The sequence below is a fragment of the Myotis yumanensis genome, unplaced genomic scaffold, assembly GCF_028538775.1.
Source record: "Myotis yumanensis isolate MYYU_CA2020_CCGP unplaced genomic scaffold, mMyoYum1.0.hap1 SCAF_2, whole genome shotgun sequence".
Lineage (NCBI taxonomy): Eukaryota > Metazoa > Chordata > Mammalia > Chiroptera > Vespertilionidae > Myotis > Myotis yumanensis.
The window spans coordinates 107,382,703-107,454,791 of NW_027223753.1; the positions used below are offsets into that span (position 1 = coordinate 107,382,703).

Below are 72,089 nucleotides of genomic sequence, written 5' to 3' on the forward strand. Positions count from 1 at the left end.
TCAGCAGTGTGGTGACTGCGGAGGTGAGGGTGGTGGGGGGGGGGGGTGGGAGAGGTTATAGGTGTAGTAAGTGGTGATGTGAATAAAAATAAACAAAGAGAAAGAAAATCAGCAACATATTCAGTCCAGCTAACGGATTTCTGACCATCCAGTCTGCAACATTCTTACTCTGGTGATCATGTTTCCACAGCTAATGTCAGCTCCTGTTGCTTTGTTCACTGCTAGAACTTAATGCTTGATATAGGTACCTAGCACATAATATGAACGTCACAAACATTTATCAAATGCATCTTTAGATTAGGAATAATTGCCACTAAGCATAATATCCCCACTGCTTGAAACACTGCCTGGTGCATAGAAGTAATTTCATAAAACATTAGTTAATGAATGAATGAGTGAATTAATTGTCCATGCATGTTTTAAAATAATTGTGAGGGATATCCTTGAAGTAAACTAGTGATTATTCAGATATTCAAATTTCTGTAGGTTCATATACATCTCATATACATTTCTTTTCAAAAATACAAAGATGCTCACCTGCCTATTTGGGAGAGTTAAAAGCATTACAAATTCAATATGTTTAAAACTGAACCCATGCTCTTTATCCTATTTACTCCTGAATCAGATCCTCTTCTAATGTTCCCTCTGTCAGTAAATGGGATAGGTCTGAAATCTCCTTTCTCCTTTGAATTTCCATTTTCTACTCAGCATCAAGTAATGGTAATTTTACCTCTTAAATATATTTTGAATATTCTCAGTTCTCTCCCTTTAAATGAGTGAGGAGACATTAATCCACGCTACCATTAGTTGTCACCTAAATTACTTTAGTAACCTATTAATTGGTCTATGAGCATCCTCTCCAGCCTTCTCGCCACACTTAACTTTTATCAGTAAAGTCTCTTCTAATAAACTTTTATCAGATGCTTTGCTAATAGGACAGAGTCTAAAATCTTTAACATGGCCCACAGGCCCCATTCATTCTCATCTGGTACCACATTCTTCCTCACTGTCTGAACTTTAATCACTGGCCTTCTTCAAGTAACTTGAGATTGTCATGTCTTCTCTTCCCCCATGAGAGAACTTTTGCAAATGTTAGTATCTCAGTCTGAAACATTCTTCCTTTTGCTCCTACTTATTCTTTATATACTAAATCCCCATCACTCCTTTATTCCCTGACCAAGTCAAATATCCTTATCTTAGCCCTTCGTCTATTTCCTTTAAACAATTCTCATGTTTGAAATATTTTGTTTGTGTCATTATTGAATTAACAGCTATTCTTTAACTAAACTATAAGCTATAAGAGGGGGAACTATACTTTTGGCATATAGAGGGGACTCAAAAATATTAAATTAATATAACAATGAATTAATGAATGAATTAATGGGAGGCATTTGAATCTGATTAGGTCTTCTCAGTACAATAAAAGTGAACAGTTAGATCCTGTCTTCTGAGAGGGTAGTGGGGCAAAGGGAAAGCAATGCTGTTCAGAGGAGCCACCTCATTTAGCTGCATTCTTTTCAATGAAAATTTCACTGAACAATGAAAGTCTCTCTAGCCTCTCATGGACTTGTGTTTGGTGGTAAAGCAAAAATTAGAACATAGAAGACATATAAAGGTCAATTTCACCTTTACTGAGGAAGGGGAAGATGGATTTGTCATAGTGGGCTAATTCAGGAGTAAAGTACTATGGCAGGTTTTACTTAATAAAATAGCCAATTTAAAAATGTATGCCATAGTGTAAGAAGGATTTTTACCTTTAAGGAGTCTCTTTGTCTTTAAGTGTTATGTAGGTATTTTCACTTCATTTTAGGGTTCATTTGGATAGTTTTTAAAAATCCAAAAGAGATTGTAATTTTATAATGTACCATGTATAAATGGTATTTTTTCCTTCTATTCTTGCCTCACTGTGAAAGTTTCAATTACTGCTGTTACGACATCAGCAACAAAAATGTTTCATCTTAGAACTCAAAAGTAAAAGACAAGAAGAAGATATGAAACAGGATCAGCCTTAGGAAAAACATTTGGGATCTGAGCAGGTCTTGCACATAATGCCAAATTTTCCTTTGTTTTCATATCATTCTGTTACCTCATCAGGAAATGTTAGCTATTTTCCTCCATTTTATTAGTTAATATGGATCAACTTTTAAAATGCCATTTCATTTAGCTACTTATAAATTATCATAAATCACACACATTATAGTTAAAATAGATAAGGGAAAATGGAGAAAATATTGGTTTCTTAATTATCAACACAGCTCTGCAAAGTAGCAAATGGAAGAACTGAGGAGGGTCAGAAAAATTACATGTTTATGTTTATTCCTAAGTATCTTAATTTTTTTTGTTGCAATGGTAAATGGGATTATTTTTTTTTTCCTTTCTCTTTCTGAGAGTTCATTATTGGTGTATAAAAATGCCAGAGATTTCTTGGTGTTAATTTTGTATCCTGCTACATTGCTGAATTCATTTATTAAATCTAGTAGTTTTTTATGGACTCTTTAGGGTTTTCTATGTACAATATGCCACCAGAATAAATTGATTTCATCTATCTTCCTTCTCATCTTTAAACATATTATTTAACCAACTTTTAGCTTTTCCAAAATAAAGTCCTACTACAATAAGATTAATTAATAAAGTAAAAAAAAAGACTATTTACAAAAAATCCAGTTCTTTTGATTAGTAACCAGGTTTGGTACCAGAAAAACTTCAAAACTTCAAAGTGCTCTCTAAACATTGAATTTTCATCAGTGATGCTGCAAGCCTTAGTTCTCATCTTTGATGCTTACTCATGCAATAACTTCAAAGGAATCAAATGAAAGGATGGTAATCTCTCAAAACAACATTGTGCTAGGGCCAGAAATCTTGTTTTTATCTCTCATGCATTTACAACCAAATAATTGCTTCATTACACTATACTTTATTAAATATAATAATTAAAATTTTGTTACAAATGAGTAAATACTCAAATCATTCAGAAATGAAATCCAAGCCCAAGGGTTTCTAAAAAAAATGAAAAAGAATTAGGGTCAAATGTCAACATCTTCAAGAGAAAGAGATAATTTAAACTTGTCTTTTACTTACAGAAATATGTTCTGCATATTTTATTGTTTTGTCATCTTGATTGTTATAATCCAGCGAGTGAATGTTCAAAGAACATAAAATCCTACAAATAAGTATACTGAGTATGAGTGAATTTATAAAAAAGCAACAATTTAAAACCAAGAGTCTCACATGCAATCTTTGATCACATAAAGCAATTTATCTTTCCTAGTGGTGCTTCAGTAACATGTAATATATCAGTAGAAGAAAAATAAAAAGAATTTGTAAGCTTCATGACACTTGTATGTCTAATTTTTCAGAGCAAAAGTAAGTTGAAAACCTTATCTGAATCAGCATGGTATCATCAGTAAAAATTTGGGTGATCAAGACTTTGTAAAATTAGATTGTAGAACATTCTGAGTCAGTGCAGAAAGCTGTACTAGACACTGACTTTTGAACAAGAATTAGACATATCATCATGGACTTTGTGGTCAGTAATTATCATCTGAGGAAGTACTGAAAACTATACCAGAAGGAACTTTGGAGGCAAAAGGTTAGAACTATGAGTTGTGGAGTGGTAGCCTTGAACCACAGGAGAACAAAAATTATGATGTACTTAAGAATTTTGCTGTTCAGATCAAATGTCCTCATACTAGCAGCTTTTTAAAGGTCTCTTACAACAAAGTCATAAAATGGAGACAGCATTTAAAAATTAAAAATATAATTCTTCCTATAAATTTATTTAGAAGTCAGTAATTTATGTTGGTACTACAGGTGAAAAATTGTTTTAAAAGCTATGTTGGCAAAAAGTGTAAATGTTTTATAATATTATGGTAAAAAGGAAAAAAGGAAGGGAGCCATTGGATGTTCTCTGTAGTATCTTTCTCACTCAAGACACTGGAGTTAAAAATTATCTTTTAGATAACTGGGATATTATCTAGGTCCGTGCTTCTCCAACTTATAGTATATAGAGAATTGCTGATAGTACATTTTTGTCATCCACCAGTTACATATAAGAGGCGGTGGGGACAGATTAAAGATGATCTCTTTTTTGATATAAACATTAAGTATAGGGATTATCAATAAGGCCAAATTGAAGTTTTGGAAAGGGGGTATGTGTATTTGTGTGTTTGTGTTGTGTGTACACACATGCATGTGTGTATTTGGAGAGATTGGTGTTGAAGTGCTGAATGATCAAAATGGAAAAAGTGAGCAGGAAATTGCAAAATAAAAAGCCCTGTCAAAGATTAGAGCCCTCAGGATCCAAGAAGGCGGCAGACAGGGCAGCAGTGAGAAAGAGTGTGAGAGAGTGAGGGACAGTTATATTCCGCAAGACTGTTGGGGACTGGCAGACCAGGCTCCCATGGCCAGGCAGCCTCTACTGCTGCTGAAATCTCTCTCAGGGTGGCCTACTCCGCTGCAGAGACTGTGCCATGTTGAAGGGGACAGTGGCTGTGGCTGGGAGCCCAGCCTCACCTCCACCCAGGGAGCCCTTGGACATCACCCGTGACCCTACAGCCACACCGGCCAGGGACCTTCTGCCTTAGCTGCGAACCCAAGAAACCGAGACGCCAGTGTCCTTAGCCACGGGCTCCTAAAAAGTTTGTCCAGGGGGAGTCAAAATGGCGACCGAATAGGCAGATGGGTCTGGCGCCTTTTCACGGAATAGATAGAAGAAACAGCTGAATTGAATAATATCCACCCGGAATTAGCAAATTCAACACAGATGGAGAGACAATCCATGGACAGAAAGGTCAGAGATAGTCGGGAGACCGACGGGATCAGGGATCTGGGCTGGAGGGAGAAATGCATGCAGCTGGGACTAGAGTGTCAGAGGGATACTGCGCTGCACCAAGTCTGCGTACATTGGGGACATGTGTAGTGCTAGACTATGGAAGGGTATACACAGGGCTGCTGGCAGTGGGGCACTCTAGATCTAAACCCACAGACGTGGGGGGCCGTGCCCAGAAAGGCAGCCTAAAGCTCTGCACTGACTGAACAGTGCCAGGGGGAGAGAGACGTGCAGCAACCCGGTTGCTCTGTCTTTATCCTTGCTTTTACCTGCTAAACACAGGGTCTTTCAATCACAAACACTCGCTTAGGCTGCAGTGCAGGGGAAGGTGGTTTTGTGGAAACTGGGGAACAAAATAGGGAGAGGCGACCAGGAAGCCAGCTCTGGGACAGTCAGATCCCTCCAACCCTGAACAGACATTTTTCTCCTGGAGACCAGGTCCCTCCTAGCACCACAGCTGCATCCAGCCTTGAGCTCGGCAAGAAAACAAAGAGTCAAAGTATCCCCAGGGAGCCCTTGGGGACTGGGTTTAGAGGGGCCATTTGGTCTCGGAAACTAATACAGAAATACCGCTACCTAGAGGCCATGTCAGAAATAGATGCTTGTGAAAATACAACTAAAAACAGGCAGAAAAACAAAGCAGGCAGATTTGTCCTGCCTGGCTGAAACCAAGGCAGTGGCATCTGACACAGAGGAGCAGTGGATTGCTGGGAGCTTCAACATGTTACTGACTGTCTCTAGCAATAAGCTGAGACATGGCAGACAGAACAGTGGAGAGGGGTCTTAGATCAGCCCCCATGGGACATTAAATACTCAGCTGAAGCAAAGGAACTTTACTACTTCACTTTTTTTATCCTATCTAATAAAAGAGTAATATGCAAATTAACCATAACTCCGTGACAAAGATGGCCACGCCCATAGCAGCGGGGCAGAACGCTGTCTGCTTCACCCTGGCAACGTGAGCCTAGGAGGCATTGCCTTGGCGACCCATGAGCGGGTCAGGCGGCCCTCGAGCAGGCAAGCATGGCCACAAGCAGCCCCCAGCAGGGCCTGCCCCCGGGTCCCCACAGTGATCTGTGAGCAGGAAAGCACTGCCTGCAGGCAGCCCCCAGCAGTCCTGCTCCCAGGTCACCATGGCGATCGTGAGCAGAAAAACGTGGCCCACAGGCAGCACCCAGCAGGGCCTGCTCGCGGGTCGCCGTGGTGATCCGTGAGCAAGCAAGCGCGGCCACAGGCAGCACCCCACCCTGGCCACAGCTCAAGGGAGAGAACAACACGCAGGTGAGGCCAGGAGCCTGAGACACACACACACACACACACACACACACACACACACACGGCAACTACTCCGAGCCTACGTGGTGTGGCTGGGGGCAGGCCCCAGCGGACACACACATGGGGAGCCTGCTCTGAGCCTCTGCTGCTAGGCTGTGGCGGTCAGTAGGACATCAACTGAAGGCTCCTGGACTGTGAGAGGGACAGGCTGAGCTGAGGGACCCCCACCACCAGTGCACAAATTTTGTGCACCAGGCCCCCAGTCTTTTACATAAGAAAGTAATTTTTTTCTTTTTTTATTTTACTTTTTAAATTATTTTTATTTACTATTATTATTATTATTGTTACTACTACTAGAATCCTAGTGCATGGATTTGTGCACTGTTGGAGTCCTTTGGCCTGCCCTGTGGGGATCAGGCCAAGGCTGGCAGTCCAACATCCCCTGAGGGTTCCCAGAATGCGAGAGGGCACGCTGCAAAGTTGCTGTCACTCAGCAGCTCCTGTGTTGAGCATCTGCCACCTGTTGGTCGGTGCGCATTGAAGCTACCAGACAGTTGGCTGGTCAGAAAGTCGGACAGTCACTTACGCTTTTATATATATAGATTTTTTTTTATTTTTTTATTCTATATTCTATTTTTATTTTATTATTATTGTTTTGTCATTATTTTAATCTATATTATTTTTTTCATTTATGTCAACCCTTTCTTACTCACTTCCCTCTTTTTCATCTTGTTTCTCTTCTCCTGTTTCTGCATTAGTTTTTCTCTCTCCTTTTTTTTTTTTACTCCTTTATAAAAATTGATCTTTTTTATCTGCTCTATTGACACATTACTATTATAGTAGTCTCTGTTGGCTTACTCATTTATCTAATTTCCTCCCCCCGCTCCAAGTCCACACACCCTTCCCTTTTCTCTTTTTTCGCTAGCCAATTTCTTTTCTGGTTGGTTGTTTGATTGTTTGTTAGTTTTTTTGTTTGCTTGTTTTTGTTTTTTATTTTATGCTTTTGTTTTTCCTCTCCTTGCTTGTTCTCTTCTTCTGCTAATAGCTTAACTAATTTCACTCACCAAACTCAGGCCTATCTTCTCCCTACTCTATTCTCCTTTTCCAAAAATAGAGGAATATATATATATATATCATTTTTTATTGAATATTTTGTTTTTTACTTTTCTTCTTATACACTCATTTGCTTTCTATCTCTTCTAAACTGAACTGTGGCCATTCCCCCATTCATTAAATTCCTTTACCTTACCTTCTGGAAATAAGCTCTGCCTCTTCAGATTCAGGTCCCCTCCATTTTTTCTGGGTGTTGGCTGTTTGCATTTTTTGTTTAGTTGTTGGTTGTGTGGAGCTTTTCCCCCATATATGTATATATTTTTCCCTTATTTTTTCTTCTTTTTCTTTTCTCTCTTACCTTTTTTTCCTTTTCTCAATATCATTTTTGTGTGCTTTCCTCTCCCCTAAGTATCTTTTCTCTGGTGTTCACCTTTATTTGGGGTTATTGGTGTTGTGTATACACTTGTGTTTTGTTCCCTCTGTGTCTTATCTTGTCAAGTTGTATTTTGTGCTTTTTGATTAATGTGGTAGAGAGTGAGCAACATAACCAGACACCCAGAGAGAAGCAAACATGGGAAGACAAAGAAAGAGCCCCCATATGAAAGATAAAGAGAAATCACCAGAAAAGGAAGTAAATGAAATGGAGGCAAGCAGTTTGTCAGAGAAAGAATTCACAGCAATGGTCATAAGGACACTGAAAGGATGGGAGAAAAATTAAAAAACATGTGTAAGAATCAACAGGACATGAAGAAGAATCAAGAAGAAATGAAGAATAACATTGCTGCAATAAAGAATACAATCTAAAGCATTGACAGTAGACTAGAAGAAGCTGAAGACCACATCAGTGAGCTAGAAGAAAAAGTAGGGAAAAAAACCCAATCAGAGCAGTAACTGGAAAAAACAAACTTAAAAACAAGGAGGAGAGCATAAGGGAGTTTTGGGACAACACAAAACGAAACAACATCCTCATAACAAGGGTACCCGAAGGAGAGGAAACTGAGCAAGGAATAGAAAACCTGTTTGAAGAAATAAAGACAGAAAACTTCCCTGATATTGGGAAGAAAAATCCACACAAGTCCAAGAAGCTCACGGAGTCACTAACAAGATGAACCCGAAAAGACCGACACAAAGACACATCATAATTACACTGGCAAACACCAATGACAAAGTAAGAATCTTAAAGGCTTCCAGAGAGAGACAGAAAGTGACCTCCAAGGGATCTTCCTTTAGACTATCAACTGATTTCTCAACAGAAACACATCAGGCCAGAAGGAATGGAATGAAATATACAAAGTGATGCAAAGCAAGGGATGGAATCCAAGAATACTATAGCCAACAAGGCTATCATTCAAAATTGAAGGGGAAATCAGGAGCTTCACCGGCAAAAAATGGCTAAGGGAGTTTACTACCACCAAACTAGCAATGCAGAAAAGTTAAAGGGACTGCTATGAAAAGAAGAAATAGGAAGGGAAGAAGGAACATAGGCATAAAGAATAAAACAACTACCTATCAATAAGAACCTTAAATGTAATTTAAATAAATGCTCCAATCAAAGGACTTAGGGTAGCTGAATGGAGAGGAAAACATGACCCATATATTTTCTGTATACAAGAGACCCACCTCAGAACAAAGGACTCAAACAGACTGATAATAAAGAGCTGAGAAAAAAATAATTTAAGTGAATGGAAATTAAAAAAAAAAAGCTGGGGTAGCAATAACTATATCTGACAAATTAGATCCCAAGTGAAGTCGGTAACAAGAGATAAGGAAAGCCACTTAATAATACTAAAGGGAGCAATTCAACAAGAAAATATAACTCTGGTAAACATATATGCACCCCATAAAGGAGCACCCAAATACATAAAAAAATTCTGGAAGACATCAAGGGAGAGATCCACAACAACACAGTCATAGTAGGGGACTTTAATACACCATTGACACAACTAAATAAATCCTCTAAATAAAAAATCAGCAAATAAACAGCAATCCTAAATGACTGACTACATCAGATGGACTTAATTGACATCTTCAGAACATTTCACCCCAAAGCTACAGGATATACATTCTTCTCAAGTGCACATGGGTCATTTTCAAAAGTAGACCGCTTTTTGGGACACAAGAAGTCTCTTCAAATTCAAGAAGATAGAAATCATATCAAGCATCTTCTCAGACTACAATAGCATAAAATTAGAAATCAACCACAATAAAAACAATGGAAAAAAATCAAAACCATGGAGGCTAAATAGCATGCAATTAAACAATGATTGGGTTACCAAAGACATCAAAGAAGAAATGAAAAGCATCCTGGCAAGAAACGACATTGAAAACACAATAATCCAAAATCTATGGGACACAGTGAAAGCAGTCTTGAGAGAGAAGTTCTTAGCTCTATAGGCCTACCTCAAAAAACAAGAAAAAAATGGTAACAAATTATCTAACCTTATATCTCAAAGAATTAGAAAGAGATCAACAAGAAAAGCCCAGAGTAAGCAGAAAAAAAGGAAATAATAAATATCAGAGTGGAAATAAATGACTAGAGAAAAAAAAAAAAAAAAAAAGAAAAAAAAGAAAGAAAACAATACAAAAGATAAATAAAACCAAGAGCTGATTCTTTGAAAGGATAAACAAGATTGATGAACCTCTAGCCAAACTCACCAAGAACCAAAGAAAGAGGACCCAAATAAACATTATCAGAAACGAAAGAGGTGAAATAACAATCGACCCCACAGAAATACAAAGGATTATGAAAAAATACTATGAACAACTCTATTCCAAAAAATTAGACAACCTAGACTAAATGGGCATATTCTTAGAAAAATACAAGCTCCCAAAACTCAATTAGGAAGAATAAAAAAAACCTGAATAGTCCAATAACTACTGAAGGAATTGAAGCAGTAATCAAGAATCTTTCAGGAAAAAAAAAAGCCCTGATCCAACAGCTTTCCAGGGGAGTTCTACAAATCATTCAAAGAAGGAATAAAACCTATCCTCCTCAGACTACTCCACAAAGTCCGAGAGGAAGGCAAACTTCCAAGCTCTTTCTATAAGGCCAGCATTACCCTAATCCTAAAACCAGATAAATACACTATAAAGAAAGAAGACTAAAGGCGAATATCCTTGATAAACATAGATGATAAAGTCCTCAACAAAATTCTAGCAAATTGGATCCAGCATTACATTAGAAGCATCATACTTCATGACCAAGTGGGATTTATTCCAGGGATGCAAGAATGGTACAATACTCATAAATCAATAAATGTGATACATCACATAAACAAAGTGAGAGATAAAAATCACATAATCATACCAATTGATGCAAAAAAAGCATTTGACAAAATCCAACACCATTTCTTGATAAAACTCTCACCAAAGTGGGAATTGAGGGATCATACATCAACATAATAAATGCCTTATATGACAAACCTACAGCCAACATCATACTCAAAGGGCAAAAACTAAATCTATTCCCCCTTAGAACAGGAACAAGATAGGGATGCCCACTTTCGCCACTCCTATTCAGTATAGTACTGGAAGTGCTAGCCATAGCAGTCAGACAAGAAGAAGAAATAAAAGGCATCCAAATTGGAAAAGAAGAAGTAAAACTGTCATTATTCACAGATGACATGATCTACACTAATAAAAGAGAAACATGGTAATTGGCGTACAACCGCTACCCTTCCCATTGGCTAATCAGCGTATCCTTATGCAAATTAACTGTCAGCCAAGATGGCGGCCGGCAGCCATGCACTGAAGCAAGCAGGGAGACTTGCTTCCTCCAGGAACTGCAGACTCCAACGTTCCCCGCCTCACTTGCCGGACTCTCAACTGCAACTCTAAGCAACTATTACTATGTTGCAAATAAGAAGCTCAACAAAACTGGCTTTCAGTCAGCCCTGGACCGCAACATTGTATCCATGTTTTCAGCAGCAAGGCCTCAGAGCTAAAGCTGGCCCAGAATAAAAAAAAAAGAAAACAAGGAGCAGTTGGGAGCTTTTAGTCAATTGCCAGCGGGAAAACAGCCCTCAGCCCCTCAGCCAGCCTGGCCAGGCACCCCAGTGGGGACCCCCACCCTGATCCAGGACACCCTTCAGGGCAAACCAGCCAGCCCCCACCCGTGCACCAGGCCTCTATCCTATATAGTAAAAGGGTGATATGCCTCCCGGCACCGGGATCAGCGGAGCAGCAAGGCTCCCGGCACCGGGATCAGCGTGACGGGGGCAGCGCCCAAACCTCCTGATCAGCCCTGCTCTGTGCCTGATGGGGGGGAGCTCCCCAATCCCCCGATTGCCCTGCGGCTCTGTGTGTGACAGGGTGCAGTGCACCAACCTCCTGATCGGCCCTGCTCTGTGTGTGACAGGGTTCGGCGCCCCAACCCCCCGCCCCCACGGGCCCTGCTCTGTGTGTGACAGGGTAGAACCATAATCTCTCCATCGGCCCTGCCCCGAGTGTGACAGTGGTGGCGCCCCAACCCCCTGATCGGCCCTGTTCTGTGGGTAATAGAGGGTGGCGCCCCAATCTCCCTCCACGGGCCTTGCTCTGTGTGTGACAGGGTAGAGCCATAACCTCCCCATTGGCCCTGCCCTGAGTGTGACAGGGTGCAGCGCCCCAACCCCTTGATCCACCCTGCTCTGTGTGTGACAGGGGGCGGTGTCCCAGCTCCCCTATCGGCCCTACTCTGTGAGTGACAGCAGGGAGCTCCTCAACCCCCTGATGGGCCCTGCTCTGTGCGTGACAGGGGGCAGCGCCCCAACCCCCCTGATGGACCCTGCTCTGTTAGTGACAGGGGGCAGCGCCCCAACCCCCTGATTGGCCCTGCTCTGTGAGTGACAGGGGGCAGCGCCCCAACCCCCTGATCGGCCCTGCTCTGTGTGTGACAGGGGGTGGCGCCGCAACCTCCCCATTGACCCTGCCTTGAGTGTAACAGGGGGCGGTGCCCCAACCCCCCAATCAGTCTATCCTGAGCGTGACTGAGGGTGGCATTGCAACCTCCCAATCCTCCCTGCTCTGTGCATGATGGGGCGGCGCCCCAACTCCCCAATCGGCCCTGCTCTGAGCCTGACCAGGGGCTGCACCTAGGGATTGGGCCTGCCCTCTGCCACCCGGAAGCAGGCCTAAGCCAGAAGGTCTTTATCTCCCGAGGGGTCCCAGACTGTGAGAGGGCACAGGCCGGGCTGGGCCCCCCTCACCCCACGAGTGCACAAATTTTTGTGCACCGGGCCTCTAGTACTGTACATAAAAAATCCCAAAGACTCCACCAAAACACTACACTACTAGATTTAATAAATGACAATATAGAAGGATACAAAATTTACACCCAGAAATCTATGGCTTTTTTATATAACAATAATGAAGTCACAGAAAGAGAAACTAAAAAACAATCCTGTTCACCATTGCACCAAAAAAATTAAGATACCTAGGAAAAAACTTAACTAAGGAGATAAAAGATCTATGCTCAAAAAAACTACAGGACATTAAAAAGAGATAGAGGAAGACATAAACAAATGGAAGAACAAACCGTGTTCTTGGATTGGTAGAATCAACATCATTAATATGTCCATACTACCAGAAACAATTTATAGATTCAATGCAATCCCATTACAATACCAATGGAATATTTCACAGACCCAGAACAAACTCTCGAAAAATTCACCTGGAATAAAAAAAAAAAAAAGACCCCGAATAGCCACAGCAATATTGAGAAAATAGACCAAAGTTGGAGGGATCACAATAGAAGATATCAAGCTAATTACAAAGCCATGGTTCTCAAAACTGCCTGGTACTGGCACAAGAACAGACATATAGACCAATGGAACCGAACAGATAACCCAGAAATGGACCCAAGCCAATAAGCTCAATTAATATTTGACAAAGTAGGCAAGAGCATAAAATGGACTCATGACAGTCTCTTCAATAAATGGTGCTGGGATATTTGGTCATATATATGTAAGAAAACAAAACTAGATCACCAACTTACACCATACACAAAAACAAACTCAAAATGGTTAAAGGACTTAAATGTAAGACAGGTAATTATAAAAATCTTATAAGACTCCATAGGCAGAAAAACATCAGACATATATAATAGCAATATCTTTACCGATACAGCTCCTAGGGCAATGGAAACTAAGGAGAAAATAAACAAATGGGACTACATCAAAATAAAAAGCTTCTGCACAGCAAAAGAAACCATCAACAAAACAACAAGAAAGCCCACTGCATGGGAGAACATTTTTGCCAATCTATTTCAGAGAAGGGTTTAATCTCCAACATTTACAGGGCACTCATACAATTTAACAAAAGAGAGATAAAAAATCCAATCAAAACATGGGCAAAGGACCTAAATAGACCATTTTCAAAAGAGGACATACAGAAGGCTGAGAGACATATGAAAATATGCTCAAAGTCACTAATCACCCAAGAGATGCAAATGAAAACAATAATGAGGTATGATCTCCCACCTGTCAGAATGGCTATCATTAACAGATCAACAAAAGACAAGTGCTGGTGAGGATGTGGAGAAAAAGGAACCCTCGTGCACTGCTTTACATTTATGGTGGGAATGCAGACTGGTGCACCCACCATGGAAAATAATATGGAGATTCCTCAAAAAGTTAAGAATGAAACTCCCATTTGGCCCAGTAATCCCACTTCTAGGAATATATCCCAAGACACTAGAAACAACAATCAGAAAGGATATATGCATCCCTATGTTCACAGCAGTATAATTTACCATAGTTAAGATCTGGAAACAACCTAAGTGCCCATCAGCAGATGAGTGGATTAAAAAACGATGGTACATCTACACAATGTAATACTATGCCACTATGAAAAAGAAGGAACTTTTACCATTTGCAACAGCATGGATGGAACTGGAGAGCATTATACTAAGTGAAATAAGCCAGTTGGAGAAAGATAAATATCACATGATCTCACTCATATGTGGGATATAATGATCAACATAAACTGATGAACAAAAATAGATCCAGAGACAAGGTAGGCAACCTCAGAGAGAATGCAGGGGAGGGGAGGGGAGGAAGGTTAGAGATCAACCAAAGGACTTGTATGCATGCATATTAGCATAACTAATGGATGCAGACACTGGGGAACTGGGTGCTTGCCCTTGGGGGTGATAGAGGCTGAGGGGTTCAATCAGGGAAAAAGGAGACATGTAATACTTTAAACAATAAATATATAAATTAAAACAATAATAATAAATAATAAAAAATTAAAAGCCCTGTCAAGTGGGAAGAGAAGAATAGGGAATGAAAGAAATATTGGGTGTCAGGTAAGATTGGCTGGAATTTGTTATATGTGTACATAAAAATGGGAATTGAGGGTGACTACTTAGTAAGTATAAAAACATAGTGGTCTACATATAAAAATTCTACCTTCTTCCAATTGTAGGGAACCAAAGAGTTAAGTTAAAGTAACTCCTCTTAAATTTCTGAAGAAAATACTCTCTCTTTATATATCTATATATCTATATATCTATATATCTATATATCTATATATCTATGTATATCTATTATTCTATATATATGATCTCTTAACCACCCTCCTCCCCTGCTTTCCCTCTGAGGTATGAAGGTCTGTTTGGTGTTTCTCTGTCTCTAGATCTTTTTTGTTAATCTGTTTATCTATATATCTATATATCTATTTATCTATATCTATATCTATATATCTATATATCTATTTATCTATATCTAAAGATATTATCTACCTATATATCTATATCTATATCTATATCATCTATATCTATATCTATATCTATATCTATATCTATATCTATATATCTATATCTATCTATCTGTATCTGTAGGTATATCTATATTTATTCTATATTCATATCATGTATAATCTATCTATATAAATTCCTTAAATAGGTATCATTGAAGTCACTAGGGAATTATTTTTAGTTCATATATTTCCTAAGTGTCTTTAGAAGAGACTGAGAAAATAGGGCCTGTTATTTTTCCCACAGCAGCACACATTAATATAACCATAAGATTTACATTCTTAAAACCCAGAACAACAACAAAATATGAGAGTTAGAATGTAGGATTATTTTATTTTTTAAATTTGTCTTTATTGTTGAAAGTATTATAGCTTTCCTGCCTTTTCCCTCATTGAACTCTTCAACCCCACATGTAGGTTTATTTTTATTTTATTTACTTTGTTGGTTAATTTATTTATTATTTTATTTTTTTTATTGTTTAAAGTATTACATATGTCTCCTTTTCCCCTATCAATCCCTCCCTGGCCACTCCCATCCCACACCACAAGCCTCCACCAACCCAGGGTCCATGTCCATTGGTTATGCTAATATGCATGCATACAGGTCCTTCAGATGATCTCTTAACCATCCTCCTCCCCTGCCTTCCCTCTGAGGTTTGAAGGCCTGTTTGGTGTTTCTCTGTCCCTAGATCTATTTTTGTTAATCTGCTTATGTTGTTCACTGGAGGGCCAGTGCATAAAATTTGTGCACTTGGGGGGTTTCCTCAGCCTGGCCTGCACCCTCTCACAGTCCGGGAGCCCTTGGGGGATGTGCGACCAACATCCTTAGCACTGCTGTGGAGGTGGGAGAGGCTCCCACCACTGCGGCTGCACTCCCCATCCATGAGCCGGGCTTCTGGCTGAGCGGCACTCCCCCTGTGGGAGCACACTGACCACCAAGGGTCAGTGCACATCATAGTGACTGGTTGTTCTGCCATTCGGTCGATTTGAATATTAGCTTTTTATTATATAGGACTAGAGGACCAGTGCACGAATTCGTGCACCAGTGGGGTCCCTCAGCCTGGCCTGCGGGATCGGGTCAAAACCAGTTCTCTGACATCCCCCGGGGGGTCCAAGATTGCAAGAGGGTGCGGGCCAGGCCAAGGGACCCCACCAGTGCATGATCGGGGCCGGGGAGGGACTGCGGGAGGGCTCCAGGGCATGTCCAGCCCGTCTTGCTCAGTCCCGATCAGCTGTACCCCAGCAGCAAGCTAACCTACCAGTTGGAGTGTCTGCCCCCTGGTGATCATAGTGACTAGTCTACCAGTCAACTGTCTGCCACCTGGTGGTCAGTGCACATCATAGTGAGTGGTTGAGCGGCTTTAGCATATCATTAGCATATTATGCTTTGATTGGTTGAACGAATAACAAGACACTTAGCATATTAGGCTTTTATTATATAGGATGTTATTTGGTTGATTACATCCCACCCGCCCACCCATGATTGGGGCCGGGGAGGGATGCGGTAGGTTGGGCAGGTGGGGAGGGACCGCAGGAGGTCTCCAGGGCAAGTCTGGCCCGTCTCACACAGTCCCGATTGGCCGGATGCCAGCAGCAAGCTAACCTACTGGCCGGAGTGTGTGTCCCCTGGTGGTCAGTGAACATCATAGCGAGTGGCTGAGAGCCCTTACCATATCATTAGCATATTATGCTTTGATTGCTTGAACAGATGACTGGACAACCAGACACTTAGCATATTAGGCTTTTATTATATCTACTAGGGGCCTGGTGCACAAAATTTGTGCATGGGGGGTGTCCCTCAGCCTGCCTGCACCCTCTCAAATTAGGAACCCCTCGGAGGATGTCCGACTGCTGGTTTAGGCCCACAGGGATCATGCCTACACCAGCAGTCGGACATCCCTCTCACAATCCAGGACTGCTGGCTCCTAACCACTCGCCTGCCTGCCTGCCTGATTGCCCTAACTGCTCCCCTGCCAGACTGATTGATGCCTCACTGCTCCCCTGCTGGCCTGATCACCCCCAACTGTCCTCCCCTGCAGGCCATCTTCTGACAGCCATCTTGTGATGACGTGAGAGCGTCACATGAGGGCACGAGGACCACGTAGGCTTTTATTATTATCCTATCTAATAAAAGAGAAACATGGTAATTAGCCGTAACTTCGCTACCCTTCCCAGTGGCTAATCAGGGCGATATGCAAATTAACTGCCAACCAAGATGGCGGCCAGCAGCCAGGCAGTGAAGCGAACAGGAGGCTTGCTTGCTCCATGATGGAGGAAGCCAAGGTTCCCCGCCTTCTGTTGCTGGGCTCTGAGCTGCAGTTTAAGAAACATTGTTGCAATTATAGAAGCAACCCTCCCCCCCCCCCCCCCCCCCCCGCCAGATACCTGCTTTCAGCTGTTAGAGCTGGAGCGCGAGCAGGATCGAAACAGTGTTACAATTATAGAACCCAAACAAACCAGATACCTCCTTTCAGCAGCTGAGGCCTCAAGCTGGAGCCGGCCTCAGAGCTAAAGTCGGCTTTCAGCTCCAGTGACAGCCATAGAAGGTAAATAAATCCCAGAATAAAAGAAAAAAAGAAAAAAAAAGACAGGTTGGAAGCTTCAGTTGCCCACCAGCCTGAAAATGGTCCTCAGCCCCTCACCCAGACTGGCCAGGCACCCCAGTGGGGACCCCCACCCTGAAGGGGGTGTGACCAGCTGCAAACAGCCATCATCCCCTCATCAAGGCTGGCCAGGCACCCAAGTGGGACCCCCACCCTGATCCAGGACACCCTTCAGGGAAAACCAGCCGGCCCCTACCCGTGCACCATTCCTCTATCCTATAAGAGTAAAAGGGTAATATGCCTCCCAGCACCGGGATCAGCAGAGCCGCAAGGCCTCCTGAATCCGGGATCAGGGGAGCCTCGAGGCCTCACGCCCCGGGATCAGCAGAGCCGCGAGGCCTCCTGGCACTGGGATCAGCAGAGTCGAGAGGCCTCCTGGCCCCTGGAGCAGCGTGACAGGGGGCAGCGCCCAAACCCCCTGATCGCCCTGCAGCTCTGTGTGTGACAGGGGGCGGGGCCACAACCTCCCTATGCGCCCTGCTCTGTTCATGACAGGGGAAGGCGCCCCAACCCCCTGAACAGCCCTGCTCTGTGTGTGACAGGGTGCGGCTCCCCAACGCCCCCATGGGCCCTGCTCTGTGCATGACAGGGGGTGGCGCCGCAACCTCCCCATCGACCCTGCCTTGAGTATGACAGGAGGTGGCGCCCCAACCCCCCAATCGGCCCTATCCTGAGCGTGACTGGGGTGGCATCGCAACCTCTTGATCTGCCCTTCTCTGTGTATGACAGGGGACGGCGCTCCAACTCCCCAATCTGCCTTGCTCTGAGCCTGACCAGGGACTGCACCTAGGTATTGGACCTGCCCTCTGCCACCCAGGAGCAGGCCTAAGCCAGCAGGTCGTTATCTCCCAAGGGGTCCCAGACTGTGAGAGGGCACAAGTGGGACTGAGGGACACCCCCCCCACCAGTGCACAAATTTTTGTGCACTGGGCCTCTAGTAAGTAATAATAAAAGCATAATATGCTAATTAGATGGAACAGCTGAACAATCTTCCGGACATCATTCCGATATCCTTACGGATGAAGCCATGGTGGAGGGGGCTGAGGCAGAGGTGGTTAGGGGTTATCAGGCAGGCAGGCAGGCAGGCAGAGCGGTTACGAGTGATCACGCAGGCAGGTGAGCTGTTAGGAGCCAGCAGACCTGGGCTGCGAGAGGGATGTCCAACTCCCAGTTTAGGTCCAATCCCTGTGGGCCTAAACCGGCAGTTGGACATCCCCCGAGAGGTCCCAGGTTGCGAGAGGGTGCAGGCTGGGCTGAGGGACCCTCCTCCCCATGTATGAATTTTGTGCACTGGGCCTCTAGTAGGATTATATTCTATAAATGAATGAGATCATGTAATATTTATCTTTCTTCAACTGGCTTATTTCACTTAGCATAATGGTCCATCCATGCTGTTACAAATAGTAAAAGTTCCTTCTTTTTTATAGCAGCGTAGTATTCCATTGTGTAGACGTACCACAGTTTTTTAATCCACTCTTCTGCTGATGGCCACTTAGGCTGTTTCCAAATCTTGGTTATTGTAAATTGTGCTGCTAAGAACATAGGGGTGCATATATCCTTTCTGATTGGTGTTTCTAGTTTCTTGTGATATTTTTCTAGAAGTGGGATTACTGGGTCAAATGGGAGTTCCATTTTTAACTTTTTGAGGCAACACCATACTGTTTTCCACAGTGGCTGCACCAGTCTGCATTCCCACCAGCAGTGCAAGAGGGTTCCCTTTTCTCCACATCCTCACCAGCACTTGTTTGTTGATTTGTTGATGATAGCCATTTTGACAGGTGTGAGATGGAACCTCATTGTTGTTTTGATTTGCATCTCTTGGATGATTAGTGACTTTGAGCATGTTTTATATGTCTCTTGGCCTTCTGTATGTCCTCTTTCAAAAAGTGTCTATTTAGGTCCTTTGCCCATTTTTTGATTGGATTGTTTATCTTTCTTCTGTTAAGTTGTATGAGTTCCCTATACATTTTGGAGATTAACCCTATTGGAAATAACATTGGCAAATATGTTTTCTATGCAGTGGACTTCCTTCCTTCCTTCCTTCCTTCCTTTCTTCCTTCCTTCCTTCCTTCCTTCCTTCCTTCCTTCCTTCCTTCCTTCCTTCTCTCTTTCTCTCTCTCTCTCTCTCTCTCTCTCTCTTTCATGGTTTCTTTTGCTGTGCAGAAGTTTTTATTTTGATGTAGTCCCATTTGTTTATTTTCTCTTTAGTTTCCATTGCCCTAGGAGCTGTATCAGTAAATATATTGCTATGACATATGTCTGATATTTTACTGCCTATGGAGTCTTATAAGATTTTTATGGTTTCTCGTCTTCCATTTAAGTCCTTTATCCATTTTGAGTTTATTTTTGTGTATGGTGAAAGTTGGTGATCTAGTTTCATTTTTTCGAATTTATCTGACCAATTTTCCCAACACCATTTATTGAAGAGACTGTCTTCACTCCATTGTATGCTCTTGCCACCTTTGTCAAATATTATTTGAGCATAATGGATTGGGTGCATTTATGGGGTCTCTGTTCTGTTCCATAGATCTATATGCCTTTTCTTGTGCTAGTACCAGGGTCTTTACATTATGGTGGGTTTGTAGTATAACTTGAAATCTTGTATTGTGATTCCTCCAACTTTGTTTTTTTGTTGTTATTCTCCACCCCCCCGCCCCACTAAAATTGCTTCAGCTATTTGGGGTCTTTTTTGATTGCATATAAATTTTTGGAGTTTTGTTCTAGGTCTGTGAAATATGCTCTTGGTATTTTAATAGGGATTGCATTGAATATGTAGATTGCCTTGGGTAGTATGGACAATTTTATGATGTTGACTAGATGCCCGGTGCACGAAATCCGTGCACACAGGGGGTGTCCCTCAGCCCGGCCTGCACCCTCTCCAATCTGGGACTCCTTTGGGGATATCTGACTGCTGGACATGGCCCATTGGATTGGGCCTAAACCGGCAGTCGGACATCCCTCTCACAATCCGGGACTCCTGGCTCCTAACCTGCCTGTCTGCCTGATTGCCCCTAACCCCTTCTGCCTGCCAGCCTGATCGCCCCCTAACCGCTCCCCTGCTGGCCTGATTGAAGCCTAACTGCTCCCATGACAGCCCATTTGCCCCCAACTGCCCTTCCCTGCAGCCTGGTTCCCCCCAACTGCCCTTCCCTGCAGGACTGGTCGCCCCCAACTGCCCTCCCTTGCTGGCCTGTTCACCCCCAACTGGCCTCCCCTGCCAGCCTGAGTGCCCACAACTGCCCTCCCCTGCTGGCCATTTTGTGGTGACCATCTTGTGGCAGCCATCTTGTGATGATGCGAAGGCGGCCATCTTATGACAACCTCATGCAAGGGAGTCACACGACACCACCTAGGCTTTTATTATATATGATTCTACCAATCCATGAATATGGTATTGTCTTCCACTTGCTTATATCTCCTTCTATCTCTTTTTTCAGCATCCTGTAGATTTCTGAGTACAGGTATTTGTTCTCCTTTGTTAAGTTAAATCCTAACTGTTAATTTTTTTGTTACAATGGTAAATGGTTTGTTTGTTTAGTATCTCTTTCTGAGAATTCCTAATTGGTGTGTATACAAGCCATCGATTTTTGGGTGGTGATTTTGTATCCTGACACTTTGATAAATTCATTTATTAAATGTAATAGTTTTTTGGTGGAGTCTTTAGGTTTTCTTTAGTCTTTAGGTTTACAATAATGAGAGTGTTACATCCACCTTTCCAATTTGGATGCCTTTTATTTCTTCCTCTTGTCTGATCACTGTGGCTAGGACTTCCAGTACTATGTTGAATAAGAGTGGTGAGAGCAGACATTCCTGTCTTGTTCTGGTTCTTATGGGAAATGGCTTTAGTTCTTCCTTATTGAGTATGATGTTGGCTGTAGGTTTGTCATATAACGCTTTTATTATGTTCAGGTATAATTCCTCTATTCCCACTTTGCTGAGAGTTTTCTTTTTTTTTTTTTTTTATCAAAAATATGTGTTGGATATTATGCAATGCTTTTTCTGCTTTTATTGATATGATCATGTGATTTTTGTCTTTCAATTTGTTTATGTGATGTATCACGTTTATTGATTTGAAAATATTGTTCCAGCCTTTCATCCCTGGAATAAATCCCACTTGGTCATGGTGTATGATCTTTTTAATATATTACTGGACCTGATTTGCTAACATTTTGTTGAGGTTTTTAGCATCTATGTTCATCAGAGATATTGGCCTATAATTCTCTTTATCTGTAGTGTCTTTATCTGGTTTTGGAATTAGGATAGTGCTTGCCTCATAAAAAGAGCTTGGAGGTGTTCCTTCCTCATGGATTTTCTGAAATAGGTTGAGGAGTATAGGTATTCATTCTTTGAATGTTTGGTAAAACTCCCCGGTGAAGCCATCTGGGCTTTGGCTTTTGTTTGCTGGGAGGTTTTATTACTGCTTCTATTTCATTAGTTGTTATTGGCCTATTCAGGTTTTCTGATTACTCCTGATTCAGTTTGGGGAGATTGTATTTTTCTAGAAATTTGTCCATTTCTTGGGCATTGTTCAGCTTGTTGGCCAATAGTTGTTCATAGTACAGTGGGGCCTTGACTTATGAGTTTAATTCGTTCTGTGACAGAGCTCGTAACTCAAATTATTCGTATGTCAAATCAAGAAGTGAATGAGTGAGACACGTGATGCTGGGCTGATGTTGTGGCTTTCACTGTGACGTTCGCTGCGCCAACTAGTGGTATCTCCACTATTTGTTAATGTAATAGTTTACATTACACCCAGACTGGCCAGGCACCCCAGTGGGGACCCCCACCCTGATCCAGGACACCCTTCAGGGTGGGGGGTCTGAAGCTGGCTTGTAACCCGAATTTTAGCTCGCAACTCAAAGCAAAAAATCAGCCGAGAGATGGCTCGTATCTCGAAAAACTTGTTAGTCGGACACTCGTAAGTTAAGGCCCCACTGTATTTCCTTACAGTCCTTTGAATTTCTGTGGTGTCAGAAATACACCACAGAAATACACTTTTGTTTCTGATTTTATTTATTTGGGTCCTCTCTCTTTGTTTCTGACAAGTCTAGCTAACGATATATCAATTTTGTTTATCCTTTCAAAGAATCAGCTCTTGGTTTCATTGAGTTTTTGTATTTTTTTTTCAGTCTCTATGTTATTTACTTTGGCTCTGTTTATTATTTCCTTCCTTTTACTTACTCTGGGCTTTTCTTGTTCTTTCTAGTTCTTTAAGTTGTAAGGTTAGTTTGTTGTTGATTCTTCTTGTTTTTTTGAGGTATGCCTGTAGTGTTTTGAACTTGCCTCTAAGGACTGCTTTTGCTGTGTCCCAGACATTTTGAGTTGCTGTGTGTTCCTTTTCATTTGTTTCTAGGAAGGTTTTTATTTCTTTCTTGATCTCATTGGTAACCCATTCATCATTTAATAACATGTTAGCCTCCATGTGTTTGAATGTTTTGGGGTGTTTTTACTGTAGTTGATATCTAATTCCATTCCACTTTGTTCTGAGAAGATGCTTGATATTTCAATCTTCTTGAAGTTGTAGAGACTTTTTTTGTGTCTGACATGTGGTCTATCTTTTTGAATGATTTATGTGCACTTGAGAAGAATGTATATTCTCCTGTGTTGGGATGAAATGTTCTATCAATGTCAATTAAATCCATCTGACCCAGTGTGTCCTTTACAGTCACTGTTTCTTGGTTAAGTTTTTGTCTGGAAGATCTATCCAGTGAATTCAGCGGGGTGTTAAAGTCCCCTACTATGACTGTATTTTTGTTGATCTCTCCATTAAAGTCCTCTAGAAGGTCTTTTAAATATTTAGAATCTCCTATATTGGGTGCATATATGTTTACCAAGGTTATAGCCTCTTGTTGGATTGATCCCTTCAGTATTATATAGTTACTTTGTTGTCTCTTTTGATGGCCTTCATTTTGAAGTCTATTTTGTTGGAAATGAGTATTGCTATTCTATTTTTTTTTCTTTTCCATTTGCTTCGAAAATTTTTTCTTATCTCATCACTCTCATCCTGTGTGTGTCTTTTGTTCTGAGGTGGGTCTCTTTTGGACAGCATATAGTTGGGTCATGTTTTTGTATCCATTCAGCTATCCTATGCCTTTTGATTGAATCATTTAATCCATTTACATTTAGGGTTATTATTGATAGGCACTTATTTATTGCCGTCTTAATTCTGAATGCCTAGGATTCTCTCCATGTTTCTTTTTCTCATTACAGCAGTCCCTTTAGCAATTCTTTTTTTTTATATATATATTTTATTAATTTTTTACAGAGAGGAAGGGAGAGGGACAGAGAGTTAGAAACACCGATGAGAGAGAAACATCGATCAGTTGCTTCCTGCACACCCCTTACTGGGGATGTGCCCGCAACCAAGGCACATGCCCTTGACCGGAATCGAACCTGGGACCCTTCAGTCCGCAGGCCGACGCTCTATCCACTGAGCCAAGCCGGTTAGGGCTAGCAATTCTTGTTAAATGCTTGCTTGGTCATGATACACTCCCTTAGTGTTTTTTTTTGTTTTTTGTTTTTTGTTTTTTTGTGTTTTTTTTTGTCTGGGAAGCTCTTTATTTGACCATCTATTTTGAATGACAGCCTTGTTGGATATAGTAATCTTGGTTTCAGATCCTTGCTTTTCATTATCTTGAGTACTTCATGCCATTCCCTTCTGGCTTGTAGAGTTTCTGGTGAGAAATCAGGTGTCAGCCTTATGGGAGTTCCTTTCTAGGTAACAGTTTTCTTTTCGCTTGCTGCCTTTAAGATTTGATCTTTGTCTTTAAATTTTGGCATTTTAATTATGATGTGTCTGGGTGTAGACCAGTTTAGGTTCTTCTTTCTTGGTGTTCTCTGTGCCTCCTGAACCTGTGTGAATTTTTCCTTTAACAGTTCAGGGAAGTTTTCTGCCTTTATTTCTTCAAACACATTCTCTATCCCTTACTCCTTTTCTGCCTCTTCTGGCACAACTGCTATTTGAATATTGTTATGTTTCACATTGTCCCACAGCTCCCTTAAGCTGTCCTCCTGTTTTTTTGGTTGTCTGATTGAGTGATTTTTTTCAACTTTGTCTTCTAATTCACTGATTCGGTCCTCAACTTCCCCTAATATGTTGTGTATTCTTTCCATGTGTTCTTTATTTGTGTTATGTCATTATTTATCTCTGACCATCCTTTTTTCATAGTTACTGTATTTTTGTTCATGCTGTTGAGCTTCTTTGCCATCATTACTCTGAACTGTTTCAGATAAATTTCTTATCTCTGCTTCATTTTCTCTTCTTCTGGAGAATTCTGTTTTTCTTTCATTTGGATTTTTTTCTTTGTCTCCTCATTTTGGCCATCTGTTTGGGTTTGTGTCAGGTAGATCCTCTATGCCTCTCAATCTCTAGTGCAGGACAGTGTCAAATGATGTTTCTGACTAATTAGACCGGCAAAGACTTAAAGACTCCAGAGACCACCTCTGTCTACAGCAGTGGTTCTCAACCTTGGCTGCACATTAGAATCACCTGGGAATCTTTTTAAAATCCTGATTTCTGGGCCTCATCCTCTGGAAATTCTGTTTCTAGAATTTATGTATTTTTCTGTATTTTAGTTGTAATTCCAGAAGTAACAAAGAAACAGAATTTCTGGAGGATGAGGCCCAGAAATCAGGATTTTAAAAAGATTCCCAGGTGATTCTAATGTGCAGCCAAGGTTGAGAACCACTGGTCTACAGACTGATAGGATTCTGACTTTAATGGCCCCAGACAATTGTCCTCAGGTGAGGCTAGAGTTTTTTTTCAACAGGGTGGGGTGGTTGCTGCCTGGAGGCTAATTGTTATTTTTAGTTTCTTAAGTGGCCTCAGGGCAAGGTGTTTTCCAATAGGATGTGTCAACTGTCTTCCCCCCACGCAAAGCAAATGTCTGTGTGGGAAAGATGTCCTCTCCTGTGTGAGGGAATGACTCAGCACTGGAAACTGCATATCTGCCTTCTGAGCTCTAACCCCCAAGTCTTCAATCCTAGCTCCTGCTCACATAGCTCTAGTACACTCTGTCCTCCCTCTGCGGAAGCACCATGTGGGTCATTCCACAGGGAATTTTGTGCATTGGCCCTTTAAGAGGGTGCCTGAAATTCCAACTCTCTCTTCCTGGCAGATAGCTACCTTGCTGCTTTTCACAGCCACATGTTATGTTGGTACCCTTCTCAGGAGTGGTGATCTCTGCTGGGGAGCCCATCTTGGAGCTTAGACCCCAGAATTCTCAGTGGCAACCCCCCACAGCTGAGATATCTCTCCAGAACTTAAGTTGCTTTCTGTGGGTGCCTGGCCAGCCCTTTTGTGCCTCTGCCCCTCCTACCAGGCTCTATGCAGTCTCCATGTTCGGTCCTTGTGTATCAGGGTTCTCTCCTGTGAGTATTCCCTTGATTATTCTGGAAGTTTTTTCTCTATTTTAGTTGTAATTCCAGTTTGTTTCTGGGAGCATGTTCATGAAGCATCCACTTACTTTGCCACCATTTTTAATCTTCTGTAGGTTTATTTTTAAATTCCATGAGTTTTTGTTACTGCACTGAAAATGCTGGGCAGTAAGCAAGATATTGGAGGGACATCAGGAACAGGAGACAACCAATCCTTTGGCACAGGTATTATCAGACTTCTATTCTTCTATCCAAAACCAAAGAAGAAAAGGTTGCTAATTAAGTTGAAAGTTGGAAAGAAAGGACAGACATAATATCTTTATAACATGGAAAATCTGCCATCTCCTTTATCTATGCACATATCAGAAGGGCAAGAACAGGGCTCTTTTCACATTCTGAACATCACCTAGTTCATTGTTAAGCAATGAAACTGCCCTGAACTTTATCCAGGGTAAATAATTGGGATACTTTTGTTTACATATTTTTCAGTGAAAGTGAAAACAAGCCAAAAATCTAAATTGAATTTGAAAGAGAAGGGAAACTCAGGTTTTGAGGAAATACAAGAAGGTCTGCCTACCAGAAATGCATTCTCATTCCTGAAGAATGTTGGTTCTAAACTACCCTTCTATATAAAGCTTAGAACTGGGGGAGTGTGAAATGCTGTAATTGACAATTGAAAGGGAGAGAAATAAGTCAGTTACACTCTTCAAGACCATACTTACAAAGAGAAAACAGGCACCGATCATGGCTGCTTTGACCCTCACATCTAAATCCACAGGAACATGAATCCCAAAGTTGTCAGCATTGGTGAAAACATTGTTTACAAACCCGGACCAGTACTTTGAAATCTTCCCAATTGTAAGATTTTCATTAATGGTCTTCACCTTTAAAAATAAAATAAGAGGAATGTAAACAGATGGTCTTATATTTCTTCACATGCTTATTTCATTAGAGATTAATTATTTTATTCATCGTCTCTAAATGACAATATGATGTTACTCATTCCTTTATATAAGCATAAGTTTATATATTTAACTTTCCATTTCACTGTTCAGGTATTTTGCTTTCCTGACAGTTTTCTAATCTATCATAAATTTTTATTTTGTTTTGGATATAGATGGAGAATGTAATAGCAATACACAATTAAGGCCAGCTGACCACAAGATGGCAGCAGGTACATATATAGTTTTAATTATGTGGTCTAACCAGAAAGGTAATTCCTTACTGGAGGTTCAAATTTTAAACCTCAATTCCTCATTTAAAAAAAAAAGAAAGAAAGAAAGAAAGAGAGAGAGAGAGAGAGAAATAGATAAAGGCTTTAGGAGGAATTAGCTTCACTTCTAGGTGCAATTTGTTAACTTCTAAATTTTATTACTGATTTTATAATTACAAACACATTTAAATTTTATTAGCCATTGCTTAATCTCATTTTTATATTATACTTAGACATTTACTAGCTAATTTCTTGAATAACCAATCATAAGCACTATTTTTGCATTAAAAAGTCCTAATATACCACATAGGAAGTTCAGACTAATTTGACATAAAAAAAAAAACTATAGTCCTCCTCAGCTAGGCGTTCACAATGAAACTTTATCAGCTATTCATTTGCTTGCCTTGTTTCCCATTCAAAGACTGAAAATGATTCAATATAAACTTTCATTTTCAGTATGTCAGTAGAAGATAGAAAATAGAGAAAGTTACTTAGGACATCCCTATACCCAGAATATTAAAACTTTATGTCTAATTTCTTCTTTGATCATAGGGCATGTTTTTATACTTTATTCTTAGGAGAGCCACGCCACGTCTTTTTGGAATGGAGTGGAGTTAAGAGATCTCCTTTTGCAAAATTTTCATTGCATCTTATGTGAATGCTGTTAAACTGAACATCTTAGGTGGTGTACATGAATTAATAAATAAAAAATTAATATACAGTTTAAATCAGACCATATCCTCTGCCTAAGGTGGAGAAACTAAGATAGTTCATATTGATATGCAACAACTTATTGTTTTTTAACATTCAATTTACATAAATACATTTATGTGAGAATATGTTGTTCTATAAAACAAAGATAGCAGGTCTTATGAACATAACTTTTCAATTAGTGATATTTTAATGGAATGTTTTTCTGAGATGAGATCTGAACTGGGGTATGTTACCACCAGAACTATAGGATGTAATTTATGTGACTCTAAACTATATATATTTGCTTTATATCATGGGTGCTATACTTCTACATAAATAAAATTTTTGTAGTATGTTTAAAAATTCCTTAGTGTTTCTGAAATTATGAGTTACTATAGGGATGTAAAATATTGGTTTATTACATTATTTCACAATATATATTATTTTCTAAATTTATTACAGAAGTATTTCATTATTTGAACATTTAAAAGAATTGAATTATGTTGCAACAAATCAGGATCTAAGCGAAAACTTCCTTCATTTTGTCGATCATACCTCAAAATCCACATCACCAAAACAGCCACATGTTGCACAAGGACCAACAATTTTCAAAATATCTTCTTTGTTTGCATTTTGTATTGTGAATTTAGGCAGAAATGGGTCCCACTTCTGTGCCACATAACCAACTACAGTACCAGGAGGAGCTTGGATTTCTAACTGTAAGAAGAAATAATAATAAAATAAGATTCTCTAAGGTTATTGTATTTTAATTTTATTATAATTTAAATTTACTTCTAAACAATATACTTTTATGAAATTATTTTCACATTATACAAGTCATTTTAAATATCTGGTTCTAAGGAAGCAAAGCAGTGTTTATTCATATTTTATAGAAATGAAGAAACTCATTGTAGAGATATATGTTTGGTATTATGCACTAAAAGTCCATATCTTTGATCTTATTTCCTAAAGAGAACCTATCCCAGAACTGTCTTTTGAACTTGGGACACTGGATTCTTTGCCATTTTTGTTCCAATTACAGCAGTTTGTCAAGCATGGAAAGTTGTTTCCCATGAGGGCCCTAGTATCTACTCTTCAAATTGTCAACTTCCAGATCCTCTGTGTTCTATTAAAAGTAAATGTTTCTGCAGAGTTCAATTATTACACACCTATATCATCACTGTTTAACTTTTTCCAAAGTGTTAAAAACAAGCAATTATTGCATTTTCCCAAATAAAATCCTTTGTATAATAAGCTGGAAGTGGGTGCAAATAATGAAAATTGTTTGCTTTTAAATCAAACTAACTCTCCATCATCAGATCTCATTCTGTCTTTTCTTATTTATTAAGTTAATAGTCGTATGTATATGTCTATAGTATTTTTGCATAAACAAAAGTAGTTTCAACAAGACTGCTTAGAATTACATAGAATTGTTCTGGGATCCCTTTCAAAGTTATTGGTTTGATTATGACAAAAATTTTTAAATTATTAATGGGTATCAAGATACATCTTATGTTTAATTTATGTGATAATGACTACTATAAAAATAAAACATCAATTATCAGAAATATTCAAATATTCTGTGATTATACTGACTATACCATGTTGGGCCATATTAGATCTTAAATATCCTCAGTAGGAGGATAGAAATTCTTGGGTTCATGTATAAGTACCTTAGCTATCTTATCACTTAGCCAGGTGATTAGCTATAAATAGTTGGAGAATTAGTTGGAGAATAAACTTCCCTAATTATCCTTCTTTCATTAATATTTATTTCCATTGTCCTAAATAGAGTATTTATACACGACTTAATAGAGTATTTATACACTACTTCATTAAGACACGTAGGCTTGAATAAGAACACCTGGATCAAGTCCCATTTATGAAATTTTCTAGATATGTGATCATAGGTAAATCATCTCCAGTTTCTAAGCACCAGTTTGCTCACCTGAAAAATGTGGAGAGTAAAACCTGTTCTTTCTAGCTCATAGAGATGTCATGATACTGAAGATGTCTAAGTAAGTAAATGTTCTTTATCACCTGCATTATGTCAATAAAAGCTATTATTACAGGTCCATTAAAGAGTAATGGAATCTATTATATATTGAAATAAAATAATTGAATCATTCCCTCTAGAACAGCGGTTCTCAATCTGTGGGTCACGACCCCTTTGGCGGTCGAACGACCCTTTCACAGGGGTCGCCTAAGACCATCCTGCATATCAGATATTTACATTAGATTCATAACAGTAGCAACATTACAGTTATGAAGTAGCAACGAAAATAATTTTATGGTTGGGTCACAACATGAGGAACTGTATTTAAAGGGCCAGGTTGAGAACCACTGCCCTAGAACAATAACATTGTCTTTTCCAAACCTTGATGTTTGTCATAAATGAGAGCATGCAATGTGACATCTGTACTGAATATTACCTAACCAAGAGAAACCACCTTAGAAGAGTTCAGTATCACTTGACACTTCCTGAATTTTGCTACAGTGAGAGAAGACAAAGGGACAAAGGTTAGATTTGCTTAATGGTGGAACTCATAGATATTACAATTAAATGCTATTAACAAGATTCAGGAAGGTATGTCTCATTTACATGATGCATGAGCTGTCTTCACCAATTAACATCACAGAAGCCACTATCATTTTTGGTTGGAAAGGGAAAAAAAATTAGTGATTTACCAAATCTTGAAGGTGTTCTGATTCTAAAGGAGTGATGTACTAATCCAAACAATTGAAAGGCTAATTGCCCCATAGTTCTAAATGAATGCCATTTATTAAAGAAATGTTTGCTAATCTTTTCAAAAGTAGAAGGGAAAAGCACACCAGAGCCAACCTCTTGTAGGTAGCAAGGACACCAGCAGCTGTCACACCTCAAGGGCCTGTTTACTGTAATCACCTCTTGACCCGAGTTGTCTGTGATCCTCAGAGTGCAAGATCGAAGTGTGGAACAGAAAGTACGATTGAAGCAGACACTTTCTTCCACGGCAAAGTATATTCTTTGTCCCAAGCTGTTTTTAATCTCATATTTGTTTACAGTTTCAGTGCCAAGTATCACTGATGGAGCAAAAAAGAAAATTCATCAAAATAATGCTGTGCTTAGTATCATGCCTTTAAAAGAAAAATAAACAAACATAGTGACAGATTATTTATTAAGAATATTGTACCTTCTTTACACAAATCTACATCCATGCTCTAAAACTTGAGGATTCTCCATGAAAGTCAAAGTAAACTCTGAGAACAGAGCTGTGGGATGAATAAATTTTTATTCTAGATCAATGCTCTACTTGGAAACATGCAATACCACTTTCAACTGGGAAAGCAATGCTGTCAACAATAACCGAATGCTGTACTCAAATAATAATTCTGTCATTGGTATGAAATTTATTGGAACAACTCATATGATACTAAGAATTTTGTCTAAAATCTCTGTCAGGCAATATATCTACAGGTGTATGTTATCCTATTATCTATTTCAATTTTGACATATTTTAGAAATAATATAATATGTTAAGAACAAAAATACTCAAGTAATTTGCAAGTTAGTCATATTTGTAAATTTGTTTATTGTTAATTTGCCAATTTGATGAATCACTGATGAAATCATAAAACTGGAATTTTGTTTGGATAATTTTTTTAAATTTAGTCTTAAACTTGATTTCCATTTCTGGAATTATTAAGAAAAATTAAAAGTACTAGCAACCAAAGAAATGATCACATTTTAAAAAAATAATTTTAAGATTAAAAATAATGCTAGATTTCTAATGGCATATCACCAAAGACTTGGAGAGTTTTATGCTTTTAGGCTTATTTTCGTCAGCCTAATAATTTTACTTTCAATGTTTATTTTTTAAAAATAAAATAGTGCTATTTTTAAATAAAGTTATTCTAAACATTTAACTATCATTTATAAAATATTTACACATAAAGGAACTTCTGAAACCTAAAATATTTTCAACTACTTTAATAGAAGAAGATACACTTACTTCCAAGAAGCTCCACCTGCTGGTGCACAACTATCAGGTCTAACTGTGAGGGAGACAGAACCGGGAACATTATATCACAACACTGAAAACCTGTGGGAATATTCTTCTATTTCTTTTTTCTTTCTTTCTTTCTTTTTTTTAAATTTGAGAAGCATGTTTATTTTCACAAAAAGACCAAGAAACATGGAAATTGGCTATTTGTTTAAAAGCTCAAAAAATATTTCACTTTATATGTTTTAAAGTTTAGACAACTGGTCCAAAAAAAGAAAAAAGCCTAACTGATTCAGGAATTGTATTCTCGCTATAAATACCTTAAAAAACAGAAAATATATATGAAAATGTTCTTTTCAGATATTTGAAAAAAGGCCTAACAGGACTGTGATACCTAAGAGAAGGAAGAAAATGAAGTAAATCTTACAACTGTCCTATATTACTGCAGGAGTCTGTTTCCCAGCCCCAGCAAAGGCTGTGTAAAAGCAGAGTCTAACAATCTCGCAGAGCTGAAGAGACAGTTATTGGAATTCAGATAGGCTGAAGTAGCTATACTATTTTTTCTTTTGTGATTTTTATCTTTTCTTTCTTTTTTTTCTTTATTAATTAAGGTATTACATATGTGTCCTTATACCCCCATTGCCCCCCACCCCCCACTCATGCCCTCACCCCCCCTGGTGTCTGTGTCCATTGGTTAAGCTTATATGCATGCATAGAAGTCCTTGGGTTGATCTCTTCCCCTTCCCCCCACCCTCCCCTTCCCTCTGAGGTTTGACGGTCTGATCGATGCTTCTCTGTCTCTGGATCTGTTTTTGTTCATCAGTTTTATGTTGTTCATTATATTTTGTGGGGATATTCTTAACCAGTTTACTAGACTATATACAATTAGGTCTAACTGTTAAAGATGACATGAGGGCTATGAAACATTACATCACAACATTTTGAAAACTTTTGGAGATATTATCAACCTGTTTACTAGAGTATATGAAATTAGATGCTTTTCATGTTCTCTATTATCAAAACAGTTGAATACAAGTCACATTTATTTTATTTGCTTATTTATTTTTAAATATATATTCTTATTGATTTCAGAGAGGAAAGGATAGGGAGAGAGAGATAGAAACATCAATGCTGAGAATCATTGATTGGATGCCTCCTGAACTAGCCCCACTAAGCCTCAAGACTGCAACTTGGGCATATACCCTGGCCTGAAATCGAACCATGACCTCCTGGTTCATAGGTTGATACTCAACCACTAAGCCACGCTGGCCGGGCACAACTCACATTTTATATTAAAAAAGAAAGTAAAATGTTTTTTTTTATTTAAGTGAAAATAAGATATTACAAGAACCTTGAAGATTCCTATGCAGATTTGCCCAGAATATAAATAGAAACTATGCTTAACTATGCTCTCTTTCTGTGGTAATGGATAAAAGAGTAGCTGTTAGAATCAATACTTTGAGAAGATTTTTAAACAATCTCTGTGAATAATAATCCCTGTGATTTTTTAAAAGTTGATTCCCCTTATTTTTATAAGAAAACGAAATAAAACAACAAGGATCTGAATGTCTGGCCGCTTGTTCTAACGCTGCCTAACTTTACTCCTAGTGGGTCATGCAGCAGTTCATTGCCCTCAATTACAGCAGAAAGAGCTTACTGTGGAAAATTTTTTCACTCACACCTCCCTTTGGACTAGAAAAAAATCAGATATCCTGCTGATGTTGATAAAATATCAATTTAAGCAGAATAAAAGTTATGTCACTAAATGCATAACAGTAAAACTTTCCTTACGTAATTAGAAATGAAGTCCATTTATAGGGATACAGTATTCACACAATTGAGAAATGACTATATTAAAAAGTAGGTAATGCAAATTGTTTTTAAAGAAAATAATAAAAATGTGCTTTTAGAATGAATGAATGAATTTGTATATATTTTAAATTTGACATTCAGTACTTGAAATCATAAATACAAAATCTAATGCCAATTGTCTTTTCTAATGTTAATTTTCTATGTTGTCTTTAAATGTACTTTATTCTCTTCCACACTAATACACTCATATGTAATTGTTAAGTTGAAGTAGACACTACTAATATTTGGCATTGGGCATCACAAACTCAAAAAAATTGGAAGTTACCTTATTTTGTTTATTCTTATATATACTGACGTGAAGGTAAAACTAATATTTCTTTAATTCAAATCTTGTTATTGATAAAAGTGTGCATGTGGCCTCTTAAGATTTATAACCAATATTTTCCAAAAATAATTTATGATTTTAAATATTCTAAAACCTATTTTAACAATTATGCAAATAAAAAAATTAGAACCAACCAAATCGGAGAATGCATTTTCAAATAACAGCTCCAGCAAGGGGTTAATATAAAAAATATATAAAGAACCCATACAACTCAACAATAAAAAAGATACCAAACAATTCAATTAAAAATGGGCAGAGGACCTGAACAGCTACTTCTCCCAAGAAGACATAAAAATAGCCAACATATATGAAAAGACATTCAACTTTACTAGCTATTAGGGAAAATGCAAATCAAAACTATAATTAGATACCACCTCACATATATTGAAATAGCTATTATCAAGAAGACAAGTAAGTGTTAGAGAGGTTGTGGAGAATAGGAGTCCTCATTCACTGCTGGTGGTAATAAAAACTGATACCACCACTATGGAAAAGAGTATGGAGGTTCCTAAAAAAATTCACAGTAGAGTTACCATATGACCCAGCAAACCCTCTTCTGTGTATCTACTTGAAATTTTTGAAAACATCTATTCTCAAAGATATATGCACCCCTATGTTCATTGCAATATTATTCACAGTGGCCAAGACATGAAAACGAACAAAATGTCCTTTGATAACTTTTGATAGATGATTGAATAAATAAGATATTATATATATAAGATATATATATATATATATATATATATATATATATATACACACTACTAATAAAGGAATATGCAAATTGTCCAGGACACCATCACAGTAACAGTAACAACTGAACAAGCAGGCTTCGTGGGGGGACCAGGCTGGCAGGGGGGGGTTAGTGAGGGATGACCAAAGGACTCAACAGTAGGCTGCGTGGGGCAACCAGGCTGGCAGGGTTGGGCAGTTGGGGGCGACCAGGCCAGCAGGAGGGGGGAGTTGGGGGTGACCAGGCCAGCAGGGGGGGGGAGTTGGGGGCAACCAGGCTGGCAGGGGGAGTGCAGTTAGGGGCAACCAGTCTGGCAGAGTGGGGCAGTTGGGGGCGACCAGGCCGGCAGGGTGGGGGACAGTTAGGGGCAAACAGGCTGGTGGGGGGGGGGGCAGTTGGTGGCAACCAGGACAGTGGGCAGGGGCAGTTAGGGGTGATCAGGTAGGCAGGCAGGTGAGCAGTTAGGAGCCAGTGGTCCCGGATTGTGAAAGGGATGTCCAACTACCAGTTTAGGCCCAATTGCTGGGATCGGGCCTAAACTGGCAGTCGGACATTCCCCAAGGGGTCCTGGATTGGAGAGGGTGCAAGCTGTGCTGAGGGCCCCCCACCCCATGCACAAATGTCATGCACTGAGCCTCTAGTATATATATGTGTGTGTGTGTGTGTGTGTGTATGTGTAGATACACACACACACACACACACACACACAATGGGGTACTACTCAGCCATAAGAAAGATGAAAAACCGCCATTTGTGACAACATACATGTTTTACCTTGAGAATATCATGCTAAGCAAAATACGTGAGACAGAAAAAAAATTAAGAACCATATGATTTCACTCACATGTGGGATATAAAACTGAAAGCAACAAATGAACAAATAAGACAAAAAAACAAAAACTCATAGACATAGGCAACAGTATGGTAGATATCAAAAGGAAGAAGGGTAGAGGTATAGTTAAGGGTAGAGGGGGTAGACTGTATGATGTTGGAAAGAAATTTGACTTTCATTGGTGGGCACACCATAGATGTATCATAGAGTTATAGAGTTGAAACCTATATAATTTTATTAATGTCACCTCAATACATTTATTTAAAAATTATAATCAGTTTTTTCTAGTGTACTATTGTTTGTTCTGGTCTCTTCTTTTGAGAAAAAAATGGAAGGCTTTGGGAAAAGAATACATAAGCCTCATAAAAGCTATCCATGATGATTTACCAGTGGATATATGTAGAAGTAACTTAGGAATGAAGGAAGAACTATGAGGGCAAGACTAAGGTTTTGAATTTAAGAATTTTGAATATTAGTGTCATGGATCAAGTTTTAGTCTCGAAAATGAGAGGCCATCAATTAAGATCTGCTCTTCAGAAAAGAGATTACAAATGGTGGTGGAGAAAGTGGATGCTGCATGGAAATGCTCCCAGGACCAAACTGAAACTACAAATAAAATATAGAAAAACTTCCTGATAACTGTGGACCAACAGTGGAGACCACATAGAGACAGGAGGAAAGGGCAGAGGTTCGAAAAGGCTGGTGGGCTCCCACAGACAGCAACTGAAGTCCCAGAGAGATATCTCAGCTGTGAAGGGTTGCCACTGAGAATTCTGTGGTTTAATCCCCAAGATGGGCCCCCCAGCAGAGAGCACCACTCCTGAGAAGGGTACCCACATAACATGTGGCTGTGAATTTCCAGGAAGAGACAGCTAGAAATTCGGGCACCCTCTTAAAGGGCCAATGCACAAAATATCCTGTGGAACCACCTATCTTGTGCTCTGGCGGAGGGAGGGTAGAGTGGACTGGAGTAGTGTGAGCAGAAGCTAGGATTGGGGACATAGGGGTTAGAACTTAGAAGGCAGACACCCCCAGTTTCCAGTGCTGAGTCATTCCCTCACATAGCAAAGGACATCTTTCCCACACAGAGATTTGCCTTCCTGGGGGGAAGACAGTTTACCTACCCTATTGGAAAGCACCTTGCCCTGAGGCCACTTAAGAGACTAAAAATAACAATTAGCCACCAGACTGAAGCAACCACCCCATCCTGTTGAAAAAAACTCTAGCCTCACCTGAGGACAATTGTCTGGGGCCATTAAAGTCAGAATCCTATCAGTCTATAGACCAGTGGTTCTCAACCTTGGCTGCACATTAGAATCACCTGGGAATCTTTTTAAAATCCTGATTTCTGAGGTGGTCTCTGGAGTCTTTGAGTCTTTGCTGGTCTAATTAGTCAGAAACAGCATTTGACAGTTTCCTGCACTAGAGGTTGAGAGGCATAGAGGATCTACCTAACACAAACCCAAAAAGATGGCTAAAATGAGGAGACAAAGAAAAAAAAATCCAAATGAAAGAAAAACAGAATTCTCCAGAAGAAGAGAAAATGAAGCAGAGATAAGAAATTTATCTGAAACAGTTCAGAGTAATGATGGCAAAGAAGCTCAACAGCATGAACAAAGATACAGTAACTATGAAAAAAGAATGGTCAGAGATAAATAATGACATAACACAAATAAAGAACATATTGGAAGGAATACACAACATATTAGGGGAAGTTGAGGACCGAATCAGTGAATTAGAAGACAGGGTAGAAAAAAATCACTTAATCAGAGAAACAAAAAGAAAAAAAATTAAAAACAGGAGGACAGCTTAATAGAGCTGTGTGACAACATGAAACATAACAATATTCAAATAGCAGTTGTGCCAGAAGAGACAGAAAGGGAGTAAGGGATAGAGGATGTGTGTGAAGAAACAATGACAGAAAACTTCCCTAAACTGGTAAAGAAAAAACTTCCACAAGGTCCGGAGGCACAGAGAACACAAAGCTAGAAGAATGCAAACTGGCCTACACCCAGACACATCATAATTAAAATGCCAAAAATTAAAGACAAAGAGAGAATCTTAAAGACAGCAAGAGAAAAGAAAACTGTTACCTGGAAAGGAGTTTCCATAAGGCTGACACCTGATTTCTCATCAGAAACTCTACAAGCCAGAAGGAAATGGCATGAAGTACTCAAGATAATAGAAAGAAAGGATCTGAAACTAAGATTACTATATTCAGCAAGGCAATTATTCAAAATAGAAAGTCAAATGAAGAGCTTCCCAGGCAATCAATCAATCAATCAATCAATCAATAAAGGCTAGAATACATCCACACCAAGACAGCATTACAAGAAATGCTAAAGGGACTGCTAGATGAGAAAAAAGAAAAAGAGAGATACCTAGACATACAGAATTAAAATAGCAATAAATAAGTACCTATCAATAATAACTTTAAAAGTAAATGGATTAAATGATTCAATCAAAAGGCATAGGGTAGCTGAATGGATACAGAAACATGACCCAACTATATGCTGTCTACAAAAGACCCACCTCAGAACAAAAGACACACACAGGATGAGAGTGAAGGGATGGATACAATTTTTCCATGCAAATGGAAAAGAAAAGAAAAAGCTGGAGTAGCAATACTCGTATCCAATAAATTAGACTTCAAAATGAAAGCCATCACAAGAAACAAAAGTCACTACATAATATTGGAGGGATCGATCCAACAAGAGTATATAACCCTAGTAAACATATAAGCACCCAATATAGGAGAGGAGATTCTGAATATATAAAAAACCTGCTAGAGGACTTTAATGGAGAGATCAACAAAAATACAGTCATAGTAGGGGACTTTAACACGCCGCTGAATTCACTGGATAGATCTTCCAGACAAAAACTTAACCCAGAAACAGTGACTCTAAAGGACACACTGGGTCAGATGGGATTTAATTGACATTGATAGAACATTTCACCCCAAAGCTGCAGAATATAAATTCTTCTCAAGTGTACATGGGTCATTCTCAAAGGTAGACCACATGTTAGGACACAAAACAAATCTCTACAAGTTTAAGAAGATTTAAATCATATCAAGCATCTTCTCAGAACAAAGTGGAATGGAATTAGATATCAACTACAGTAAAAACACAGAAAAATATTAAAACTCATGGAGACTAAATAGCATGTTATTAAACAATGAATGGGATACCAACAAGATTAAGAAAGAAATAAAAAAAACTTCCTGGAAACAAATGAAAGTGAACACACAACAACCAAAACCTCAGAAATTAAAAAAAACAGTCTTGAGAGGGAAGTTCATAGCACTACAGGCATACGCACCCCTCCCCGCCCCCCCCCCCCCCCCCAAAAAAAAATCAACAACAAACTATTGTCCTAGCCAGTTTGTCTCAGTGTATACAGCATTGGTCTGTGGACTGAAGGGTCCCAGGTTCAATTCCAGCCAAGGGCACATACCTGGGTTGCGGGCTTAATCCCTAGTGTGAGGCATGCAGGAGGCAGCCACTCAATGATTCTCTCTCATCATTGATGTTTCTATCTATTTATCCCTCTCTGAAATCAATAAAAATATATTTTCAAAAACCAAAAACAAACTATTTAACCCTACAGCTTAAAGAACTAGAAAGAACAAGAAAAGCCCAGAATAAGTAGATGGGAGGAAATAATGAGGAGTAGAGCTGAAATAAATAACATAGAGAAAACAAAAAACAATACAAAGACTCAAGGAAACCAAGAGCTGGTTCTTTGAAAGGATAAACAAAATTGATTTACCACTAGCTGACTTATCAAGAAACAAAGAGAGAAAGGAAGATGGCTACTGGCAAGATGGCAGGGAGGTGGAGAATGTGAGAGAATGAGAGAGCTAAAGGTGAGTTTGTGAATGTGTGTGGTGTGTGTGTGTGTGTGTGAGTTAGAGACAGTTAGATCCTGCAGGACTTTCAGGGGCTGGCGGACCTGGCGATCATACACTTTGAGGCCCCACTGCTGCTACAAACATACCTGGGCAGCCAGTGCTGGCACAGAAACCACGCCATCTTGAAGGGTAGAACTGCTGTGACTAGGATCCTAGCCTCACCGCCACCCAAAATGGCCTCAGGTGCAAAACGGGAACCTACAGCCACTCTGGACAAAGACATGCTACCACAGCTGCAGACCCACAGGCACTGAGACTCCAGACATCCAGGCCACAGATTTCTGTGAGTCACAAAGTGCATCCTCCTCCCCACTGGCCCACTGCAGAAGCATAGGGCCTGCATGACCTGTGATGTGCGAGCAGGCCACCTGCCAACACAGGGTGGCTGTGCAACCAGGGCCCCCTAGCAGGCCAGGGACTCTGATTTTCGGCGTGCAAGTGAGGCTGCACCCAAGAGCCAGTGACTCTGATTCTCAGTTCTTGGCGCTCGCACAGGGGGACTCTGATTCCTGGTGCATGCTTGAGGACTCTTATTTTTGGCACATGTGCACAAGGACTCTGTTTCTCAGCACATGTGTGCAAGGACCCTGATTCTAGGTGCACGAGCAAAGCCACACCAAGCACCAGTGACACTGATTCTAGGTGCGCGCAGCTCCCACAGACCCACAACAGCCACACACCTCAGTGTTTGAGCTCTTCAGTGATACTCAGGTGGCGCGATGTTCCTGCTGCATACAGCTCAGGCCCCCATAACTCGGCTCTTGAACCTTCTGGTTATAGCTAGAATGGGGAGACATGAAACAATCCCCAAAGGAAAGAACAAGATGAATCACCAAGAAAGGAACTAAATGAAATGAAGGCATGCAATGTCAGAAAAAGAATCCAGAGTAATGGTCATATAGTTCATGAACTGGATCAACAACCTATGGAAAAATCAGGAAAAAAATCAAAAGTGATATAGCTACACACAAAAATGTGATGGAATGTTTCAACAGTAGTCTAGGAGAAGCGAAGGACCGAATAGTGCATTAACAAGCCCAATCTGAACAGCAACTGGAGAAAAAAATTAAAAAGCAGGAGGAGAGCCTAAGGGAGCTTTGGGACAACATGAAATGAAGTAACATACATATGATAGGGCTGTCATAAGGACAAGAAGAGCAGCAAGGATTAGAGAATTTATTTGAAGAAATAATGACAGAAAACTTCCCTGATATGGGGAAGAAAAAAGTCAAATAAATACAGAGAGTCCCAAGCAAGATGAACCCAAAAAGACCCACATCAAGACATGTCATAATTACAATGGCAAACATTAAAAACAAAGAGAAAATCTTAAAGGTTGCAAGAGGGAGATAGAGAGTTACCTACAAAAAATTGCCCATCAGATTATCAAATAATTCTTCAACAGAAACATATTAGGCCAAAAGGAAATGGAAGGAAGTATATAAAGTGATGCAAAGCAAGGGACTGAATCTAAAAATACTCTATCCAGCAAGGCTATAAATCAAAATTGAAGGGAAAATCAGGAGCTTTGCAGAAAAAAAAAGCCTTAGGGAGTTTATTACTACCAAGCCAACAATGCAAGAAATGCTAAAGGGAATGCTGTAAAAAGAAGAAATAGTAAAGGGGGAAAGAACACAGGCATAAAGAATAGGAATGGTTAAAACAAGTACCTTTCAATAATATTAAATGTAAATGGATTAAATGCTCCAATCAAAAGACATCGAGTGACTGAATGGATAAGAAAACATGACCCATATATATGCTATCTATAAGAGACCCACCTCAGAACAAGGGACTCACACAGACTAAAAGTGAAGGGATGGAAAAATATCTTTCAGTCAAATGGAAATGAACAAAAAATATTGGGTAGCAATATTTATATCTGACAAAATAGATCTTGAAGTGAAGGCCATAATAAGAGATAAGGAAAGCCACTTCATAATTCTAAAGGGATAGACACAACAAGAGAATATAACTCCGATAAACATATATGAACCAAATGCAGGAGCACCCAAATACGTAAAAAACAAACAAACAAACAAACAAACAAAAAACTTCTGGAAGATAGCAGGGGAGAGATAGACAGCAATACAATCATAGTAGAGACTTTAATACCCCATTATCATCACTGGATAAAGCCTCTAGACAAAAAATCATCAAAGAAACAGCAATCCTAAATGACTTACTAGATCAGATGGACTTAATTGACATCTTCAGAACGTTCCACCCCAGAGTTACAGAATATACATTCTTCTCAAGCGCATATGGGATATTATCAAAGATAGACCACATATTGGGACACAGGCAAAGTCTCTCCAAATTCAAGAAAATTAACCCCTAGAGTGCAGGGGAGCGCGATCGCGCTCCTCCTGTCTTTCACCAAAAGTGTGGGGAGCGCTATTGCGCTCCTCCTGCAGTATCACTATTAGATGCTAGTAGTTCACTCTTTATGTGGGAAAAAAAATGTAAAAACCTTAACTCATAGTTCCTAGGATATTGGTTGGCACTCAAAGGGTTAAAATCATATCAAGCATCTTCTCAGATCACAATGGCATAATCCTATATAATAAAAGGCTAGTAGGCAAATTGCCCCCTCAGGAGTTAAAACAACCAGGAGTTTGACCACTTGCTATGATGTGCACTGACCATGAGGGGGCAGTGCAGAATGAAGGAAGGTCCCAGCCAGCATGCAGAATCTGAGGGAAGGAAGGCCCGGCCAGCAGCCAGCAGCTTGGGGAAGGAAGGCCCTGGCAGGCAGCCAGCAGCCAGAAGAAAGGCCCAGCTAGCACCTGGAAGGTCCTGATTGGCCCTGATTGCCGGGCAGGCCTAGTGACCCTATCCATGCACAAATTTTGTGCACCAGGCCTCTAGTATTAGAAATAAACTACACTAAAAACAACCCCAAAAATTCAAACACTTGGAGGCTGAATAGCATATTACTAAACAATGATTGGGTTACCAAAGAGATCAAAGAAGAAATAAAAAACATCCTGGAAACAAATCACAATAAAAACACTATACAAAATCTATGGGACACAGTGAAAGCAGTCCTGAGAGGGAAATTCATAACATTCAGGCCTACTTCAAAAACGAACAAACAAGAAAAACTGGTAATAAACCATCTAACTCTGCAACATGAAGAATTAGAAAGAGAGCAACAGGAAAAGCCCAGAGTGAGACGAAGGAAGAATCAGAGTGGAAATAAATGACATAGGACCAAAAAAAAAAAAAATACAAAAGATCAATGAAACCAAGAGCTGGTTCCTTGAAAGGATAAACAAGATTGATGAACCTCTAGCCAGGCTCACAAAGAAGCAAAGAGAGAGGACCCATACAACCAAAATCAGAAATGAAAGAGGCTAAATAACAACAGACCCCACAGAAAAATGAAGACTCATAAAAAATTACTATGAGCAGCTCTATTCCAACAAACTAGTCAACTTAGAATAAATGGACATATTCCTTGAAAAGTATGACCTTCCAAAACTCAATCAGGAAGAATAAAAAAAACTGATAGGCCAATAACTCTGGAGGAAATTGAAGCAATGATAATAAAAAAAGGAACTTCCAACAAACAAAAGCCCTGAATTAGACAGATTCACAGGTGAGTTTTATCACACATTCAAAGAAGAACAAAAACCTATTTTCCTCATACTATTCCAAAAATTCATGAGTAGGGAACACTCCCAAGCTCTTTCTACGAAGCCAGAATTACCTGAATCCCAAAACCAGATAAAGACAATACAAAGAGCCCTAATTGGTTTGGCTCAGTGGATAGAGAATTGGCCTGCAGACTGAAGGGTCCCATCTAACCCTTGATTCTGGTCAAGGGCAGGTACTTTGCTTGCAGGCACATCCCCAGTATGGGGTGTGCAAGAGGCAGATGATTGATGTTTCTCTCTCATCAATGTTTCTAACTCTCTATCCCTCTCCCTTCCTCTCTGTAAAAAAAAAAAAAATCAACAAAATATATTTTTAAAAAAGAGACAATACAAAGAAAGAGAATTACAGGCCAATATTCTTCATGAATATAGATGCCAAAATTCTCAACAAAATTCTAGCAAATTGAGTCTGGCATTACATTAGAAAGATCATACACTATGGCCAAGTGCGATTTATTCTGAGGATGCCAGGATAGTATAAAACTGAAAATCAATAAACATGATACATCACATAAAAAATTGAGATATAAAAACCATATAATCATATCAATTGATGCAGAAAAAGCATTTGACAAAATTCAACACCCTTTCTTGATGAAAACCCTCAGCAAGGTGGGAATAGAAGGATCATACCTCAACATAATAAAAGCCACATATGACAAACAAACAGCCAACATCATACTCAATGGGCAAAAACCATTTCTTCTAAGAACAGGAATAAGACAGGGATGCCCACTCTCACCACTCCTGTTCGACATAGTACTGGAAGTGGTAGCCAAAACAATCAGACAAGAAGAAATAAAAAGCATCCAAATTGGAAAAGAAGTAACAAATTGGAAAAATCTAAGTAACAAAATAAATTGATGAATGGAGTGGATCCAGAGACATGGAAGCATGGAACAGAGTGCAGAATCTCAGAGGCAAGGCAGGGGAGGAAAGATGGTGGGTAATCAACCAAGGATCTTGTGTGCATATATACATAACCCATAGACACAGACAATGGGCAGTGAGGGCCTGGGGTTGGGGGGGAGGGTGTGCTGGTGGGGGTTTGTTCCCCCATTAACCCCCACCAGCCCACCCTACCCTATGTAATACTTTTAACCATAAATAATTATTTAAAAAAATAAAAGATCTGCTCTACAATGGAAAGGGAAATTGTACCTCTGTAATCCTATATTATAAAAGCCTAATATGCTAAGTGTCCAGTTGACAGGTCGACCATTCAACCAATCAAAGCATAATATGCTAATGATATGCTAAGGCCACTCAACTGCTCGCTTGACATGCACTGACCACCAGGGGGCAGACCTCCGACTGGTAGCTCAGCTTGCTGCTGGAGTCCGGCAGATCAGGACTGAGTGAGAAGGGCCAGACATGCCCTGGAGCCCTCCCGCGGTCCGTCCTTGGCTGGCCAACCTCCTGCATTACTCCCCACCTGATCATGCACTGTGCACCAATGGGGTCCCTCGTCCTGGCCTGAGCCCTCTTGCAATCCGGGACCCCTTGGGGGATGTTAAAGAGCTGGTTTTGGCCTGATTCCGCAGGCCAGGCTGAGGGAAACCACTGGTGCATGAATTTGTGCACTGGGCCTCTAGTATCTAATAATAGCAGTTGTTTGTTTAATGACTTCTCTGTAGTAGTCACTCTGCTAAATATTTTGACATAGTGTCTGATTTAATTCTCATAAGAACTCAGAGGTAGATATCATTGTTTTACATATGCAGAAACAATCCCAGGTAGATTAAGTAGTTTGTCCCAGAATTGCAGTTTGGAAATTGTTAAGCCAGGACTTGAACCCTGGCTGTACTGTAGACAATTTTGATATTCTTTCCAGTCTGTTACACTGGCATCACTAAACTAATCTTAGAACCTGGTAAAAACAATTCTTTAGCGATACTATTGAACTTTTGAATACCTTTCTTCCATATTTTCTCTACTCTAATATTCACCCCATCTTCTGTAAAAACATTTGATTTGATTTGATCTATCTTTTGAGAAAATCTACATTTGAGGGTCTCATTTTGGTTGTTCTTGTAGTTTCCTTTATTCCTAGGCCATATATCAACCATGGTCCAAATGAGCCCTTTCCATCAATTGCTATTAATATATAAACTGGGAATTGTTGGAAACTTTAAACTTTACTGAATCATATATTCAGGTGTCAGGGCAAATAAAGTACTCTTGAAGTATGAAAGTTGTAGAATGGATATCTAATGATAGCATTGAATATATAGCTTAATAATAAATTCTTCTCCATAATTTATCATGTTTACAAGTCTCAGTAATTGCATTTAATATATGTACAGTTGACTCTTGAACAAACCAAATTTGAATTGCATGGATCCACTTATGTGCAGATTTTTTTCAATAAATACTATTAATATATTTTATCTTCCTTATGATTTCTTAATAACATTTCTTTATCTCTAGCTTACTTTATTATAAAATACAGTTTATAGTACATATAACATACAAAATTTTTGTTAATTGAGTATGTTATCAGAAAGGCTTCCAGTCAATAGTAGGCTATATTAGTAGTTAAATTTGGAGAAAGTCAAAAGTTTTACATGGACTTTTGACTATTCAGCGGATCAGTGTCCCTAACCTATGCATTGTTCAAGGTTCAACTCTACTTCAAAATAAGCTGAATCTTTACATTTTTTGTAGACTATAACTCACTACTTTTATCTCTAAGTAAATAAATTATAATAATTATACTTTGACACTTGTAGAATAAAATGTCTCTGACTATTATGAACATGTTAATCTAATCTGGAAGGAGAAGCTTTATATTATTCTTAGGTTTAACCTACATAAAAAATATACATCTACAAATATGCATATATACATATGTGCATACACACACACCTGGGAATTTATTTACAAATTGTAAGTGAAAAAAAAAAGATTTTCAATAGTGATTGAGTGAACTTGATTAAAAAAGAATAGATGATTTTTTAAAAAAAATTTACTTTGATATTTTTAATTTAGAGAATTTTGTATATTTTTGTGTATTTTTCTGTTTGTTTACAGAAAAAATGTACTATTTTCAAAAGTTCATAACTTTACTTCATTCTTATGGTTCTTAGATAAAAGTTAATGCATTCTATGTCTCTTACAGACTTGTGGTATAAAGCTTTTAAAATGGTCATTCATTCTGTTAAAAATACACTGCTTTAAAACAAATATGTATTTTTTTAGTGTAAAATGAATAGACTATCTTTACTTTTGAAATAAAATATTTACCAATTTGTGGTATATTTTTGTATTCTGTAAAATATTGCCAAAGATATATTTTTGGAAAATTGACTTTGCTTTATAACTGAAGCCAATGAGCTTATACCTCTATTTATTGAATGTGGAAAAAAATGTATTCATGTCAAGCATCTTGCTCTAGGTGTGTCATCATTCATGGACGGAAGAAGAATATGTGATGACCGTATGTGATCATCAAAAATCAGCCCTCTGTTACTGGTCTATCACTCTTATCCTTGGCAAAACCTTGTCTGACAATGTTCCCAAACAGCTTGCAGCAGTTAATCAACTCTAGTCAGCTCTTTTACACATCTCCCTGAGCTCTGCAGTCTCTAAAGTACATTTGTCTGCCAGTGGGTTTCTGGAGAAAGCATCTGCAATAATAAACATTTTCCCAGGAACATATGCTGCATGCAGCTAAACCTATCAGGCATAACAGAAATCTCTTATACCTTAAGGGAATTAACACAGATTTCATTTTGCTAAAGGAGATAAACTTTATACTTTGAAAGAATGCCAAACAAGCAGAAAATTGCAGCAGATGTGCTCACATCTCAATATTAGTGTAAGTGTATTTCTAATCTTTTGTAGAATAAAATGCTCAAACAACAACTGTACATATATAATCGCTATTAACGTGTCACATAATTCTGATGATATTTCTTTACTGAATTATTATAAGGCTTGAATTATTATAAGCCTTATCATTATAAGGCTTACCATAAATCCAATGATGACTAGTGACTATATATAATAATATGATTTTTTAAGCAAATTGGCTTGGAGATGCACAATGTCAAAGACAATATTATCAACTTGGTGTTTGATTTCCCTTGGATTTCCATCCACCTTTTTTTTCTTGATTGATTAAGGTATTACATATGTGTCCTTATCCCCCCATTGCCCCCAACTCCCCCCACTCATGCCCTCACCCCACTGGTGTCTGTGCCCATTAGTTATGCTTATATGCATGCATACAAGTCCTTTGATTGATCTCTTCCCCTTACCCCCACTCTCCCCTACCTTCCCTCTGAGGTTTGATGGTCTGATTGATGCTTTCTCTGTCTCTGGTTCTGTTTTTGTTCATCAGTTTATGTTGTTCATTATATTCTACAAATGAGTGAGATCATGTGATATTTATCTTTCTCTGACTAACTTATTTCGTTTAGCATAATGCTCTCCAGATCCATCCATGCTGTTGCAAATGGTAGGAGTTCCTTCATTTTTACAGCAATGTAGTATTCCACTGTGTAGATGGAATACCCTCATCTGATGATGGGCACTTATGCTGTTTCCAAATCTTAGCTGTTTCCAAAGCTATCTCAAGGCCATATATCAAGCTGTATTACAAAGCCACTGTTCTCAAAACTGCCTGGTACTGGCACAAGAACGGACATATAGACCAGTGGAATAGAAAAGAGAACTCAGAAATTGACCCAAACCACTATGTTCAATTAATATTTGACAAAGGAGGCAAAAGCACACCATGGAGTCAACACTGTCTCTTCAATAAATGGTGTTGGGAAAATTGGACAGATACATGCAAAAAAGGAAACTAGATCACCAACTTACACCATACACAAAAATAAGCTCAAAATGGATAAAAGATTTAAATGTAAGTCGGGAAACCATAAAAATACTAGAGGAATCCACAGGCAGCAAAATCTCAGACACATGCCAAAGCAATATCTTCACCAATACAGCTCCTGGGGCAATGGAAACTAAAGAGAAAATAAACAAATGGGACTACATCAAAATAAAAGGCTTCTGCACAGCAAAAGAAACCATCAGCAAAACAACAACTAAGCCCACTGCATGGGAGAACATATTTGCCAATGTTATCTCTGATAAGGGTTGAATCTCCAACATTTACAGGAAACTCATACAACTTAACAAAATGAAGATAAACAACCCAATCAAAAAAATGGGCAACAGACCTAAATAGATACTTTTCGAAAGAGGGTATACAGAGGCCAAGAGACATATGAAAACATGCTCAAAGTCACTAATCATCCAAGAGATGCAAATCAAAACAACAGTGAGGTTTCATCTCACACCTGTTAGAATGGTTATCATCAACAAATCAACAAATGACAAGTGCTGGAGAGGATGCGGAGAAAAAGGAGCACATGTGCACTGCTGGTGGGAATGCAGACTGGTGCAGCCACTATGGGAAACAGTATGGAGTTTCCTCAAAAAACTAAAGATGGAACTCCCATTTGACCCAGTGTTCCCACTTCTAGGAATATATCCCAAGAAACTAGAAACACCAATCAGAAAGGATTTATGCATCCCTATGTTCATAGCAGCATAATGTACAATAGTTAAGATTTGGAAATATCTATCAACCTTTTGATATTCAGTTGAAAACAATGAACTCTAAGATCATTGTAGAAGCCTCTCTTCAGGTATAACAACTTTTCCCCCTTCTATGCATATGCTACAGTTGTGTGCTTATCTGGCTTTGGTACATAGCCTGGTGCTTTTTGTCAACATTTTTTGTCTTGCCAATTAGGTTGAAGAATGTTTGGGTGAAAGAGTCTAGGTTTTATGTTTTCTATGTGCCTTGATTTTAGCACGTACTCAATAAATATTCTTTAATTAAATAGCTCTAGGTATCTAGACATACATATTAGACAATTGTTTGAAGATCAATTTGCTGATACTTTGAGCAATGAGGATAAATGTGCTCTTGTTACTCTGTCAAATAAATAAGGAAACTAAAAGTGGTAATAAATGTAAACATAAATTTCTTCCCTCAAAATAGAAATAAATAAAATAAAAAATTATAATTTGATGTTTCAAAATACTATTCTTAATTCAGTAAGTTATTTGTTGAAGTCTTTCAACCTTGGTTGAAAAGCAAGAAATCACATTTGTATTCATATCAAGGGGAAATATATAGAAATAGAGAAATAAAAAGCACCTGACTTAAATAATCTAGACCAGGAGGGAGGCTGCCTGGTGGAGGGTGACCTGACTGCCACACTTGGTTCTCTGGATTGGAAGGTGAGACATAAAGGCTGTGATCTGGGTCTGAAGCTCCAGGAAGAAAACCAGGTAGGCCTCTGCTTCTTTGGTTCTGTGCATCTACAAGAGAATGAAAATCCCAGATTACGTTTAAACTCAGACAGACCATTACATTTAGTCTTTCTTATAATGTTTGTTACTTCTTAATTCAGTGGGTAGATTCTCTTCTGCTGCCCTTTACTTCATTTTTTTATTGTCTAAAGTTTTACATGTGTCGCCTTTTTCCCAGATTGACCTCCCACCACTCCATTTCCACCCCCGAGGGCAAGCCCCCACCGCCCCGGTGTCTGTGTCCATTGGTTATGCTAATATGCATGCATACAAGTCCTTTGTTTGATCTCTAACTCCCCCATCTCCCTTGCCATTTGTCTCTGGATCTATTTTTGTTCATCAGTTTATGGTGATCATATATCCCACATATGACTGAGATCATGTGATATTTATCTTTCTCCGACTGGCTTTTTTTTTCGCTTAGCATAATGTTCTCCAGTTCCATCCATGCTGTTGCAAATGGTAAAAGTTCCTTCTTTTTTATAGAGGCGTAGTATTCCATTGTGTAGATGTACCACAGTTTTTCAATCCATTCATCTGCTAATGGGCACTTAGGTTGTTTCCAAATCTTAGCTATTGTAAATTGTGCTGCTGTGAACATAGGAGTGCATACATCCTTTCTGATTGGTGTTTCTGGTTTCTTGGGATATAGTCCTAGGAGTGGGATTACTGGGTCAAATGGGAATTCCATTTTTAACTTTTTGAGGAAACTCCGTACTGTTCTGCACAGTGGCTGCACCAGCCTGCATTCCCACCAGCAGTGCACGAGTGTTCCTTTTTCTGCACATCCTCTCCAGCACTTGTTGTTTGTTGATTTGTTGATGATAGCCATTCTGACAGGTATGAAATGATATCTCATTGTTGTTTTGATTTGCACCTCTTGGATGATCAGTGACTTTCAGCATGTTTTCATATATCTCTCAGCAAGAAAAGTGTCTCCATTCAAAAAGTGTTCATTTAAGTTCTTTGCCCATATTTTGATTGAATTGCTTATCTTCCTTTTGTTAAGTTTTATGAGTTCCCTGTAAATTTTGTAGATTAAACCCTTATATGAAATAGCATTGGCAAATATGTCCTCTCAGGCAGTGGGCTTTATTTCATTTTTCCATTTCACTGTCACTACCATTTGCTCCCCAAAACAGAGAAAATGAATGTAGAAGAATGCTAGCAGTAGCTGTGAGAAAAAATAGATAATTGGGCAAAGTACATGATTTTTTAAAATATATTTTTTGAAGGCCTTAAAGACTTCTGTTCAAAGAGCTAAAAAATTATAAACTACAAAATAAAAGGGAATGGTAAAAGGAAACAAGTATTCTCTACTCGTAAAAGGATAACCTTAGATATAGGTTTTGAATCATATTATAACTTTCAAGGGAAATTCTCTTTTCCCCAAATATTATGAGGGTGTCTCATAATTAGAAGATTACTTTGTGTACTTAACAATCATGCTGTGATGACTAAATTTAATTCAGTAATTCTTATCCTTTAGCCAGCCCCTGAACCACCTAGAGACCTTGTGATAACAAGATTTCTGGACCTCACTCCAGAGTTTCTGATTTAGTAGTTGGGGTGGGGCTTGAGAATTTGCATTTTTAATAGGCTCCCAGGTAAGCTAATGCTGCTGGTCTGATGATATACTTTGAGAACTAATTGTTTAATTCTATATACTATGAGAATATTCATAATTAATTTATGGGCTTCTTAAGGACAACGTAATATCTAATCCTACCTAATAAAAGAGTAATATGCAAATTAACCATCACTCCTTCACTCCGTCACTCCCTTACTCCATCACAAAGATGGCAGCGGTCACGGAGCTGGAGCAAGCAGGAGGCTCAGGTTGCCCCCAGCAATGGAGGAAGCCAAGCTTCCCGCATGCACTGGCCGGACCTGGGCTCCGCTCAAGGCTACAAAGTTTCAATTATAGAAGATAAATAAATCCCAGATACCTGCTTCCAGCCCATGGGCGTGGCCAGCCTGAAAATGGCCATCAGCCCCTCACCCAGGCTGGCCAGGCACTCCAGTGGGGACCCCCACATTGAAGGGGGTATGACCAGCCTGAAAACGGCCCTCAGCCCCTCACCCAGGCTGTCCAGGCACACCAGTGGGACCCCCCCACCCTGAAGGGGCTGTGGCCAGCCTGCAAATAGCCATCAGCCCCTCACCCAGGCTGGCCACACCCCCATGGGGTGAGGGGCCCCACTGGGGGGTTTTGACCAGCCTGCAAACAGCCATCAGCCCCTCACCCAGGCTGGCCAGGCACCCCAGTGGGACCCCCATCCTGATCCAGGACACCCTTCAGGGAAAACCCGCTGGCCCCCACCCATGCACCAGGACTCTATCCTATATAATAAAAGGGTAATATGCAAATTGACCCTAACAGCAGAATGACTGGGAATGACTGGTCACTATGACACATACTGACCACCAGGGGGCAGACGCTCAATGCAGGAGCTGCCCCCTGGTGGGCAGTGCTCCCACAGTGGGAGCTCTGCTCAGCCACAAGCCAGGCTGACAGCTGCCAGCACAGCGGTGGTGGTGGGAGCCTCTGCCGCCTCTTCAGCAGTGCTAAGGATGTCCGACTGCAGTGCCTGGTGCACAAAAATTTGTGCATGGGGGAGGGGCTGTTCCTCAGCTTGACCTGCACCCTCACCAATCCGGGACCCCTCAAAGGATGTCCTACTGCTGGTTTATAGGGATCGGGCCCAAACCAGCAGTCAGACATCCCTCTCACAATCCGAGACTGCTGGCTCCTAACTGCTCACCTGCCTGCCTGCCTGCCTGCCTGATTGCCCCTAAGCACTCTGCCTGCTGGCCTGCTTGCCCCAAAATGCCCCCCTGCCAGCCTGATCACCCCCAAATCCCCCCCTGCTGTCCTGATCATCTCCAACTGACCCCCACTGATGACCTGATTGCCCCCAACTGCCCCCCCTGCTGGCCTGCTTACCCCCAATGGCCCCGCCCCCCATCAGCCTGATCACCCACAACTGCCCTACCCTCTAGGCCTCTAACTGCCTCTGCCTAGGCCCCGCCACCATGGCTTTGTCCAGAACGTCCGGAAGGTCTCCCAGTCTAATTAGTATATTACCCTTTTATTAGTATAGATTAGCTTAGGTCTCAGTATTTTGTATAAAAGCATTAAAATTAAAAAATATATTTTTTTATTGATTTAAAGAGAGAGACATATAAATTTGTTATTCCACCTATTGATGCATTCCTTGATTGATTAATGTATGTGCCTTGATTGGGGATTGAATTTGCAACCTTGGTATCTGGAAGACAAACTAAACTACCTGCCAGGACTAAAAATTTTTTCTTTCACAAAATGAATCACTTTGTAGCTCACCTAAGATAAAATAATTACAGATTTCTATAATGTTTGGATTTTTTTAGAGAATCACCTGTTTTTTATATTATTGCCAGGTAAAAATGTTGCTATTTCAATGATCTCTTAGATTGAAATTTGGAGATTGCTATTTCTCCTGTATTAATCTGGAGCCTGTGTCAAATTGTGCATAAGCCCTAATAAGTGCATACAAAAGCATTCTTCTTTGTTAAAGAATAGAAATAATTCTTTCTATAATTATTTTTCCTTTTTCTTTTCATATGACTGCCATTTGGATACTTTCCTCAATAGATACCAATTTTTAAAAAAAATTATCAGTGTTTTTATTTCTCATATTTATTAATCCATTAATTAACAAGTTATCACATGTGCATTCATTTAGTTTATCAATACTATGCAGTTTTAGAATGAGTGTAGGTGTGGATTAAGTTTCATGACCTTTCACATATTAGAGGGGCCATTATAAAGACAAATAATTCAGACTATTCTAAAGACAGATGAATAGAAAGGACAAAGAAAATGGTTCTGAAGCCTAAATAAAATGTATTAACTTTATGATACCAATAAATGATTTAGTCTGAAAAAAAAAAAAAGGAAATGGTTCTGGTTTACTATAAAAAAGAAATTTGTTCCAATTGCACAAAGATTTGAACAACTATTCTCATACATAAACTAAAGTTAGAGTGACATCTATATAATAATTCACAATAAATTAGAATAATCTCTCTTCAGCATTGACCCTCAAATTCATGTAAGTTGTGTATGTGTATGTGGAGGGGGTGTTTTCTGAATCTTTTAAATCTCTAAAAAATAAATTTGGAAAAAGACTGAATTACCCTTGGAGATACTAAGTTCCTCATTATTAAGAGAATTCAACTTTAGCCAGGATGAGCACCTAGGGATTTTCAAAAAATCACAAAAAAACTGGTGAAGAGATATACGCATCAAAGAAATTTTCCTTTGAACACTGACATAAACTGTTTCTAGTAATGGGAGGTCATTAAGGCTCTGTGTAGGTGTGGCATTAAAGAGGAACAATAGCAGATTATTCCTTTATTTATTTATTTAACCTTAAGATTAAAAAAAATAGACAAAGACAGATGTTTGTACTGCTCTGTGGCATTTAGAATTTGGACAAGCTTCGGGGTTAAGACCATATGGAAACAAACTTTTCATTTGGCCCTACTAAAATAGAGCTCCCTACCCGTAACATAGCAGTTTGCTTCCCACAAGGACCCCATTCTGAACTTCTCTCAGATCTGGGCAGACACAGAGCATAGAAGCTTTAGAACTAATTCCTCTTCCACTTGAGAAGGAGCCTGAATGGGACCCTAAGTGGTAACCTGAGAGGAAGACTACATAGCACTACATCAGATTTGGGAGAGGAGTTAATGGTTAGTGTAGTAATAACTACTGAAAAATAACAGGCAACAGACATCTTTTCTTCAGTATTAGTGCCAAAGCACTGTTGCCATTGACTTTCAGAGAAACACACAGGCAAAATCATGATCTAGGGACAACTAGTTCATGATGATAAAATTAAGAATAGAGCTTTTTGGGAGTTAAGGTACATGGCTGGTGACTGGAAATGGAACTTTATGAGGTACTAGAAATGTTCTATATCTTGATCTTGGTGGTAGTTACACAAGTGCATCTTATTTAAAAACCATACAGATTAAGTTGGATGCTCATTATGTTCTTTACTGTTCTCATGTTATCCTTTAATTAAAAAAACACGTGTGGGAATCAATTTCTAATAATAGCTGGTAGAAGATTATTATATTCTCTCTGTCAATGTTACTACTAAAAAAGGTTAGCAAATTACTCTAATTTTATCATGTAATCTATGTCTGCTGTAACAAAATGTAGTAGGTTATTGAGTGTCTGTCAAGTGGCTCTACAGTCCTGACCCAGGTCTGTATAGTTTCTTAGACATCACAGCAGGTCCAGGGGAATTAATACACATGGGCCCACAGCAGATCATGTCCGAAGTCTTTATTCATTAGTAGCTCCAGTAGCTGGAGACTGTTAGGGTCCCTATTCTGAGATCACTTGCTTCATCTTCTGGGATTTCAGTTCACATTGGAGCAGCCTTTAAAGCAGCGGTTCTCAACCTGTGGGTCGCGACCCCCTTGGGGGCAAATGACCCTTTCACAGGAGTTGCCTAAGACCATCGGAAAACACATATATAATTACATATTGTTTACAGTAGCAAAATTACAGTTATGAAGTAACAATGAAAATAATTTTATGGTTGAGGGTCACCACAACATGAGGAACTGTATTAAAGGGTCGCAGCATTAGGAAGGTTGAGAACCAGTGCTTTAGAGAGATCTCTTATCAGGTTTGATCATCCTGGAAAATCCATTTTTCTCAAACTTAAAACAAAGTTTCATACCAACCTGTTATTAAATTGTGTTTATTTACACTAACAGGGGGCTTCAGACTACACAAATATTTTTTCAGTTTTAATGACGTCTAGTATTCAGACTGTCCTTTGATTTAGTGGTGCAAATTGAACTGCCTACAAAATGTGTGAAATGTCCAATAAGCCTGTATTCCCTGGGAAAATTATAATTGCCTATATAGTTTCATGGGCCAGAAAACATTCATGATATTACAAATAATGTCTTTAAATGTATCCGAAGAAAACTGTCCACAAAAATGTTTAAGTAAATAATGATGATAATTCAACTTGCCACCTCAAACATGATTTCTAAATCAAAAGAACGCTTCATTTTTATTCCCTTTAAGCAGTTTAGGGACTCTAACAGATGTTTTACCCACTCCACAGGTTATTTTGAGTTGGTTGCAGGAATTTTAGTTTTCCACCAGAAGTTTTCCCTCTAAGTTTAGTGTTGAGCACTTATCATTAATGAACTTCACTGCTTTCTTGGTAGGTTAATCATATTCTGATCATAGTATTGCTTTCTAGTCACACGTTTCTTCAAAGACTCAGACCACCAGATAAAGAAGAAACTCCTTTGAATTTCCATCTGGCTTTGAATTTCTATCTACTATTTTAAAAATGTATAACTAGCTCATAAATATTTCAAGTACTCTGCAACTCTTTACCTTCCAGGCTATAGTTTTATAACTCTTATTTTATAAAGTGATGAAGTGTTTTGAACGAAGTGTTAGTGTTAGTCTTAAATGAAAGAAAAGACCTGCCAAGATTTTTTTGTCTTCAATATAAAAATGAAGCACACATATTAAAATGAATGATTTTGATGTCTCAAGCCTATATTTCACAATTCGTTTGAGCTTTTTCAATGATACTCAGGGACTGGTATACATTAAATGTTGATGAAAAATAAAAGTTACGTTGCTTGTTCCATATTAAATAGCATCCGGTGTGTATTTTGATGAAAGAGGCAAAGAAGCATACACATTTCTTTGAATGGATCATTAATTTAATTTAGGATATTTTAAATTGGTAGACTCTAATACCCTACGAGTAACTAGGTTAGGTTTCCACCAATTATTAATCATAGTTATTCATGATAAAACTTTTTATTATAGCTTAGAGTTTAATGGCTTGTTCTGATGATGGAATGAAAGCACATTGCAATTTCATTTTTTTTTTTATAATTTCACAAGTGTTTCTAGTAAGAATGCAATTCATTACCTTAAAAAGCAATTATATCTCTTGTCTTTTTGAGAAGTTCTTTAAAGTAAGAAAAGCTAGACAACACTAATGATATTTATACAATTTTAGGGATTTGAGGAAACACTTACCAGCTCCCTCCTCCAGTACCTAATTAACCTGCTTGCTTAAGTTAGTTATTATATATAAAATTTACTATCAAAGACATTTTGAAAGAATTTCTGCTTTGTAATTCAGAAATATTTAGTTCTAGTCCATTAAATTTTTAAGTTTTACTGATAACACATGTTGAATTCATTATAATAAATGATTGTATCACCTATTTTCAACAACAAATGGAAATTTTTTAAACACTGAACTGTACTTTAACACTTTTTAACTTATGTGTGAAAAGTTTTCTTCAAATCCCTTTAAACTTGTAAGATCAACCTGTTCTTGTGTTTGGCATTAAATATTTCCATTCTAAATTTTGCTATGAAGCTTTTCTTATTAATTCACTATTATATTCATTATAGCTAAGACATTGTTTATAGCTTAACTTTCACATTCTATCAGATAGTGTGTTTTTATTTATTTAATGCAATATGCTCCTTGAAGTTAAAATTTAAAAAATTAAAGTATCAATCTCTAGATTTTGAGTCATAATATGAAGAAAAATTTATTAGCTGGCTATATTACTCTTACCTTTAGAGGCCATGAAGATTTCTGAGTCACGTCTTCAAAGATAGCCAGGTGAAAAGAAAAGGTTTTTCTTGTTGCAGCAAGGAGAGGAAACATGGCATGAATAAAACTTCAGAAGGTGTCTGTCTGCTCCATGTCAACTTACAAATAACAGAGGAAGGGAATGCTTCATTCGGCCTCCAGAGAGCTGTATTTTATCACTTTGAACAACAGGGGAAGACGAAGCTACCAACAAAGGTAAACTCTACTCAGAAACCATCATATTACTTGGTGGTTGAAGGAAAAATTTAAAAATAATGAAAACCAAAAAGGAAAATATATAACACTCATTTTAAAAGTCTTGTTTCCACTTAGTTGTTTTTGTGTTCCTTGGAGTATACACTTTTGCTTTCACTATACATTAGACATTCTATTTTCCTGGTTGCTATAAATCTCCTGTGCCAGAGTCATGATAAAATATTCTATCATGTATAACTTTCTGACAGTTCTAAGTACAATATTTTATATTTTGAAAATGTTTGAACATAAACTTTCTTATTTTTCTCTCGAGATTTCTACCTACTCTCTCCCACAAAACAAATAAAAAGAACATGTATTCCCTCCTTTTTATGTACATAAATAAATCTTTATTTTCATTTTTAATTGAATTTGATGAATCAGAGACATTTGGAAATACAAACCTTCGATACCTTTGCAGTTCATTGGAACATACAGGTGATATTTAGTTGCACTGCATACAGCAGGGGAAAAAGCACTGAAACCAGGCAGCTCACATTTCTAAATGCAGCTGATCAGGTGAACATGGAAATTTTGCTCACCAAGTCAATTGCCCTGAATGGCACAATTTGCAAAAGTTGAAGTTGCTTATATACTACATTATCAGCAACAATCTCTACTTACAAAAATAGTTAAGCAGCCTGAGAAAGCATAAAGAATGATGAAAACTTATAAAGTCAACCTCACAGGTTGCAGATAGGCAAAAGTTTAGGTTCTTCTTATTTGGCAAAGAGAGATTTCTTTTTATTATTGTTGTTTGGAAGTGTTCGGGATTAAAAAGAGTTGCCATTATTTGAATTGCAGGAAAGATATATAAACATGATCGGTATTTTTAAATTAAATTATATATTTGCTAAATTTCTTAATGTTTGTCATGAGCATTTGGAAACACTTTACTCTAAAAAAAACCCCCTAAATTGTTGTCAACACTATCAGACTTGGTATTTTAAATTATGGTCATAATTGACAAGTTAATTTTTACTTTCTCTAAAGCACCAATTTGAAATTAAAAAACAAAAGCCTAAGTGAATTAAGCATATATATTAACCTGTACAAAGTCAACCATCTATGTATTTGTATTGGCCATATGACTAACTGATAGACTCTTTGAATATTTAACCTGCAACAGAGACTTTCCAGGCCATCTAACTTGGTAAAGTTTAGACACTACCCATTTCTTTTTTCATGCTTTCTCCCTCAGTTCTGCTAAAGACCCAGCAGATACCAACTTGAGGTTTCATCTCCCCTTCCCTACACTCTTTTTGGTTTGCCAGCCTTTTTCTAGGTCATACTCACAAACCTTCCTTAATAGATTTCTCAGATGTTCATGTGTCCTGTTAATGTGTGCTTCTGCAGCCAGGCGATGTTTCTCCAGGAGTTGGCCTCACCTCCTCTCCTGCTGCTGTTGCTGCTGCCCTTCACCTTCACGGTACACTCAGTCCTTCTCTCCAAACATCTTCTACCTCCAAGGAAGAACCAGTATCACCATTTATCACTCAAAATGGTCACAGCATCCTCATCTCCCTCTATGAAGCCCTTGGCTTTTTCAAGCAGCATCAGTATCAGTTTCACTCTGCCATCAGGTTGCAGGTTTCTGCTCCGCTCCCTTTATTCCAGGAAATATAGCAATACAAATATGTTTAACAGACATAACCCAAGGCTTGAAGGTAACATAATGGGATTCAGTACTAGAAAAAAGACTTACAAGTGAATATCAGCACAGATGGGTCTCAGGAAAGTTAGCTCCCTCTCTCACCTGAGCCTCTGCTCTGCTGCTTGGCATGCTCATTCCTCAGGATGTTCTGCTTTGCCTGTCCTTGTCCCTCATGAAGGAGGGGCCTCTGTATTCTCACTGTCTTCCTTTTTTTGCCAAGAGGAAATAAAAAAAAAAAATCACATCATAACCTCACCACCATTGCCCCCTGCCCATGGCCTTTTTTGTAGGGCAGGCTATCACTAGTTTTGAAGGTCTGTTCATTCAATATTACATCATTAAACAGAACTTCCTTATTATTTAATTATTTAACAGCTAGATATTTGAATTAAATTTTCATGACAGAAAGACTCACCAATTTAGTCTTTTTTAGTACAAAGGAAGAGGCTGCCAGTTTATTTAAATCCAGAGTGATGCCTGTTAAAAAACAAAACAAGAACAGCAATGTGTTCCAGTTTGCATTTTCTGGGGCAAGGATGGGGAATGGAGCAAAATGCTAGCCTAAAGGTCAGGGACAGGACTAAGAACCAAAGACTGGGATGAACTAGTCTTAGGAATATTTACAAAGTTTTATGGTTAGTTTGCCCTTTACTATAAAATCGTGTGTTCCTAAAAATCATATATACAAATACATACATATATAAATATATATATATGTCCATATATAATCAAATATATATGGAATGGGAGAGAATTATTTATTTTTCTTGAGTTATATAAATATTATTTTGGTAAAATTCTAAAAAACATTTTATTCACTTGAAATTACATTTTTAAAAATTCATGGTAATGCATAAAATAATATTTATTTTCAGCAACTGCATGTTATTACATTTTATGAATATAATAAATACAGTTATTGATCATTGCCCTTTTAATAGACATTTGGATTGTTTCTGTTTGTAGGGTAGTGGTTCTTATGCACATGTGTAGCTGTCCTTTGAAAGTATATGTCTGGAAAGGAAAATGCCAGCTGATGGGGTATGAAGATCTTCATTTTTACCAGATATTATCAAATAGATCTCCAAAGTGCTTGTGCCAATTTACAAGCAACAGTAATGGATAAGCATTCCCTTTTCCACATTTCCGTTTCAAAACAGGCTTGGTTGGTAGAGTGGGAAATCAATAAGGGATACCCAGATATCGATTTATGAGAAGGCAGCATCCAGGAGTGTTTTTTAATCACCTGAGAAATGTAAAAACCTTTGTGTGTGTTTGTTTTCAGCTCTTCCTATCATGCTATATCATGTCAGAATAACTAAGAGCAACTTTTATAAATATCTGGTTAAAAAAGTAATGCTATAGATAGGAAGTTGTTTGCAAATGGACTATAATTTAGTGATAAAACAGCTCCTTTCATTCAGTGAGTCTAATGGCCTGACTTCCTAAAATGTGAACCACAGGCATGCAGCGTGTATAAATCTTACCTCTGAATTTATAGTTTTTTGCATTAAATTCGCTATGAAACAAAGCAGGATATGTATAAAGAAATTAATGAAGAAAATAAAACAAATCTAGGGAGATATATTGTTTTTATAATTTTTTTCTTTATTGATTAAGGTATTACATATGTGTCCTTATCCTCCCATTGCCCCCCACCTTCCCACTCATGCCTTTACACCCCTGGTGCCTGTGTCCATTGGTTAGGCTTATATGCATGGATACAAGTCCTTTGGTTATAACTATGTTATTAGATATGAAATAGCCAATCCCTTAATGTAGATGTGGCAGTTTCTTCCCTGGGAATGTGCAACTCTTATTTAAGCAACCATTTATCACACTGTGCAAACTGCCTATCAAAATGCATTTTTTTTACTGTTTTATTCAAACCTACTAGAGGCCCGGTGCACAAAATTTGTACACTCGGCTGGGTGGGGAGGGGCGGATCCCTCAGCCCGGTCTGTGCCCTCTCATAGTCCGGGAGCCCTCGGAGGATGTCCAACTGCCAGCTTAGGCCCGGAGCCGCTCCGGGCCTAAGCTGGCAGTTGGACATCCTTAGCGCTGCTGCAGAGGCAGGAGAGGCTCCTGCCACCACTGCTGTGCTCACCATCCATGAGCCAAGCTTCTGGTTGAGCAGTGCTCCCCCTGTGCGAGTGCACTGACCACCAGGGGGTAGCTCCTGCATTGGGTATCTTTCCCCTGGTGGTCAGTGTGCATCATAGTGACTGGTCATTCCACCATTGGATTGAAACCGGCTCTCTGACACCCTCCGAGGGGTCCCAGATTGTGAGAGGGCACAGGCTAGGCCAAGGGCCCCCACTGGTGCACTATTGGGGCCAGGGAGGGATGTGGGATGTTGGCCAGCTGGGGAGGGACAATGGAAGGGCTCCAGGGTGTGTCCGGCCTGTCTCGCTCAGTCCTGATCAGCTGGACCCCAGCAGCAAGCTAATCTACCAGTCAGAGTATCTGCCACCTGGTGGTCAGTGCATGTCATAGCGACTGGTCAACCAGTCAACTGTCTGCCTCCTGGTGGTCAGTGCAAATCATAACGAGCAGTTGAGCAGCCTTAGCATATCATTAGCATATTATGCTTTGATTGGTTGAATGGCCAACTGGACAATAGGACACTTAGCATATTAAGCTTTTAGTATATAGAATTCTTTTGATACAGTGCTTCATTCATTCATTCAATAAGCATGTATTAACTTTTTACTATAAGCATAGCGTTATAGAGCATACTGAGATATAATGATACAACCTCCACCCTGGGGGAACAGGTACTCCAGAGGAGTATCACAATAAAGGGATGCAATATTTTTATTTTTAAAAACTAAGTTACAATATCTTAAGAATGGCAATGATGTAAGTCATTCTCTCGTTGTAAAGCAAAACTAATTAAAATCAGTAATTCATCTTTCAAATGAGCAAACTTTGTTTCACATATACATGTCTAATTTTCCTTTCTTCTGTTCCTTTAAACAGGAAAATAATAACTCAAGATATTCTTTCTTAAATAATGAAAGGATAGTAAACCAGATCATGCTTCTTAGCTGTTAGAAAGACATGAATTTCTTACTCCTCTTTTTCTGCCTACTTAAAAAGATATCGATTTAAAAAAATTGAAAAAAGGAAAATAATCCTGGATACAGAGAAGAAGAATCTGGGAAACTAAGATAAACTGGTTCTGGAGCAAATATATCAAGAGTGGTTCCCATTTTCCAAGATAATATGGAAAAGATTCCTAATTAGAGTCCTGTGTACAGACCCAAGGGACAATGGTATCTCATAATCAGTACATTGTAAAGCCCAATGCAGAAGCAAAAGCTTAGTTTATATATGGAAGTTATTTTTAAATATTCAGCCTTATACATTTTCTTTAGGTAAGACTAAGTTAAGTTTAATGGAGTTCTTTGAAGTAATCTGTCTTTACAGTGCTCTGTCTTCTGGAATTTGCTTGATCTATTATGAATAATGTAAACTTTTTTCCTAATGATATTTTCCTCTAAAGTATCTAAAAGAAGACAGAATATTCTGAGAGGTTCTGACTTATTCCAAGCTATATTACTAGAAAAAAAGACAGAAATTATTTGCAAAAAACATTACAGACATATGGCATATCAACAACTCTTTATTTAGATGTTCTACAGGGTATAGAACATTATGTGCATGTCTGAGAAGAGAGGAGAGAGAAGGAGAGGGATATATGATATCTATCTATCATCTATCATCATCAATCTGGAGATGAAATTGGAGCTAGATTGAGAGAGAGAATTAAGAAGACAATAAAATCTTCAGAGACCCCAATGTTCTCCAAGAACTACTTTATCATTTTGAAAATCTCTATTTCTACCATTATTTTATTTTCAGATTTTAGCTTTTTATGTAGGTATGTTCCATGTATAAAAATTTTGAAGTCGCTTACAAAATATTTACACCACTTGTCATCTATTTACACATTTTAAGAGCAACTTTTCTAACAAACAAAACTGTAATTTATCAAGTTATGAAAATTTTCTAAAAAAGCCTTACTATATTACCACAAAATAAATAAAGATAAACAATATTTTTAAAACAAAATTAAAATTTTATTTCAATTAAGACCCCTTTTGGCATTTTGCTTATTTATTCTGCCCTTTGGTTAATAGCATCGGCATCACATTACTATTTTATATTGCATATATGCAGCACTTGCTTCCTTAAGTTTTCAACATGTCATTTGTAATTAAAGGTAGACACTGAGTCAATATGAACAATAGATTAACTAAACTGCACTGTAATTTACGTAAAATTACTGTGTCACTGTATATTACATGCAAAATCCACTTAAACTGTCATTTAACCAACAGTACTGCCTGAACAAATAACTCAGTATATGAAAACTGCATCATAAATTCAACATTTTCATACATGAAAACTGCATCATAAATTCAACATTGCCATGTGAAAAACTACGTAAGTCCTCCTCCTGTAAAATGATACTGTTTAGCTTATTTTAAGAGGTTTAACTTTCATATATTGTAACTATCTTTAAGCTCTTCAGTTCACAATTCATATAAAACTCTTTCATATTTAAAATAAACAATGCAATTTTAATCAGTGCATTAAATCTGCTTTTTAAGTTCATTTGAATGATGATTATCTTTCCCCCTAAAGAAATTATTTTGATAAGATTTTAAGAGGTATCTTACAACAAAATTCTAACTGTAAATGTATTCATAGTAATTTTCATATTACTTATGATTTCTCCCACAAAGAATCTTAGAAAACTTGTAATAAGCCTATAAAGCTGATTTGCATATTTACAAAATTTTGAATAGCAAATATAGGCAACTCATAAAAAACAAAACAAAACAAACACATATTTGTTCAATGGCTATTTGTGAATTACCAGGTACACTGCGTACCTCTAAGGAATTATTCTATTATTGAAAATAACTTGATGTCAAGTAAAATCTTGACATACAATCCAGCCTTCTTCCTGTGTCTGCCAACTGACTTGTTTCTAAACACTGTCACATTAAATGATGGTGCTTAGGCAAAAACGCTGCACACACACATTGCACCCCCATCCACCTACCCACACTGAGATGAGCTGCCTGCCTTGGGATGAAATCTGCTTGAGTAAAGCCATATGCATTACAGCAAGCATTCCAGATCCCTAAAAAGACCAAACACTTTGGCATTAATACAATGTACTCCCTGTTTTCTCTAATATACAAAACTAGAGGCCCGGTGAATGAAAATTCATGCACTGGAGGGAGGTTCCCTCAGCCTGGCCTGGTTACCTAAGTTTCAGGCGGCCCTCTCACAGTCTGGGAGCCCTCAGGGGCGGGAGGTGACCCAGTGATCAGGGGAAGGCCATGCCCCCATCACACCTCTGCTGCTGCCACTGCCAGCAGCGCAAGCCTCAGCCGGCCCTGGTTACCTGAGCCTCAGGTGGCCCTGGGCGGCTTGGTAGCCACCATCCAAGGCTTGCCTGCACCTTGGGCCTGCCCTGGGCCACTGGGCAGCCAACATCCAAGGTTTGCCTGCACCTCAGGCCAGCCCTGGGCGTCTGGGGGACTGAGGGCGGGTCCAGACGCACTGTACACCTGCCACCCTCCCCCCCGCCCCCGGTGGGGCTGAAAGGATTGGGGGATTCTGGCAGGACTGAGCGGACTGGGCGCTACCATCTTGTGGCTATGGGCACTGCCATATTTGTGACGGCATGAAGGTCAATTTGCATATTCCCTATTTATTAGATAGGATATATATTTTCCAGTTTTTTGCTTCATATATATGTGTGTGTGTGTGTGTGTGTGTGTGTGTGTATATTTAAGTTTGTAATTAAAATTTTGCCAAGTGAACTGCAGACCATCAGTGTGATTGCATAAGCATGCAGGCCCTCGCAGCAGCTCAGTTCTGGTGCCTCTTCATGTGCAAGGCCAGGTGGTCAGAGCAGGAGAAGCTGCAATTGCACACCTGGCATTGGAAGGGCTTGGGCCCGGTATGCTTCTGGTAGTGGCGTGTCAGCTCATTAGAGTGTGAGAACCTCCAGTCACAGCCTTCCCAGGTGCATTTGTACAGCTTCTCACCAGTATGAGTCCTCAGGTGAGCTTTTAAATGAGAAGACTTCCTATAAACTTTTGTGCAGCCAGAGTAATCACAGAAGTGGATGCATCATTTCTCCACATTGGGGTTACTCCTTCAGTTGTATCTGACAGGTTGGATGTTTTGTGAATTAACTGGTAGAGTGGCAGGTAAATTCCAGCATAGGATGAAAGTGTGGGGTTAAACTCTGGAGCATCTCTGCTTGTCTATCTGACTTCCAGGCTCTGAGCTTGGTGATGACGGGGGAAAGTAAGTGGCCTCTTGTGGAAGAAACTGACTTGGCATTGTGTATGTGCAAGGGGGTATGCCCTGGAATTGTTTCATCGTAGTCTGCAGAACAGTGTGTGTGTTAAGTAAGGCCTGCCATGGCGGCGACATAGAAACATTAAGAGTGTCTGTTACTGTTGTCTGGTTTGTAGAACTAGGCATATCTAGATCAGGTGTATTCAGTAGCTGGTACAGGTGGACCTGTGTGTGTGTGTGTGTGTGGCGAGGGGGGAGGGGGTAGAGAGATGAAGATCTGGTGTAGGAAGTTCTTGTTTGATGAAAATATTTTTCACCTCTGGAACTGTGGTCTGGCGTGAGCTGAATATGCTGGTCAACTCAGGGAGGACCTGTGTTGGGGTCGGAGGAGGGGCAGTCATTTCACTCTGGTGGCTGAAAATGGCAACATGTTCTGTCTTGTGTGTTAGGCACAGTCTCTGGATTTGTAGAGGCCAGTTCTCAGGTGAGTGATGTCAGGGAGTAAGACATTCATGTTGATACTGACTGTAAGGTAACCCTTTACTGTCAGTGAAGAACTGGTCTACGAATGTTTCATCTATACTTTTTATGCTCTGAAATTATAGAAACTGGAGGAAGCTGAGGTGTCAGATACTTCTCCATTTCACATCTTCTCTGGACCAGCTCCTGAGGGGGAAGGGCGGGGGGGGGGGGGGGGAAGTTGGCCTGGCAAGGGTGGTGGCCCAGGCTGTGGAGGTTGTGGGTACGTGGGCTGCACCTGCAGGTGATGGTGCAGGTGCTTCAGCTCCTTGCCAGAGGAGAGTACCATGTTGCAGGCCAGGTTCCTGGCTCCTAGCAGGGGCTTGAGCTGCGTGAACACGGGCTTGTCCTGCGGGGCCAGTGGCTGGGGCACGGGTCTCAGCTGGATAGCACCCTCGTAGCCATGGGCACTGGAGGAGGGGGGCCGAGGGGTGGCCCCGGTCGCTGGGCGTGGGTCGAGCGCCCTTCCCACTTCATGCATGCTGGCTCGGGCCGGCGAGCTCCGTAAGAGGCCTCAGGCAGAGGAGGGGAGGCTCCGGACAGACCCCTCAGTCCATGGTTCTTGAAGGCGCACATGAAAGGCAAAACTCTTCCGCTCTGCCTGGCGTAAACGCCAACATCCTCAGGATGGCCATCTCCAGAGCCCGCTCCCGCTATGGCAGGTCTCCGAGAGCAAGTTATGAACGCGTACCTGGCCCGCGACTCAATTCTACCATTATTTTAAATATACTTACCTTGTACCTTGGTTCTTGGCCTTGCTCGGTGTGGTCATTTTATTCCTCCCAACATCTGCCTATATCTTCAGGCATCACCAAAATACTGCACCAGGCCCTTTGGTAGTTGCAACAGACAGCCCCATACACAACTGCTTTACAGATAGCAGTCATATTACACATAACTGGTGCAGCTGCAATCTTGTGCCTGCTGGAGTACACCAACTGTTTTCTGCAGAACATTTTCTTCACAGTTCCAGCATTGAAAATAGGCATCCCTAAACTTGAATCTCCCCAAGAGCAAAGTTCCCAAGAAACTGAGATAATTATTATAGCAAATATATATTAAATATATAGACAAAATATGTTATAGTTAATTTAGCTTTACTAGTGCATCTTCAGTGTTTCTTCTGGTTCTATTCACAGGCCACATTGAGAAAATGTTACCACATTTGAATACATGCCTGGTTAAATGATGACTAAAGAGTAGGTTTTGCCCTGTATGCCATGGAGAATGGCACTTCACTGAAGGGGAGTGGAAAAGCAAGCCCTATTTTTGTTATTTGTCTAAATTCTTTTTCTTATTGTTGCCTAATGTAGGTCCTGACCCACTTTAAGAGTTCATGAAATGTTAACTGAAAAAATGATAGAAAAGATGTCACCAAAAATTTGTTTTTTGTTTGGGTCTTCTTCTTTTGATTATTTAGTCTATAAGCACATTTCTGAACTGAGAAAAAATGAATAAAAATTAGGATCTTGTTCCTAACTTTAAGTTAAAGTCAATAGTGATTTGCATAAGGTATGCTATTATGTTTTTGGCATAACTGTAATAATTCCGTGTTTGCTTAAAGTGAGGTCCATTTATGTTTTGTATATTTTTTATTTTAAAATAGATTTAGTTTTGTTTTTCTCAAGTTACTAAATAGATTCTAGTGTACTGTTGTCAATAGAAATATATTTTGAGCATATATGTAATTTGAAATTTTCTAGGAGCCACATTAGTATATAAACAAAAAATAATTTAAATAATATATTGTATTTAGTTGACTATTTACAACATATTACAATTTCAAAATGTGGCACTAGCCAATTTTCAAATAATCAGTATTCATTTGTGGCTAGTGGCTGCTGTTTTGAGTATGTAAATCCTAGTGTATTTATCTAGCAAGGCTGGTGACAGATTAAAAATTGTTTGTTAATCTTATGTTTTCCATTACATATATGTGTTTTCAAATAATTTTGAACTTCATTATTTTATTTATTTTTAAATAGAATTAACAACATTTATATGTAAAATAACTTGAAATTATAGTGGAAATGATAAATTGAAAGTAAAAAATTATCTTTTCCCCATATCAGTTCCTTTCCCCGCAAATGATTATTGTTCACTCTAGTGTATATATTTTCAGGTAAGAAATATACCTAGACACATGATATGAAAATATATATTTAAAAATTGTACATTTATGAATTCATTTTTTCTTTACTTTTTTTTGAATTTTTGGGCTGATATTGGTTAACAAAGCCATACATGTGTCAAGTGTACAACTCAATAAAACATCATTTGCATACGTTTTTACTACCCAAAATAAAGTTTCTGTCTGCCACCATTTGTTCCCCATTTACCCTCATCTACCTTTCTCACCACCCCCTCCCCGTTCCCTCTACCAATCACCATATTTTTGTTCTTAGCTATGTGTTTTTTTCTTCTTAATCCCTTCACCTTTTTCATCCAGCCCTACAACCTTCTCCCCTATGACAGCTGTCAGTCTGTTACATGTATCTATGATTCTATTTTGTTTGTTAGCATATTTTGTTCAGTAGATTCCACATGAAATAGATTCCATGCTGTTGCAAAAGATAAAATTTTTTTTAATGGCTGAGTAGTATTCCAATGCATAAATGTAGCACAGCTTTTTTTTATCCATTTATCTATTGATGGGCACTAAGGCTGCTTTCACATCTTGGCTATAATAAATAATGCTGTAATGAACATAGGAAGCATATATTCTTTCAAATCAGTATTTCTGGTTTCTTCAGATGTATTCCCAGAAGTGGAATTGTATGGTCCAAGGAAGTTCCATTTTAAATTTTTTGAGGAAACTACACACTGTTTTCCACAGTGGCTGCACCAGTCTGCATTCCCACCAACAGTGCAGGAAGGTTCCCTTTTCTTCACATCTTCGGCAACACTTGTTGCTTGTTGACTAATTGATGTTAGTCATTCTGGCAGGTGTGAGGTAGTATTTCATTGTGGTTTTAATTTGCATTTCCCTGATGAGATGAGCATCTTTTCATATGTCTATTTGCCATCTGTATATCCTCTTTAGAGAAGTGTTTATTCAGGTCCTTTGCCCAATTTTTAATTGAGTTGTTTCTTGTTTTTGTGTTTTTATCTATTTATTTATCTATTTATTTATTTATTTTGTGGGGGGTGGGTGTGTGTCTTCATCCAGCACTTCTTTTTTTTAAAGAATATTTATAGATTTATTTATTATATTTTAAAACAATTCTTAATTGTTGAAAGTATTACATGTGTCCCCTTTGTTCCCTCATTGACCCCCTTCAACCTCCCTTCTATCCCATCTGCTCAAGGCCTTCAACACCCTATTGTCTGTGTCCATGGTTATGCATATATATATTCAAGGTCCTTGGTTGATTACCTCCCACCCATGCATCCTTCCCCACCTTCCCTCTGAGATTGAACATTCTGTTCCATGCTTCCATGTCTCTGGATCCAATCTGTTCATCAGTTTATTTTGTTACTTAGATTGCACATCTGAATGAGATCATGTGATACTTATCTTTCTCTGACTGACTTATTTCACTTAGCATGATACTCTCCAGGTCCCTCCATGCTATAACAAAGGGTAAGATATTCTTCTTTTTTACTGCTGCATTTTATTTCATGGTATAAATGTACCACAGATTTTTTATCCACTCATCTACTGATGGGCAGTTGGACTGTTTCCAGATCTTAGCTATTGTAAATTGTGCTGCTATGAACATAGGGCTGCATACATTCTTTCTTATTGGTGTGTCAGGTTTCTTAGGCTATATTCCTAGAAGTGGGATCACTGGGTCAAATGGAAGTTTCATAGTTAATTTTTTGAGGCAACACCATACTATTTTCCATAATGGCTGCATCAGTCTGCATTCTCACCAGCAGTGTACTAGGGTTCCCTTTCCTACATATCCTTGCCAGCACTTGTCATTTGTTGATTTGTTGATGATAGCTATTCTGCCAGATGTGTGGTGATACCTCATTGTCATTTTAATTTACATCTCTCTGATGATCAGTGACTTTGAGCATTTTTTAAAAAGTCTATTGACCATCTGTATCTCCTCTTTAGAACAATGTCTATTTAGGTTCTTTGCCCATTTTTTAATTTAAATTATTTATTGTTGAAAATATTACATATGTCTACTTTTTACCCCATTGACTCTTCCTTGCTGATCCTTTCCCCCAAGCACATGCCCTCCCCTCGCTATGTCTGTGTCCATTGGTTATGCTTATTTGCATGCATACAAGTCCTTTGGTTGATCACTTACCGCCCCCCCCCCGTCTTGTATCCTCCTCTACATTCCCTCTGAGGATTGATGATCTGTTTCATGCTTCTATGTCTCTGGATCTACTTTTGTTAATCAGTTTTGGTGTTCATTATATTCCACAAACGAATGACAGCATGTGATATTTATCTTTCCAGATTGGCTTATTTCGCTTAGCATAAGGCTCTACAAGTCCATCCATGTTATTGAAAATGGTAAGAGTTCTTTCTTTTATTTTTTTTACAGCAGTGTAGTATTCCATTGTGTAGATGTACCACAGTTTTTTAATCCACTCATCTGCTGATGGGCACTTAGGCTGTTTCCAAATCTTAGCTATTGTAAATTGTGCTGCTATGAACATAGGGGTGCATATATTCTTTCCGCTTGGTGTTTCTGATTTCTTGGGACATATTCCTAGAAGTGGTCAAATGGGAGTTCCATTTTTAATTTTTTGAGGAAACTCCATGCTCTTTTCCACAGTGGCTGCACCAAGTCTGCATTCCCACCAGCAGTGCACGAGGGATCCCTTTTCTACATATCCTTCCTAGAACTTGTCATTTGTTGATTTGTTGATGATAGCCATTCTGACAGGTATGTGGTGATACCTCATTGTCATTTTGATTTGCATATATCAGAAGATTAGTGACTTTGATCATTTTTTCAAATGCTCTTGACTTCTGTATATTCTCTTTCAAAAAGTGTCTATTTAGGTCCTTTACCCATTTTTTGATTAGATTGTTTATCTTCCTTTTGTTAAGTTGTATGTGTTCCCTATAAATTTTGGAGATTAAACCATTATAGGATGTAACATTGGCAAATATGTTCTCCGATGCAATGGGCTCCCTTGTGGTTTTGTTGATGGTTTGTTTGCTGTGCAGAAACTTTTTATTTTGATGTAGTCACATTTGTTTATTATCTGCTTAGTTTCCATTGACCCAGGAGATGTATCAGCAAAGATATTGCTACAACTTATGTCTGATATTTTGTTACCTTTGGATTCTTTTTAGATTTTTATGGTTTCCTGTCTTACATTGAAGTCTTTTATCCATTTTGAGTTTATTTTTGTGTATGGTGTCAGTTGGTGGTCTACTTTCATTTTTTTTGCATGTATCTGTCCAATTTTCCCAACACCACTTATTGAAGAGACTGTCTTGACTCCATTGTATGGTCTTGCTTCCTTTGTCAAATATTAATTGAGCATAATGGCTTGGGTCGATTTATGGGTTCTTTGTTCTGTTCCATTTGTCTATATGTCTGTTCTTGCACCAGTACTAGGCAGTTTTGAGAACTGTGGCTTTGTAATATAGTTTGATATCTGGTATTGTGATCCCTCCAACTCTGTTCTTTCACAGGATTGCTGTTCAGGGTCTTTTTGTATTCCATATAAATTTTTGGAGAATTTGTTCTGGAACTGTGAAATATGCCATTGGTATTTTAATGGAGATTTCATTTAATCTATAGATCGCTTTGGATAGTATGGGCATTTTAATTATGTTGATTCTACAAATCCATGAACATGGTATATTCCTCCACTTGTCTATATCTTCTTCTATCACTTTTTTCAACATCCTGTTGTTTTCCGAATATAGGTCTTTTGCCTCCTTGGTTAAGTTTATTCCTAAGTATGTTAATTTTTTTTTTTTTGCAATGGTAAATGGTATTGCTTGTTTAGTTTCTCTTTCTGAGAATTCATTATACTAATAAAAGTATAATATGCTAACTAGACCGGGAGATCTTCTGGACATCCTTCCGGACAAAGCCATGGTGGTGGGGCTGAGGCAGAGGCAGTTAGGGCTATCAGGCCATGAGGGGAGGGCTGTTGGGGGTGATCAGGCTGGCGGGGGGGCAGTTGGGGGTGAGCAGGCTGGCAGGGGGGGCAGTTGAGGGAAATCAGGTCAGCAAGGGGGGGGCAGTTGGGGGTGAGAAAACCAGCAGGGGGAAGTTTGGGGCGAGCAGGCTGGCAGGAAGAGTGGTTAGGGG

General features: G+C 39.0%; 1 protein-coding gene and 1 pseudogene across 1 annotated transcript; both read right to left on the reverse strand.

Moving 5' to 3' along the window:
- Positions 1 to 7,975: 7,975 nt before the first annotated feature.
- Positions 7,976 to 57,081, reverse strand: PLSCR5 (phospholipid scramblase family member 5). Its single transcript, XM_070403741.1, has 7 exons — positions 57,069 to 57,081; positions 49,277 to 49,440; positions 31,768 to 31,810; positions 30,618 to 30,838; positions 28,331 to 28,492; positions 26,592 to 26,753; positions 7,976 to 8,005 (listed from the first exon to the last, which is right to left on the reverse strand). The coding sequence occupies exons 1-7, from the start codon at positions 57,079 to 57,081 to the stop codon at positions 7,976 to 7,978; spliced, it is 795 nt and encodes a 264-aa protein (XP_070259842.1).
- Positions 57,082 to 64,890: 7,809 nt separating this feature from the next.
- LOC139002027 (Krueppel-like factor 5 pseudogene) lies at positions 64,891 to 66,252 on the reverse strand (annotated as a pseudogene).
- Between the last annotated feature and the right edge of the window lie 5,837 nt (positions 66,253 to 72,089).

What these genes read in the sequence shown, in the direction of transcription:
- PLSCR5 (XM_070403741.1), bottom strand. An exon ending in GTCTAGATTATTTAAGTCAG is followed by an intron (nt 31,811 to 49,276) that starts GTGCTTTTTATT and finishes TCTCCCTCACAG; the next exon opens with TTAGACCTGATAGTTGTGCA. An exon ending in GCAGGTGGAGCTTCTTGGAA is followed by an intron (nt 30,839 to 31,767) that starts GTAAGTGTATCT and finishes TTGCTCCATCAG; the next exon opens with TGATACTTGGCACTGAAACT.